The following is a 72,089-nucleotide window of genomic DNA, read 5'->3' as shown; positions in this document are numbered from 1 at the left end:
GCTGATTTATTTTAAATGTTCTTTTTATGTTATGTGGACTGCTTCACGAGAGCCTGAAGAGGACGAAGATGTCTCTAAATGAACGAGGAGTCTTGTCCTTGTGACTCAAGGACTGGTAAATGCTGTAAGTTGCTTCCGAACCAGTCTTCTTTCAAAGAGATCAATTTGGTATCATTTATTTATTTTATACTCCACTTTTCAGCACTTCAAAGCAGATTACATTCCAGTACTGTAGTTATTTCTTTGTCCCCAGAGGGCTCACAATCTAAGTTTGTACCTAAGACACCAGAGGGTAAAGTAACTTCCCCAAGGTCACAAGGAGCAGCGGTGGGATTTGAACCCTGGTCCCACTGGTTCAAAACCTGCCACTAGGGTACTCCTCCACTTGAATGAATAAATAAGTTAACCTTTGTGTGGGCTTTAACTTGCATTTTAGCATGCATTTTTCATTGAAAACTTAAACCAAGTATTTAATAGTTTTTAGTGCTGAAAAGATTCTGCACCAAGATTAGCACAGATACATGCAAATCCCGTGTTAATGAAGGTACCAGCTATTAGCAATGCAGGGAGGTGCTTTAATGGTCAGACCACTTAGTGCACATTTCCTTAATGCTGGAAATTTAACTGCTGGATCTGAGGTGGAGTAAAAGTTTACTTACATTTTTGATGGCCATGTTATTCTATTGCCTTTCCCAGAGTGGTAGTGTCTAGATGCCTTCTATGTGGGCCAGCATGATTTATGTGCATCTTTTCAAGTTGCTTGCAGATAATCACAAGAAATAGAGCAGCAGAAGCCAAAAAAAACAAAGAAGATGGATGAGGGAGAAAGAGATATGTTATTGAAGAAGGTGACAGCAGAAGAAAGAAGATGGTGAGAGGATCGGGTTGCTTTGGCTAAAGCCATTCATAGAAATGCACGCAGAATGCATATTTTTCACCTGAGAATAATACTGCTGGCGTTACCAGAGATAGATGTGGACCAAAAGAAAGTACAGACTGAGCTCTAGGGCAATTTGATCTCTCTATGAAGCAAACAGAAAATATATTGATCCTCTAGCTGAGCGTAGACATGGAATCCCACACTTGGTCAAGCTACTCTGTACATTGCATTTCTTGCCACTAGCTTATTCTAAAAAACACTGGCTGTAGTAGATGGAATGAACCAGTCAATCGTTTCAAGGCATTTCTGTTAGTACTGTAGGCCCTGATGAAATGAGTCTGAGAAGTATCCCCACCAGTGATAATCCAATGCATCCATCCTGCTCTTCCACCCACCTCTCAGGTATATCATAGCAGGAAACATTTAAGTTAAATCAAAGTGTAAGCTCTCTGGGGGAAGAACCTACTGTCAGAGGTGTTCATTCTTTTCCTGAAACCCAGAACTATCAAGAAGACAAGCTTTGAGACCAGAACTGTGGCTAGTATTTGTTCACTATGGGCCGGATTTTAATATATACACGTGGGCGTCGATTTGTGCTCACGACTCGGCGCGCACAAATCTACGCTCAATTTTATAACAACCGTGCACAGCCGCGCGCATGTTATAAAACCTGGGGTCAGCGCGCACAAGGGGATGCACACTTGTGTACCTTGCGCGCACCGAGCCCTAGGGGAGCCCCGATGGCTTTCCCTGTTCCCTCCGAGGCCGCTCTGAAATCGGAGCGGCCTCGGAGGGAACTTTCCTTCAACCCCCCCCCCCCACCTTCCCCTCCCTTCCCCTACCTAACCTGCCCCCCAGCCCTACCTAAACCCCCCCAACCTTTATTTAGCAAGTTGTGCCTGCCTCTGGGCAGGCATAGGTTGCGCATGCCGGCTGAGTGCCAGCGCATGATCCTTCGGCCTAGTGGCCCTAGCGAAGCCTCTGGCCATGCCCCCTCCCCGGACTGCCCACATCCCGCCCCTTTTTTCAAGCCCCGGAGCTTGCGCGCATCGCCAGGCCTATGCAAAATAAGCTCAGCATGCGTAACCCCCCTGGGCGCATAAATCCAGCTGGATTTACACGCGTAGAGCTTTTAAAATGTTCACCTATGGCTTCAGCCATAGGCACTCTCCATTAAGGGGCACCACCACTCCCTTCCTCCCAATGTTACTGCAAAACGGCTGCCTCTTTATCATCCTGCCTTCAGAGCTGGAGTGTTGTAACCAACAAGAGTCCAGATAGTTGGGTAAAGGGACTAAACCAATGATGGGAGGTGGAGGAGAGGGGCCTAAGATGATCAGTAGGAGTTAGGTTGATGTAGGGATGGAATAAGAAGAACATGAAGAGGAGAAGTAGGGATAACATCTAGCTATGAGTACATAGTGGACAAAAAAAATAAGATGACAGGGAAAGAGCAATATCAGAGATGTAAGGGAGGAGAGAGGTGGGTGACTGAAGAATCCAGCAGGAGGGAAAACAAACAGAAAATGGACAGGAGACACTGGAAATGATGAGGACTAAAGTGATTAGAAAAATTAGGGATGAGCAGACACAAAATTTTTGGTACAGTTCTTTGCTTTCTTTCCTCAATTTTTTTTTCATTTGTATGTGGTTTGTTCAATGTTTTTTTTTTGCGGGGGCTCTGGTTTGTTTGCCAAATGGAAAAAATATTCAAAAACTCCCATCCCCCCAAAAATAAAAAAAAACTGAACTGCTAGAATAAAAAAGCACCTCCAGTGGCCCTGGCTTGCCTTCCCAAGCAAAAATCTTCTCCTAGGCCTTCGTCTGGAGCTAGGCCCAGCAACATGGGCTAGCCCACACACTGAGGCATAACCTTGGGTAGGACCTGGTAACAAGTCTGTATATTAAAATGGTGAGCAACACACTGGTGGAGATGCTGAAGTGACATCACTTTGGTACTATCCCCAGGTTGATAATGCAATTTTTAAAGTGCCAGGACCTAGACAGTAGCTACTGGGCACCAACCCTTCCCCATTTTAATCCTGGATTTATGAAGTGGGTAAAAGGATATTGGGATGGGAGATCCTTGGCCCCAGCAATTGTGAAGGATTCGGCCTTGGCTCACTCTGGATAGACCTATGGAGCTAGGCCAGGGTGCCAGGCCCAGTCCAGGACTCAGCCTCGATGATGAGATGGGCCCGAGTTGGACCATAGAACCAGGCCCAGCCTAGGGCTGAGCCATCCTGCCAGGCCTGGCCCGGGGATGGACTTTGGCACCAGGCTACTGAAGGCCTGTTTTTTAAATGTAATGAATACAGAAATACTCAGATTTTTTGGGTATTTTTGTGGGAGTCTATTTTCAGTAAGTTCTGTTTGGAGCAAACTGAAAATGGCCTCGTTTATTGCATTTTTTGCATTTGTTTAAAACAAATACACGTCCCTATGAAAAATCTCCATATAATTCCAAACTACAAATGTTGAAAAAAACCATTTTATTTTCAGTTTAGGGAACAGAATCTTTGAACTTTGGAAATGAGTGTCTCATGATTTTTATTTTTATTTTTATTTTTTTTTTGCATATTGCATTTCTGTTTCTATTTCTCTGGCATTGCACTGCATGCACAGGTTGGCTTCTTCGGGTTTTCATTAAAGTTTTGTGTCTATGGTTGTATTTCTAAATTGTGGTCCCTTCTTCTTTATGTATTAAGGGTCTGTCTGTGGCTAGCATCATCTTGGTTTAAAGGCACACACTCCTTTTTAAAACCCAAGGTAGAGATGACAAATCAATTGGGTGAGACTAAAGATCACACTTTTGGGACCAAGGTCACATTTGTGTTTTCTTATGTATTATAAATAATAATGGCGCTATGTTTTACATTTAAAACATTTAACAGTTTCCCAGTGTTTGGTGTCATATATTGTTTACAGGGTAAAGGAAAACTTTTTCCCCTGGTCATGTATGCCAAGTTTCCTGGCCATGGCTTTGTGTGAGACAGCAGTAAAAACTCTTGACTACACCAGCCTGCCTACTAAAATCTGTTGCTGTGTGGGCACTTTAAACAATGAGATATATTTCTTATGTTAAATGCTTAATCCTGTTACGAGAAGCATGATGCTGCTAGAGGTACCATCAGATGTTGGGCCCTGGGTATGAATGAAAGCGTAAGTTCTCTGAGGTGTGCACCTATAGCTGAACAGTATGGGGTAGATTTTAAGACCTGCGTGTGGGCGTACATGTGCGCGCACTACTCGGCGCACATACATGTACACCTGATTTTATAACTTTGCTGTGCAGGCGCACGCAAGTCATAAAATAGGGGGTCGGCGTGCGCAAGGCGGTGTACACTAGGGCACCTTGAATGCATGGACGCCCGCAGGCTTCCCTCGTTCCCTCCCCTTAACCTAACCTTCCCACCCCTTCCCCTAACCTTTCCCTCCCCAGTCCTACACTACCCCCCCCCCCAAATTTTTATGAAACCTTTTGCGCCTGCCTGGAGGCAGGCGTAGGTTGCGCACGCCTGCAGCCTGCCAGCACGCGATCCTGCAACACAGCGGCAAATGGCCGCTGTGTCGGAGGCCTCTGGCCCCACCCCCACTCCACCCCCGGACCACCCCACCTCGCCCCCACCCGCGGACCTCCCCTTTTTGCATGGGTTTTAAGCGCGTCGCTGGGCCTTTATAAAATAGTTCCGGTGCGTGTAAGGCACTCCATACGTGTATATCCTCTGGATTTACGTGCGTAGAACTTTTAAAATCCAGCCCTGTGTGTACCGTACATTCTGACTTGGGCTCAGTCTCCCTGCAAAGCCATTTTGGCAGGCATGCGGATTTTCACAAATACTCATATTATTAGTGCACTTTCTCAGTTTAGCGCGCTTTCTTTTACGTATATTCCATGCCATTCGCTTACTGCAACCCCGTTAAGGTGCATTTTTCAGCACATGAGTAAAAGAAAATCTGCACTAAAAATTAGCACAGGTTTTAACTCTGTTTTTTATGTTTAAACAATTTTTATTGAGTTTCCAATACAAAGTACAACACTGAGGAGAGTGAAATCTGATCTCTCCTCAGACCAAAAATACAATACTTCACAACTGTACAGAACAACCCCCCCCCCCCCCACCTCCTATCCACACAGAGTGACATATACCACCATCCCATTATTCAATTTCCTACCTACAAAGTTAATCATTCACTACAAGGCTTCGTGCTCTATGGGAGATTGATTGCAGATAGGCCTGCCACACTGACAGAAAGCGACGTCTGCCTCGTGCCGATGCATGAGAAGCCAAAGATTCCATAGTCATTAGGGATGTGCATCCGTTTTCCACGGATTTGTAATCCGCAACTTATTTTTTGCTATCTGTTAAATATGTGGGGAGGCGAAACGCATCGCGACTCCCCACGTATTAAACAGATTTATGTTTTATTCGGCCTCCTAAATAAAAATTTAAACCCCCCCACCCTTCTGACCCCCCCCAAGACTTACCAAAACTCCCTGGTGGTCCAGCGAGGAGTCCGGGAGCCATTCCTTGCACTCTCACACCCTCGGTGCTGGTTTCATCACGACGCCGATAGCCTGTGTCACAGGGGCTACCGGTGCCATTGGTCAGTCCCTGTCACATGGTTACCGGCGCCATCTTGTGCTCCTACCATGTGACAGGGGCTGACCAATGGCACCGGTAGCCCCTGTGACATAGTATGGGCAAAGGCTATCGGCGCCATTTTGAGTCCTGGCATCGGACACACATAGTGAGGGCAAAGGCGATCGGTGCCATTTTGAGACTCAAAATCGCCGTCCGATGCCAATACTCAAAATGGCGCCGATCACCGTCATAGTGAGGGCAAAGGCGATCGGCGCCATTTTGAGTATTGGCATCGGACGGCGATTTTGAGTCTCAAAATGGCACCGATCGCCTTTGCCCTCACTATGTGTGTCATAGTGAGGGCAAAGGCGATCGGCGCCATCTTGAGTATTGGCATCGGATGGCCGGCGTGCAAGGAGGTCGCTCCCGGACCCCCGCTGGACTTTTGGCAAGTCTTGTGGGGGTCAGGAGGCCTCCCCAAGCTGGCCAAAAGTCCCTGTGGGTCCAACGGGGGTCCCGGAGCAACCTGCCATCCGACGCCAGGACTCAAAATGGCGCTGATAGCCTTTGCCCCTTCTATATCACAGGGGCTACCAGTGCCATTGGTCAGCCCCTGTCACATGGTAGGAACACAAGATGGCGCTGGTGACCATGTGATAGGGACTGACCAATGGCACCGGTAGCCCCTGTGACACAGGCTATCGGCGCCGTGATAAAACCGGCAAACGAGTGCAGCGATGGCTTCCTGACTCCCTGCTGGACCACCAGGGAGTTTTGGTAAGTCTTGGGGGGGTCAGGAGGATGGGGGGTTGTAGTTAATTTTAATTTTAGCTGGGACAATAATTTAACTCGCCGTAGTAACGTATTTATAGATCGACAACTTATGGAATTCTCCATACTTCCACATGAAACGGAATTGACCCCCCCACGAATACGTATCACGTACGCAACAAAAGCTTTTTCCCTGCACATCCCTAATACTCATCATTGCATGGAATAAATTCCTCCAGGTCCAATATGACGGAGGTTCTGTCGACCGCCAGACTGAGAGTATCACCCTTTTCCCCACTAAGCAGGCTTTTTGTAATAGAAGGCGTGACCCCGGGTCCCGTATCCTAATGGGCGATATGCAACCAAATAACATCCAGTAAGGGGTAACTGGGAATGCTACATCTAATATCGTCGCCAGATAATCTGCCACTTTGCGCCAAAAGCGTTGTACCCCTGGGCAAGTCCAAAAAGCATGGGACAATGTCTCCAGCTTGTCATGGCATCTGGAGCAGTTCGCTGACGATGTTATAGTTAATTGGGAGGCCACTTGAGGGGAAATATATGCCCTACTTAGAAATTTAAATTGCAGCTCCCTGTAATACATTTTAGAGGAGATCTTGGAGATTCGCCCAAATCCCACGCTCAAAATATCCTGGGTGATAGTGAAGTCGCCATCCCTCGCCCAACGGGTGACCAATTTGGGGTATATATCCACATCCAGCCCTTTTTTCAGGCGTTGGTAATACTGAGATAAGGAAGGTGTCTTATTTTCCGCAAACCGGAAAAGCTCATCCAGCCTCCGATACACCAAGGGATCGCTATAAGAAGCTGGTAGCGCACGTAAATAGTGGACAATTTGCATATATGGGAAGGCTTGGTGATCCCGAACCCATAAAGGGCCTGGAAATCCTTGAATGAAAGTGTTTCTCCCGTGGTTGTCCACATGCGTGATACCTCTCTCTGTCCAGACCCTAAAAGATGAGGATTGAGACCCCAGGATAAAATCAGGGTTTCCCACCACCGGGAAAAAATAGGCACAGGATGTTGGCAGCTTTAAAAGTCGCATCAGCCGCCTCCATGTTAGCCTAAGTGGGCACACCAACTTTGTTGTCTTTATAAACGAGGGGATTGCCGGCGACACAGATTGTACCGCATAAGCCGGCGCAATGGGGTTCATTAAAGCAGCATCCGACTCTGTTTTTATTTCATCAACTTCAGTCCTGGGTTTCCTATTTCTTGGCTAAGTGAGAAGGCTAACTCAGCTAGATGCATATACACGGGAAGGGTTTTATCAAAGGGATTTTTCTGAGTGAAGACTATCACTCAAAGTTGCTAATAGTGAGTGTGGGCTTTCATAAAGTGCACTCGGATAGAAAAGAGATGCCTCGGGATGTGTGTATGTGTTTTGTGTTTAGGACAAAGCGAATAACAACTTGCGTACATTTGGATTTTGAAATGTACATGTGGTGTTTTGCCTGCTTCCATCATCCATGGCTAAAGCAGGTGCAAAGCAAGTTGCAATTGGTATCCACATTCCTTGCAGACTTGTTTCCTTTTGAAACTTTCAGAATACCACAGTAGCTGCACAATTTGTAACCAACTGGACTACTGGAAAAAAAATACCTGACACAGGACTTGATTTGCAACAACTTGGCGATTTGCAACAATTTCCAGCAGAAAGGGATTTGCTGCATTTGGAGACTATACAGTAAATACCTGCACGCTATGTTAAAAACAAGTCAATATAAATTATAGATATCACTTTTTTAAAATTGATATTTTGTTGACAAATTCAAATAAAAAAAATGCAAATAAAAACGTGTACATTTATGTTTTTATCATTGAAGTTTTCTTTTCATTAAAACCTAATCTATATTTCTAGAGGATTACTGTGACTGATTTCTCCATGGTAATATTTAAATCATGGGTTGGTATTCACTGGGGTCTCAGCCCATTTCATTAATCTAGATTATTAAGCATTTTAACAATTCCTGGAGCTTTATCTTATTCACACATTTTTATTTTATTTGTTTGGTGTTCTATTTAGCAGTGGGATCTCATAATTTCTAAAACAAGTCCTAGATAGGTCATATGTGCTGAAATAGCAACATCCTAAAGCTTACTGATAAATCTAATGCAGATGTGAAATGTCTTGCACACACCTTTTTATAACATAAGTAGGATTAATACATTTTATCCTGTGCTGTACCATGTCCAGGGCACTTGAGTCTCAGTAGGGCTGGACATTAGATCTTTGTCATATTTATAATTCTAAGGCATGCCACTATTGTGCTTGTATGGCATTCACAATAAAAAAAATATTGAAATTTGTAGCATGACTTTATTTAAGAGGACAGTTTGTAAACCCATCTACTAGGGTAGATAAGAATTGCTCAGCCTGGCTAAACAGCGCCCTCCTCAAAGGCAGATAAAGGTCCACCCAGGTTCCATAGCACCGATGCTGTCAGCCCTGGGATAAAGTATTCCTGATGGCATGTTTTGGTTGGGGAGAGGACAACAGCAGCGCTATTTTGCTTTCCGTCTGCCACCTGCACAGGTAACAGGTAGACGGGGCCTTTGCACTTCCACATTTTGAAAGAGTTTCTCTTTGAAAATGTGCATAGTGTGCACGCACCAAAATCACTTCCATGGCGTATTACTGGTGGTTTGAAAATAAAATTAGGTAGAGTGTGCTTGATCCCTTTTAGAAGGCCGACATGTTTAGAGATGGAAGTGGTCTGGAAAAGTTAGTTCAGGGCTTCCAAAGCCTGTCCTGGTGATTCCACAGCCAGTCGGATTTTACAAATATCTCTAACAACCATGCATGAGGTAAATATGCATATTTTTGGAGACCCAGTATATAAACATTTATCTCAAGCATAATCATAGGGAATATTCTGACAACTTGATTGGCTGTGGAATCGCCAGGGCAAAGTTGAGGAAGCCTTGAATGAGGTCCTTGCCTCAAGCAGGAAGGCATAACTAATCTTCATCGTCATAAAATAAGTTAATACGTTCATACTAAATTATTTTTTTAACATGCATGCACTTTGTCCCCCTAACACTCTCTCTTCCCCCAGCACTCTCTCCCTGTCTTTCTCTCCAACAATACATCCTTTTACTGCCCCAGCAGCTCTCCCTAATACGCTCGCCCACCTTTACCTCTAACACGTTACCTCTTTTCCCCCTCATTCCCCAGCTCACCGCCCCCACACATTCTCTCCCCTTTCTTCCCCAGCATGTCCCCTCCCTGCGCTTTCTCCCCTCTTCTACCATCCCCCCACTGTCTCTCCCCCACCATCATCCCTCTTCCAGCTGTCAGTCAGGCTCCTATAACTGCTGCCTTCTTCCTGCCACGCTGCTATCGGTTTCAGCTGCCTGGTGCCTTAACTCCCTTGCTGTTCTAGAACAAGAATACGGGCACAGTGAGATCCCTGTGGAGCACTGGCTCTTTCTCCTTCTGTGGGTGACCACGCCTTGTGCAGACACAGGTGCACTGGCTCTTCCTCCTCTCGCCAGCTCCTGGAACCACTCTTCACACTGCCGTGTGAGCCAGCTTTTGCTGAATTCTGCAGGGAAAACAGCAAATTCTGGATCATAGAGGAATTCTACACACATTCTGCATTACGCAATTATGCAGAATTCCCCCAGGATTATCGATTGCATAAGAGAATGATGCTCATGTTATGCTCCCCTATACATTCTTTACCTTGTTGCTTTTACTGTTATCTTTTGTAACATTTGGAGCCTATGTAACATTTGGGTGTAACATTTGGAGCCTATGTTTTGAAAACTCCCCTTTGCTTAACATCCATTGTATAAAATGGGTTTGGATGTTAAGCAAAGGGACCTGCGGCAGGCCAGGCCATTATACTGCACGCTCCATGCCACCTCCACCCTTACGGCTTTCCCTCCACCTCTACCCCATGATGGTCTGAGAGTTAGAGGTGCAGCCAGGATTAATATTCATGAGGGAGATGGGTATTAAGTGGTAGCAGATTTTCCTGGGTCAGAAAAATCCAGTGACTCAGCCACCGTGTTGTTTTCCCTTGCTGTTTCTCCCTCTTCCACTCTTCTCTCTCTTTCTTTCCCTTCCTGTTCCTCATCTCCTCCCCTTTTTCTCCTTCTCTGTCCTCTTCTGTTTTGCTTCTTTTTCCATGCTCACTGCAATAATTTTAAATAAAAGTTCAAATGTATTAAGAGCAGGAATGGTAGAATTCAATGTTTAATTTAATGAACATTTACCACCACAAGTAATCTGAGGAATGGAAATGAAAAATACTGTTACATCTAGCATTTTACAATCTTTGCATTGGCTACTATTCAGTAAATACCTAAAGGGCTAAATAATAGAGATGTGCATTCGTTTTTACCGAATTGGAAAATTGCAACAAAATTGTCCAATTCGGCATGTTTCAGGGAGCCTGAAAAAAATCAGGATTTTCCTGTTTTTTTGCAAAAATTAGTTTTTCCGATTAGTGCGCACTAACGGGAGTCAGTGCGCGCTAACTCCCCGTTAGTGCGCGCTAACTCCCCATTAGCGCGCACTAACAAAAACTAACAAAAAGTAACAAAAAATAACAAAATCTAACGGTTTTTGTTAGTGCGCGCTAACGGGGAGTTAGCGCGCGCTAACGGGGAGTTAGCGCACACTAACTAAAAATCGATTTTTCGCGAAAAAAAAGACCCGAACCGAAAAAAAACGACAATTTCCATGGCGGCCGAAAAACAAAGAATGACACGAACACAAAAAACGATGCACATCTCTACTAAATAATAACAGAGTTAAACTTAACACCCGCATTCATTGTGTTTTAATTGCATTTGAATTGTCATTGCTGAATAACATTATATATAGTACATTCAAATTAGTAGATTGCTAATTCTCTCATTACCGGCCTGATTTATTATGGCCTTTTTCCCTATTTGGTGCTACCCCCAGATGTGAACCCTCCAAATAATGATTGCACATTTGAGATACTACCACCACAATATCCCCCTGCTCAGGAAGACTCAGCCCAGTCAGAGGATCCCACTCCAGCTTTTGACCCCCTCCCCTGAAAGTTGTAGGCAGACAAGTAGAAGTGCTCCAAACTCTTGATGAGGATTGGATAAGTTCTTGGAGGAGAAGTCCATTACTTGCTCTCAATTAAGTTGACTTAGAAAATAGCCACTGCTATTACTAGCAACACTAGCATGGAATAGACTTAGTTTTTGGGTACTTGCCAGGTTCTTATGGCCTGGATTGGCCACTGTCGGAAACAGGATGCTGGGCTTGATGGACCCTTGGTCTGACCCAGCATGGCATATTCTTATCTTCTTATGTACTTATGACTGAACCTTTGTGGATCTCCTCTCTCACCCTGATGACATTCCAACATTTCAGACTAGTCGCAGCTCCCCTCCCATCATCCTATGACCCATCCTTCAAAAGTCATGATCAGCCCCCCAAACCCCACACACATACTCCAGAACGTCACAGCTTAATTGCAGCCCTCACCCTTTTCAATCCACCCCAAATCTGATTGCTGCATCCCCGCTTTTCCTACCGATGGCAACAGCAGCTAAATCAAATTGTACCGCCTAACCTGGGAACATATAAGAGAAGTGTGGGCTGTTGGAAGGGGTGGGTAGGACCAGGAAGCCCCTCCTATCTTTCTGTGGGTTAGGAGTCACAACTTTTGGAATGTAAAGAGGGCATTAAAAATGATGGGCAATTTGTGCTATCATGCCAGTTTTAACATGGTTAAAACAGAAATGCATGATAAGAGAGTCCGTTTGTCCAAAGCTGATGCACTATTTAGCCATTTGTTATCGTCAGTGTTCTGTTACTTATAAAATATTCCTCTTCTGGACCCTTTTGTAATCTTCCAGTAAAAAAGACTTGACTTATGAGCATGCATTATGAGATTAATGCATAATTTATCTGCAATATGAATTTTTCTTAATTGAATAAGTAATAAATAAAGCACATTGAATATGAATATTTAATATAAATGGTGTGGGCTTCCAATGATATGCTTCTGCTAGTAATAACATTTGTTTTCATAGCTGTACCAACATTTTCTCCATCATTAACTAATACAGAATGAAAGATTTAGGGAGCTATCTACTAAGCAACCACAGTAATGTGATATACCTGTTGTTTTCAATGTTAGGATTGAATCAAGCAGAAATGCCTCATATACAGTATATAACTATTGATGTACAGGACATGGGATATTGAAATGGCCATATCAAATTGCATTTTAATGCCACTGTGTTCTAGAGATGTGAATCGTGTCCTCGATCGTCTTAACGATCGATTTCGGCTGGGAGGGGGAGGGAATCGTATTGTTGCCGTTTGGGTGTGTAAACTATCGTGAAAATCGTTAAAATCGTGAGCCGACACACTAAAACCCCCTAAAACCCACCCCCGACCCTTTAAATTAAATCCCCCACCCTCCCGAACCCCCCCCCCCCCAAATGCTTTAAATAACCTGGGGATCCAGCAGTGGTCCAGAATGGCGGCAGTCCGGAACGGCCCCCTCAATTGAATCCTGTTGTCTTCAGCTGGCACCATTTTGCAAAATGGCCGCCGCAAAATGGCGGCGGCCATAGACAAAAACAATTCAACGCAGGAGGTCGTTCCGGACCCCCGCTGGACTTTTGGCAAGTCTTGTGGGGGTCAGGAGGCCCCCCCAAGCTGGCCAAAAGTTCCTGGGAGTCCAGCGGGGTTCAGGAAGCGATTTCTTGCCGCGAATCGTTTTCCGTACGGAAAATGGCGCCGGTAGGAGATCGACTGCAGGAGGTCGTTCAGCGGGGGTCCGGAACCCCCGCTGAACGACCTGAAGTTAGCATGGGGCACATTTAAAACTAATCGTAGAAAGTTCTTTTTTACTCAACGCATAATTAAACTCTGGAATTTGTTGCCAGAGGATGTGGTTAGTGCAGTTAGTATAGTGGTGTTTAAAAAAGGATTGGATAAGTTCTTGGAGGAGAAGTCCATTACCTGCTATTAATTTCACTTAGGGGCGGATTTTAAGAGCCCTGCTCGCGTAAATCCGCCCGGATTTACGCGAGCAGGGCCTTGCGCGCCGGCGCGCCTATTTTCCATAGGCCTGCCGGCGCGCGCAGAGCCCCAGGACTCGCGTAAGTCCCGGGGTTTTTCGAGGGGGGCGTGTTGGGGGCGTGTCGGGGCGGGGCCGATCAGCGCGGTGTTTTGGGGGCGGGACGCGGCATTTCGGGGGCGGGCCCGGGGGCTTGGTTTCGGCCCGGGGCGGTCCGTGGGCGTGGCTGCGCCCTCCAGAACTGCCCCCAGGTCGCATCTCAGCGCGCTAGCGGCCCACTGGTGAGCGGGGATTTACTTCTCCCTCTGGGAGGCGTAAATCCCCCGACAAAGGTGGGGGGGGGTTTAGATAGGGTCGGGGGGTGGGTTAGATAGAGGAAGGGAGGGGAAGGTGAGGGGAGGGCGAAAGCGAGTTCCCTCCGAGGCCGCTCCGATTTCGGAGCGGCCTCGGAGGGAACGGAGGCAGGCTGCGCGGCTCGTCGCGCACCGGCTGCACAAAATCGGCAGCCTTGCGCGTGCCGATCCTGGATTTTAGCAGATACGCGCGGCTACGTGCGTATCTACTAAAATCCAGCGTACTTTTGTTTGCGCCTGGTGCGCCAACAAAAGTACGCGAAGGCGCACTTTTTTAAAATCTACCCCTTAGAGAATAGCCACTGCCATCAGCAATGGTAACATGGAATAGACTTAGTTTTTGGGTACTTGCCAGGTTCTTATGGCTTGGATTGGCCACCGTTGGAAACAGGATGCTGGGCTTGATGGACCCTTGGTCTGACCCAGTATGGCATTTTCTTATGTTCTTATGTTCTTATAGTATGTGATGATCACTAAAGTTTAGATGACCATCTACCTGGACTTTACAAACACTTTTGCTATTCGTCTGAATCAGGTCCAGTATCATCTATCTTTTCAAGGGAATCCAGGATTTCTCTTTTCTAGTTGATTCTTAGAAGTGGGGGCAGAGAGAAGAGGAAGGCACTTGTTTATGGGAGGATGAAGTGGCTAAAGAAACAAGTTATATAATCTTAGGGACAGGGACATATAATATATAGGAGTGTTTTCCAACCAATGTACAATGGCATGCTGGTGTGTCCTCAGAACTGATCAAGTGTGCCACAAACAAGTCACCACTGACTAATGCTTAGATACAGAGAGATCAGCACCTGGGCTCTGCTTCACTACCTCACAGCACCAAGAGGCACCAGTAGACATGTAAGTGCTCCTTTCTGAGAACACGTTTCTTCATGCATGCCACATCTTCTTAGCTACAATATTGGCATTGGAGTGGGGTAAATTAATCAATGGACAGCATAAGTCCTGCTTTGTTCAGCACACACAGAGTATACAGCACCTCCCTGACTGCCCCCTCCTGAGCTTTTTCCTTTGAGTCCTTGCAGCTTCAGTCTTATCCCCAGCCTGTATAAGATAGAGGGAGTAAGCACTGAGCACTGGACATAACTCATTTTGTGTTCAGACAAACAGCATTAGAGTGCTGGTACCTCTGGTACCCACATATAGCAGAAAGGTAACTATCAAAGCAGGCTGCCCCACATCACACCATCTCCCTTCATCGGTACATCATCTCTTTTATGCATTGAGCTATGCCTGCCTCTGGGGTCCTGCACATGGAATGGGGAGCACTTCTGCTACTCTGGAGGTTCTGGATTTCAACTTTCTATCTAAAATCCTAATTTGGCTTCCAGAACTTCCCTCCTGACTTTTGTATGTCATTGGTACCCACATGTACCAAGAAAGCTGTAGTTAAGGCCATCATGGAAAGATTAAATGATTTCTTTGCTTTGGTGTTTACTCAAGAGGATGTTGGGGAGATACCCGTTCCAGAGAAGGTTTTCATGGGTAATGATTCCGATGAGATGAACCAAATCACAGTGAACCTTGAAGATGTGGTAGGCCTGATCAATAAACTGAAGAGTAGTAAATCACCTGGATCAGATGAAAAATGGCATTTAAGACCTATTTCAATTAATTTGTAACCCGACATTAAACTCATCAGTTGTCATTGAAGTTTGGAAGATGGCCATGAAAGCCTGATATTTAAAAAGGGATCCAGGGGTGATCCGGGAAACTATAGACTGGTGAGCCTTACTTCAGTGCTGGGAATAATCGTGGAAACTGTAATAAATTATAAAATCACAAGACATTTAGATAGACATGGTTTGATGCAACACAGCCAGCATGGATTTACTCAAGGGAAGTTTTGCTTCACAAATCTCCTACATGTTTTTGAAGGGGTGAGTAAACATGTGGCAAAGGTGAACCGGTAGATGTGGTGTATTTGGATTTTCAGAAGGCGTTCAACAAAACCCTGCATGAGAGGCTTCTAAGAAAACTAAAAGTCGTGGGATAGGAGGCGATGTCCTTTTGTGGATTGCAAGTTGGTTAAAAGACAGGAAACAGAGAGTAGGATTAAATGGTCAGTTTTCATAGTGGACAAAGATAAACAGTGGAATGCTTCAGGCATCTGTACTTGGACTGGTGCTTTTTAATATATTTATAAATGATCTGGAAAGGGGTATGAAGAGTGAGGTGATCAAATTTGTGGATGACACAAAAGTATGGACAATAGTTAAATGTCAAGCAGATTGTGATGAATTACAAGAGGTCCTTGCAAGACTGGGCTTCGAAATGGCACATGAAATTTAACGTGGACAAGTGCAAAGTGATGCGTATAGGGAAAAATAATCCTCGTTTTAGTTACACAATGTTAGGTTCTATCTTAGGAGTTACCACCCAAGAAAGAGATCTAGGCATTATAGTGGTTAATACATTGAAATTGTTGGCTCAGTGTGCTGTGACGATCAAAAAAGCAAGCAGAATGTTGGGAATTAATAGGAATGGAATGGCAAATAAAATGATGGATGTCATAATGTCTCTGTATCGCTTCATGGTCAAACAGCATCTTGTAGGGGTGTGCATCCGTTTTCCACGTATTTGTGATCCGCAACGTATTTTGTCCTATCTGTTAAATACGTGGGGAGGCGAAACTCATCGCGACTCCCCACGTATTTAATGGATTTCTGTTTTATTCGGCCACCTAAATAAAAATTTAAACAAACCCTCCTGAACCCCCCCCCAAGACTTACCAAACTCCCTGGTGGTCCAGCGGGGGGTCCGGGAACTATCCCCTGCACTCACACCCTCGGTGCTGGTTTCATCATGGTGCCGATAGCCTTTGTCACAGGGGCTACCGGTGCCATTGGTCAGCCCCTGTCACATGGCCATTGGCGCCATCTTGTGCTCCTTCCATGTGACAGGGGCTGACAAATGGCACCGGTAGCCCCTGTGACATAGTATGGGCAAAGGCTATTGGCGCCATTTTGAGTCCTGGCATCAGACGGCCGGCGTGCAGGAGGTCACTCCGGGACCCCCTTTGGACCCACAGGGACTTTTGGCCACCTTGGGGGGGGGGGCTTCCTGACCCCCACAAGACTTGCCAAAAGTCCAGCGGGGGTCCGGGAGTGACCGTTGGCCGACAGTTGGCCCCTGTGACATAGTGAGGGCAAAGGTAGCGCCGGCACCATTTTTTTTTTTTTTAATTTGAAATTTTTATTGCCGTTTCACACAGAATAAACACGTACAACCTTTGGTACATCAAAACAGTCATGAAGAACTATAAGCAACAGCTTATGAAAACAGCATAACATAGTAACCACAGCAGTTTTTATATAGAAGTGTCCCCCTCCCCCCACCCCCCATCATGCCATATAAAGTTTGAATAGTCGTGGATAGTCGGGTAATGGGATCCATCACTCCATTCAACAGCAGCACTTAAGCAGTGCACTAGGTAGGGAAAGTAATATATAATGGATAGACAAAAAATTTACAGTATGACTCATTAGACCACCGTGAAAGTTAAGGATCTCCATGTGATATAGGGGCCCCAGATTAGGTTGAATTTGGCAAGGCGGTGATGTTTCAGTGCCGTGAGACGATAGAGAAGGCATACATTATCCAGTCTCCGGAGCAGCTCATCAGACGTGGGCGGCTGAGGTCTCTTCCAGCGATAAGCAATCTCCATTTTAGTCGCTGTACAAATCTGTTGCACAAGAATTTGAGCATGCAGAGGCAAAGAGTCACACGGGACAAAGAGCAGTGCCTGTTCCATTGTGAGTGGGCAGGAGAGCTGGAGTAAGTCGGAGAGGAGCCGGGAGACATAGGACCAAAGAGAACTAATAAAAACACAGTCCCACCACATGTGTAGGAATGTCCCATCTTGGTGGCAGCTCCGCCAGCAATGTCGGTCCACCTGTGGGTAGCAATGATGCAGCCGGAGCGGCGTTAAATACCAGCGGTACAGAATCTTGTAGTTGGCTTCTACTATGCGGGTAGATACGTTTCCGCGTGACACCTTAGTGAAGATGGACGTCCATTCCTCCTCCGAGAGAGACCGTCGTAGATCAGCTTCCCAAGCCAGCATATGAGTAGTCCTGTTAAACGGGCGCGTCAATAGTTGTTGATAAATTTTTGAAATAAGACCTCCAATGGCTTTAGGCGAGATACAATAGCCCTCAAAGAGAGAGCGGGAAGGAGCCAGCAGCCCCTTGGATTGAACATAGAGCACAAAATGGCGAAGCTGCATATAAGGAAGAAATTCCTTGGCGGGAAGTTGGAACTGCTCCTGAAGACTAGCAAACGACATCAGACGGCCCTGCTGAAGGACATGATACAGGCAGCGTAGACCTCCATCTCTCCACAATGTGTAGGCTTTAGTAGGCAGTCCAGCCGGGAAGTGAGTATTGTGAAATAAGTAAGTAAGGGAGAAATAATCATAGCGGCCCACCAGCCGGAATCTCCAACGCTTCCACACGTTGTACGTGTGTCTTGTGCAGGGTGAGAGCTGAATAGAAGGCCGCCACGTAGAGATAGGCTGCCAAAGGAGCGAAGCCAGAGGTACTGGCGCAATCCAGGCCTGTTCCAGAGCAACCCACGGCTTAACTGTATAAGTACAATGCCAGTCAATGATAGGTCGGAGCTGAGCAGCTGCATAATACCATGTCAGATTTGGAAGGCCCAAGCCACCCGCCAGTTTAGGTAAATACAGGATAGACTGAGCCACCCTGGGAGGACGATGGTGCCACAGGAAACGCAACAGCTTCCGTTGCCATTGAAGGAGCGTGGCGCGGGTGAGAGAGATTGGTAGTGTCTGAAAAAGATATAAGAACCGCGGCAGCAGGTTCATCTTGATGGTAGCAAGTCGACCAAGCCATGTAAGCGGTAGTGTGCTCCATTTTTCCATGTCAGCCTCCATGTTCGTAAGAAGAGGAACATAGTTAAGCTGGTACAAATCACACAGGTTATTACTCAGATACACCCCAAGATATTTAAGTTTGGTGGGCGCCCACCGGAATGCATGAGCAACTTGCAGTTGGCTAACCATATCAGAAGGGCAGGTGATATTCAAAATCTCGGACTTTTCCCAATTAATCTTAAATCCCGAAAGGGCACTAAAACGGGCAAGCTCCATCTCAAGCTCGGGGAGGGAGTCCACAGGGTTGCTAACCGTAAAAATAATGTCGTCAGCAAAAAGTGACAACTTGGGCTCACAGACATGTAAGGGGAATCCCCGCACTTTTGCATTGCGGCGGATAGAGATGGCTAATGGTTCAAGGAATATGGCAAAAAGCAAGGGTGACAAGGGGCATCCCTGCCTAGTCCCCCGTTGTACCGGGAAAGAAGTGGTGTACCTACCATTGATTTTTATACACGCAAGGGGATTGTGGTATAGGGCTTGGATCCAATTATGAAAAAAGGAACCAAACCCCATCTCCTGTAAAGTTTGGAATAGGAAAGGCCAATGCACCATGTCAAAGGCCTTCTCCGCGTCTATGGACAGGAGAAGGTGATGTATATCCCGTCTCTGCTTGGCCCCCCATATAACGTTGATAAGTTTGCGAACATTGTCACTAGCCATACGGCCTGGGATAAAGCCAGCCTGATCTGGGTGGATAATGTGAGCAATAAATGTATTAATTCTATCGGCCAGAATCTTCGCTAAGATTTTTAGATCCAAATTAATCAACGAGATCGGGCGGTAGGAGGCGCACAGAGAGGGGTCCCTTCCTGGCTTAGCGATGACAGTGATACCCGCAGTGTTGGAGGCTGAGTGCAGCCTCCCCCCACTGCGAAGATAGTTAAAATGACCTTGTAAGTGAGGGGCCAGAACCTGCCTAAAGGATTTATAAAAGGAAGCAGTAAGTCCATCGGGCCCCGGGGCCTTGCCCACCTTTAGAGTTTTAATGACCTCGAGTATCTCAGGAGTAGTAATCTCCGCATTTAGTTTATCATGCATGTCCTGATGTAATCTAGGAAGGGAGAGGTCTCGTAGATACCGACCAATAGCTGTAGGCTGGATATGGGGTTCTGCAGAGTACAACTTCTGGTAAAAGTGTAAGAATTGTTGTGTAATGGCCGAGGCAGACGTATCAATCTGCCCCGAATCGTTCTTTATTTTAAGGATATGGTTCTGAAATGATTGTTTTTTCAGCTGATGTGCCAGAATCCTACCCGCCTTGTTGCCTCCCTCGAAATGGAGTTGTCTAGTGAGATTAAGTGCATGTGTGATATGATTTAGCTCGAGTCTGTGTAATTCCTCTCTAGTTTGGTTAAGCTGGGACCGCAAACGTTGAGAACCGGATTTGCTATGCTGGGCAGTCAAATCCGCGATTTTGGCCCTTAAGTGGGTGCATACCTCCTCCCTCTTCTTTTTCACATATGAGGAGCGGGAAATAAAGTGCCCCCTAATATAGGATTTAAAGGAGTCCCACACAACAACCGGAGATGGGACAGACCCTGCATTGATGAGAAAGAAGTCCCGTATCACCTGTGTAGTGGTCTGCGTGAACTGAGACTCTTGGAGTAAAGAGTCATTCAGTCGCCAGAACTTAACTCCAGAATCCCCTGCAGGCAATCTAAATTGGAGAGAGACTGGAGCGTGATCTGACCATGTCACTACCCCCCACTTCTGGGTTCCGAATCTGATGGAACAGGGATTTATCCACCATCAAGTAATCAATACGGGTGTAAGAGTCGTGGGGTTTAGAATAGAAAGAATAGGAGCGGGAGTGTGGGTATGTAGCCCTCCAGGAGTCCACCAGATTATGTTCTAATAAGAAATCCTTGAGGGCCTTGGAGTGAACTCCGGCAGTGTGAGTAGCCCCCCTGGAGGTATCCAGGGCCGGGGATAAAGGTACATTAAAATCACCTCCCACTATAAGTGAACCCTGCGCATGCTGAGTGAGGAGATGGTGAAGGTGCTTAAAGAACACGGCCTGCTCCCTGTTCGGGGCATACACAGAAAGAAGCGTAAACTCCCGATTAGACATCTTAATTCTCAACAGCAAATACCTCCCCTGAGGGTCTGCCACAGTCTGCACACATTCAAACACCACATGTGATGCGATAAAGATGCCCACTCCTGCATACCTAGCATTTTTGTTAGCCGCCGAAAAAAACTGAGCTGGAAATTTGGGAGATTTCATAAGAGCCTCATATCTACGTGTCAGGTGCGTCTCTTGCACAAAAATGATATCAGGACTGACGGTGGCCGCCTCTCTGTAAAAAAGGGCTCTCTTCTGTGGTGAATTCAGTCCCTTGACATTAAGGGATAAAATTGTAAGCCAGGACATGATAAAAATCTTAAGGCATACAAGCAGCAGGCCACAAAAAACCCGTGGCCCCCACGTCACCAATAATACCAGCTAAGGTAAAACGAAGTCTCGCATTGCGGATGAGAGGTGGCCCACCCATCTGGGATGAAAATGCCAAAAAACCATAGGCGATCCATGAGAAAGGAGACCCTACCACTAGCAAAAAATATGCAGCATGGAGGAGTAACGCATGAATGTCCACAATTACAACAACATGAATAGGCATGATCCCCATGTGATCCCCAATCAGACAGGGGTCCTCTAGTAGAACGCCTGCCATAACCTCCTAGCAGGCTGACACCCGTCCCAAGTTGGGGAAGTAAGCAATATCACAGAGACATGAAATGGCGCCCTCTCCCCTCCCCCCCCCCCTCCCCATCAGACTTATCACTTAACAAAGATCAACCATACATCCGTAGAACATACAGTACAGAAACTTAAGAACACTCTGTCCCGGTGCAAGTTAGCTTGCTGAAGCTGAGCAGGATAATGAACCCCTCAGGCTGGAGGAAAAAAGAAAAAAAGAGTCAGGTCGGGCCCTGATCTGTAATGGGGCCTCCCGGTTGTCTCCGAAGGCGGCTACTCCTCTTCCCCACTCGCTGCCATGTTGGGAGGGTCGCTCGAGTCGCCAGAGGGCCATCCTTTCTCTGAGGGGTCTGCAGTCCTACAAAACCCAGGGCAGTGAACCGCGGTAAGGCCTCCTCCGGGGTCACGAAATTCTGAGCAACACCCTCGTGGGAGAAGGAAAGGCCAAAGGGATGGAGCCACCTATATCGAATCGCCTTAGCACGGAGAAACGCTGTCATTTCTTTAAAGGCGTACCTGCTTTGTAGCGTGGCTTGTGCTAAGTCAGGGAAAATCGCAATGGATTGATCCCTCCATCCCCATACGTTTTTCTCCCGAGCCGCCGTCGCGACTCTCTCCTTGATTTGGAAGGAAGTAAAGCATGCAATTATATCGCGGGGACGATTGGGCTGAGGGGCACGTAGAGCCCTGTGTGCCCGTTCAAATTGTATGTCGGGAGGTACGAACTCTCCTTCAGGATTCGCCTCCCGGAGTAGAAAGATGCAAAAGTCTCTGACCAGTGCGTGACAGTCCTCAGGCCCCGATGCCTCGTGGAATCCGCGAAAGCGGAGATTGCTCCGACGCGTTCTATTCTCAAGGTCAGCGAGTTTCGCGGCAAGCTGGGCATTCTCAGCCCGCAGGGAGTCGCAGGTATTCTTGGTAGCAATAATTTGGACATCATGCCCTTCCACTCGCACATCTATATCTCCTACACGATGTCCCAGGGCGGTTAAGTCCTCCTTCACCTCCTCCACGCGGTGTAAAAGTTCTTGACGGTACGCTTTGATATCGGCTCGTATCCCGGCAAACCACTCCCGAAACTCAGCCCGGGACGGATGGTCAGATATAGAGTCCTCCGAGCCGGACGATTGAATGTTGGCGAGCTCAGGAAGTTCAACATTCTGAACGTCGCCATCTTGGATGCCTCCGTCGTCCATCGGGGGAGCCCTCGCCTCTTTGGTCCCCTCTTTTTGGTAAGAAAAACGTTGTAAATCTGCAGTTTTTTTTTTACTGGTCATTGCTTCCGTAAGTAGAGCCCGTTCAAGGTGAAAATGGGACAGAGTGGACAAATGGAACTCGGATGCAGGCCGATTTAGTAGGGAGGCAGCGGGAGCTAAGGATTCAGGCGACCATCTCGTAGCGTGACGTCACGCTCCCCCGCCGGCACCATTTTGAATACTGGCAATACGGCCCGAGTGCAGGAGCTCGCTCCTGGACCCCCGCTGGACTTTTGGCAAGTCTTGAGGGGGTCAGGAGGCCCCCCAAGCTGGCCAAAGTCCCTGGGGATCCAGCGGGGGTCTGGGAGCGATCTCCTGCACTCAGGCCGTATTTATAATATATTCAAAATGGCGCCGGCGCTACCTTTGCCCTGTCACATGGTAAGGGCAAAGGGCCATCAGCGCCAATTTTTTTTAGCGCAGCTGATGGCCTGGGAACGGGAGATCGCTCCCGTGGCCCTCCTGGACCACCAGGTATGTGTAAAAAGATTTGGGGGGGGGGGTCGGGGGAGTGGGGGAGGCTAAGGGGGTAATTTTAAAGGGTCGCGTGGGTTTTTTTTTATCGGGCCATCAACACCATTTATATTATTGGCAGCCAAAATGGTGCCGATGGCCCGAGAGCGGGAGATCGCGCCGGGACCCCCCCACTGGACCACCAGGTAATTTAAAACATTTGTGGGGGGGTTCGGGAGGGTGGGGGATTTGTTTTAAAGTGTCGGGGTGGGTTTAGGGGTTGTTTTGGTGTGCCGGTTTCCCCCCTCCCCCGATTTACGATTTTTCACGATAAATCGGGGGAATTTCTATTGTATCGTGACTCTAACGATTTTTGACGATTTAAAAAAATATCTGACGATTTTTTTAAATCGTCAAAAAACGATTCACATCCCTACTCTCAGTTGCTTCAGGTATGGAATTAAATTCCCTATTCCTCTGGGGACAGGGAAATACCTTCAGTACCTGAATGTAATCTGCTTTCAGGTGCCAAAAACAAGAATATAAAAATCTAAAGAAAAATTGCCACTTTCTGATTCCTGTGGTAGTTTTCCCATTAACAGCAAACACCACAGCTTAGTATCAAGGCAATGGTGGGTGACTTTACTGACCCAAAGTCACAAGGAGTAGCAGGATTTGAATGCTGGTTTTCCTAATTCATTTGCTGCTGCTCTAACCATTAGACTACTCCTCCAATGACCCACTTAGATTATAAGCTCTTTTTAGCAGTGATTTATTGGCATGAATACTTATCAGAATTGTATAGTGCTATGCATATCTAGTAGTGCTAAATAATGCGATTATTATTAGAAGAAGGTGCGCAAACTTGAAATAGAAGATTTCGTTCTCAACTGTTAGACTAAAGCATAGTTTAGGTTATCAAAATAATTATTACTACAGCCTCTTATTTACCACTGACGAATGGCTATATTGACTTGTCCTAAAAATGTAATCCAGGCGATGCAGCACAATAACCGACCTATGCAAAAGAATGTCCAGAATTTTATAACAAGAAAAACAAAGAAGCAACAAATCTGAACAGAAAAATTATCCGTCAACAGGAAAGGAGATGAAAACTAGACGTGAGATATTTTAAGATATGAATCGAAGGTGTATTTCTGCTATCTGAAGGAAATCAATAACAGATGTGCTAAAGCTTTTTTTCTCCTTACAGATTACACATGGGAAAAACCTTTTAGTACACCAAGTCCTAAGGCTATAAATAGTGATGAGTGGATGAGGAAAGGTGTAAGAGACTGAACGCAGAGCAGCTCTGTTTTGTCAAAGTTCACAGATGAAATACTGACTGACACATCCAGGGTGATATAACGGATAGATAAAGACAAATGTTATCCAAGGAATTCTGAGTGAGTCAGGGGAAAGAACCATGCATTTTAGCATAGCAGATATTTTGCAGGTTACCACGGCAACCGCTCAGCATATACAGGGCACTGCCACAGACTGCTGCTGGCGGCTTTAAACTACTGGCATTATATTATCTACAAACAGAATAGTCAAAGCCAATAAACAAAGTGAGTGCTCCTAGGGGAAGAGTGCATAGATGGAAGACAAGAGGATGTAAGACAGAGCCCCAGGGTATATCAAATTAAAGTGACTGTGAACAAACAGAAAATGTTTTTTTCCGGGAAAGGTAGAATGACCAGTTGCAAAGATAAAAGTGAATTCACATTAGAATTATAGCAGATTTATCAACACTTGAAAGTGACCAGGGCAGAGTATTGGGCACTTACTATGTTAAATGTTTCTTACAAGTTAGGAAGCAGTAGGAGATAAGAGAGATCTATGTGTTTAATTCAATTAAGAGGATTAGACAATGTCAAAATTGCTGATTTTGTAGAGTAGCCCATTCCCAAACCAGATTGAAATGAATCCAGATGATGATCATTAGGATGATAGTCAATGGATTTCTCATAGCAAATCAGCTCAGGAGCTTGAATAAGAAAAAAATAGAAAGTAATTAGATGATATTGCTTTTTGTTTTAGGAATCCTTAGTATAGCTGTGTTTAAAAAAGGATTGGATAAGTTCTCGGAGGAGAAGTCCATTACCTGCTATTAAGTTCACTTAGAGAATAGCCACTGCCATTAGCAATGGTAACATGGAATAGACTTAGTTTTTGGGTACTTGCCAGGTTCTTATAGCTTGGATTGGCCACTGTTGGAAACAGGATGCTGGGCTTGATGGACCCTTGGTCTGACCCAGTATGGCATTTTCTTATGTTCTTACCTTGGTAAATGGAGTATATATGGTTTCCAGATCTATAGAATGTTTCTACGTACATGTGACAATGCAGCTGGAGCCATCAAGCATTCTGATTTCCTATGTAATTTGTTGCATCTGCACATGTGACAGCATTGCTGCTGTACTTATGATTCATGCATGGGTCTGATTGAGTAGTGCACAGTCACACAACACGTTCATTGATTTGATGTATATGATGAATGACTGTTGTGCTAAGTTGTGGAAGTTTGCTATTTGAATGTAAGTGTTGGGGGGAAGGAGGGAGCTGGTTCTTTGAGCCAGTCAATGCTATATACACATGCATGTTCACTTATTTTCTTTTCCCTTATTGCTAGATTGATTGGATGTGATCCGTATCGGTCTAAATATCTCTTTGGATATCTGAACTGCCTTGTGTTTTTCTGTTTTTTGCTATCTTTTCTGTTTTATGCCCACCATTTCTCTGCGTTTCCTTTTGTACGGGGGTGGGCAACTCCAGTCCTCGAAAGCCACAGGTTTTCAGGAAACCCACAATGAATATGGAAGAGATAGATTTGCATACAATGGAGGCAGTGCATGCAAATCTATCTCATGCATATTCAATGTGGATAACCTGAAAACCTGACCTGTTTGTGGCTCTCAAGGATCGGAGTTGGTAGTGCAGTAATACAGGGAGATTTCAAGTACCACAGTTTTACTATTGACTGGGTAAATGTAACATCAGGAAATGCTAGAGATAACGTTCCTGGATGGAATAAATAAGTTTTATGGAGCAATTGGTTCAGGAACTGATAAGAGAGGGAACAATTTTAGATCTAATTCTCAGTGGAGCACAGGATTTGGTGAGAGAGGTAACAGTGGTGGGTCCACGTGGCATAATGATCATAATTTGATCAGATTTGAATTAATGACTGGCAGGGGGACAGTAAGTGAATCCATGGCTCTAGCAATAAACTTTCAAAAGGGAAACTTTGATAAAATGAGAAAAGTAGTTAAAAAAAAAAAGGTGCAGGTAAAAAGGTTGAGTGTGCAACAAGCATGGATATTGTAAAAAAAAAAAAAATCTTAGAAATGCAGTCCAGATGTATCCAATGCATTAAGAAAGGTGGAAGGAAGGCCAAACAATTGCCAGCATGGTTAAAACGTGAGATGAAAGAGCCTATTTTAGCCCAAAGATCTTCATTCAAAAATTGGAAGAAGAATCCATTGATATGGTTAAGTGGTGTTTGGGTGGATTCTCGGGAACTGTGGCAGATGACCACACCCAAGGGGAGGAGCCCTGTGGGGAGCCACAGTACTGGGCTAGACTCAGGACGCACAAACACAGAATTAGATCTTTTATTGTACAGCTTGATATATACCACTAGAGATGGCAGTAGTGAGGTAGTCTGGATGTAGCAGGACCCTCGGCAGAGGGGACCCTTCTCACCCCATTGGTATAGGGGAATTCCGGTGTAGGTTTCCCAGCAAGGCAAAGCTGTAGATGAGACAGACTGACAGTTAGATTACTCACTAGATGGTAGCTGTAGGTATGCGATTCCACCAGGTTGAAGTAGATGGTACTGGCACTGAGGCAGGGAGAGCAGGGAGAGCAGGCCCTCAAGGAGGGAGTACCTGATCCCTGTAAGGCACCTGAAATAAAGCAGAGGGCCCCTGAGGAGCGGGAACCCAGGTTAGTCAATACCCCAAAGGGCAAAGAAAGAGCTTCCAGCAGCAGCACGGAAGTGGCAGAGTAGCTTAGACTGGCCGAGATCAATCCTTGCTAATTCGATTAGCTAGCACATAAGGGCAGGCTAAATACCCAGATGGCGTGACGTCACATGAGGGGGATACCCCCGAGGTTTGTGCCATAGCTGGAATAAAGATGAGGGTCACGTGCGCGCACCCTAGTAGGCCCTTGGGAGGAGCATGGTGGGAGGCAGCACCATAGCCATTCCGGGGATGCTGGAGAGCGCGGCTTATAGATGCGGTGGTAGCCATTTTCCCAAGGTAAGCGGGAGGAGCCGTGAACAAGGTGAGGCAAACGGGGCAAAGCCATCTAGAACCGATGGACGCAACATCCATCAGAAGAAAAGAAGATAAATCATGAGCATTGGCAAGTTAAATATAACACATTGATAAGATAAACTAAGAGAGAATTTGAAAAGAATGTGGCCATAGAGGCAAAAATTCATAATAAAAACTTAAAAAAATATATCCAAAGCAGAAAGCTGTTGCTGCTTGTGACCTTGGGCAAGTCACTTTACCCTCCATTGCCTCAGGTAGAAACTTAGATGGTAAGCCCTCTGGGGATGGGGAAATACCTATAGTACCTGAATGTAATCCATTTTGAAGTGCTGAAAAAAGTGTGAAAAATGGAATATAAATCTTAAAAAAAAAAAAAAAAAGCCTGCATTGGAGTTGATTGGACCATTAGATGATGGAGGGGCTAAAGGGGAACTTAAGGAAGATAAAGCTATTGCGGAAAGAGTAAACAAAGTTTTTGCCTCTGTGTTTACTGAAGAGGATGCAGGGTAGATACCTGTACCAGAGACTTTCAAGGGTGACAATTCAGATGAACTGAACGAAATCACAGTGAGCCTGAAAGATGTAATAGGCCAGATTGACAAACTGAACAGTAGTAAATCACCTGGACCAGATGGTATCAACTCCAGGGATCAGAAAGAACTAAAAAATGAAATTTCAGACCAATTTCATTTAATTTGTAACCTGTCATTAAAAGCATTCATTGTACCTTAAGGCTGTAAGGTGGCCAATGTAACCCCGATATTTAAAAAAGGTTCCAGGGGCGATCCGTGAAACTATAGACCGCTGAGCCTGACTTCAGTGCTGGGAAAAATCGTGGAAACTGTTAAAAAGAGTAAAATCACAGAACATTTAGATAGATATGGTTTAATGGGACATAATCAGCATGGATTTCTCCAAGGGAACTCTTGCTTTACAAATCTCCTACATTTATTTGAAGGAGTAAATAAATGTGGACAAAGTGAACCGATAGATGAGGTGTATTTGGATTTTCAGAAAGCATTCAACAAAGTCCCTCATGAGATGCTTCTAAGAAAACTAAAAAGCCATGGGATAGGTGGCGATGTCCTTTTGTGGATTACAAACTGGTTAAAAGACAGGAAACAGAGAGTAGAATTAAATGGTCTGTTTTCACAGTGGATAAATGCAAACAGTAGAGTGCCTCAGGGATCTGTACTTGGATTGGTGCTTTTTAAAATATATTTATAAATTGTTGCATTGGGAGTGGACCCTTGGCCTGGTGCAGGATTGGTACGGCCCTCCGGTCGGACCCGGAGAGCACCTGCCACCAGGAGGTGGAGCACAGGAGGAGACAGAGGCTATCTGGAGCATCACCAATAGCAACCCGGGGATCCCTCAGGTTAAGCCCTTGGTTACCTGGGCCGCCTGGTCTTAGGTGGGCCTCACAGGGTCTCCTAGAGAGAAAGTTCAAGGGAATGCCCACCACAAACAAGGGTGCGTGGTTGGTGTTCAGATAAGGAAGTCCAGAGGTCGCAGGAGGCCAGAATAGAGTGTCCAATTGTATGGCGAGAATCAAGGTCAGAGTGTTCATGCAGAATGGTCAGCCAGGCAGGGTCGGTAGCAGAGATCAGTCCGGGCGTAGTCAGGTCAAGCAGGAGGTCTAGTTGCAGGTGACAGATGAGAGTAGTCGGTGTTCCAGGCAGAGGTCAGGGCAGGCAGCAATCAAGGAGTAGACAAGAACAGTCAAAGGTCAGTAACGTGAGTTAAGTCCGAAAGTTAGGGATGTGCAGACCAAAAGTTTATGTTCATAAGTCCATAAGTCGAAAGGGGGGGTCAATTTAGGTCAATATGGACATATGTTGAGTCTATGTCCATATGTGCAAATAAAAATTTAAACCCCTCACCCTCCTTAATCCCCCCCCCAAGACTTACCAAAACTCCCTGGTGGTCCAGCGGGGAGTCAGGACGCCATTTCTGAACTCCTTTGCGAGGAGCACGTGACGTCGGCGTCACGTCGGAGTGACACGGCATCACGTGATTCCCCGCGCGTTCGCTCCGGGACCCTCGTTGCACCCAAAAGGAACTTTTGGCCAGCTTGGGGGGGTCCCCTCCAAGCGTCCTGACTCCCTGCTGGACCACCAGGGAGTTTTGGTAAGTCTTGGGGGTGGGGATTAAGGAGGGTGAGGGGTTTAAATTTTTATTTAGGATCAACAATCGCGATTTCCAACGTATTCAACATAGCTATGTTGAATAAGTTAGAAATCCTATTGTTTTCGCCTCATCACTTTTTTAAGTTAAAAAAAAAAAAAGTTGTGTTTTACATTTAAGTTCAAAACGAATGCACACCCCTACCGAAAGGTACTACCAGGGATGGAGAGACAAAGGAGCAGGAGACGCTGGAACTGGAGACACAGGAGAAGCTGGAATGGGAGACACAGGAGACGCTGGAACTGGGGACTCAGGAGACACTGGAACAGAGAGATTGGAACAGGAGACACAGGAGCATGACACAGGAACAAAGGAAGTCAAACTTGCTATCACTAGGTGATGAACCCGATTGCCACCAAGGAAGTGATGTGAGGCGCTTCCTTTTGTACAGGGATCAATCTGGGTATGCCGCAGAGCTGGGACCCACCCTTGGCCCTTTAAGAGGGTGGTCGGTCCGCGCGCACGTGCCTAGGGGCAGGGACGACGCCTCAGACAACGCCGAGCCCCGCCGTGAGGCCTGGCTGGAGCAGAGAGGTAAAGAATCAGGGAATGCCGCCGTGGAATTCCGTGGCTGAGTGGAGCTGGCAGCAGACATGAGGGAGGCCGACCCGGGACTGGCTGGCGTGAAGGAAGGGTAAGAGGGCCCGGGAGTGGGTTGGGCGTGAGCAGGACACACAACAGTACTCCCCTCCTAGACCTCCCCCTTACTGGCTTTGGTCTATCAGGGTGGTCTCGATGGAAGTCCTGGAGGAGTTGCTTGTCATAGATGTGGTGGAAGGACTCCCAGGAGTTCTCCTCCAGCCCGAAGCCCTTCCATGATAGGAGATACTCCCAATGGACGTGTCTTCTCTGGACGTCAAGAACCTCTCTTACTTGTAGGGTCTCTTCAGTTTCTACGGAGACTTGAGGAGGAGGAGCCCTATGAGATGACCAGGATAGTACGAGTGGCTTCAGCAAGGATACATTTTATTTATTTATTTATTTAATAGCTTTTCTATACCGGTATTAGTGTGAACATCATATCGGTTTACATCAAAACTGAAGATGGAAATTACATAGAACAAGGGTAGGATAACTGGGGCTGGGAGATAAAAAGCTAAATGTCTAGTTATGAAAAGGCAGAAGGAGGAACATGAAAGGTATTGTGGATTGTACATGAAAGGTATTGTGGATACCCATCAACCTCGGTAACTGGAGATACATTTCCGCTCCGACACGGTGGAGGACTGGGAATGGCCCGATAAACTTTGGCGCTAGTTGTTGAGAGGGCAGACTCAACCTAATGTGTCTTGTGATTAACCAGACCTTTTGGCCTGGTCAGAATAAGGGTGCTGAGCAACAATGAGCTTCGCTAGAGTCCTTAGCTCGCTCAGCAGCCTGGCCCAGCCTCTCCTTGACTTGGTTCCATAACTGATTGTCTGAGCTGTCGACTGTGCCACAGGTGAAGGTACTGAGAGTGGGACTGGTAGAGGCAGATGTGGTTGGCGGCCAAATACCACAGAGAAGGGTGATACATCAGTAGTGGAGGTGACATGAGTATTGTGGGATAACTTAGCCCAGGGTAACAGATCAGCCCAGTCGTCCTGAGGGTCATTAACGTAAGAACATTTGAAGGTTTTTAGGGACCTGTTTGTCCTTTCTGCTTGGCTGTTCACCTGGGGATGATAAGCGCAAGTCAGACACAGAGCAATCTTGAATTTCTTGCACAAGGATTTCCAATATTTGGCAACAAACTGCGGACCTCTGTCCGAGACGATCTCTTTAGGTAGCCTGTGTAGGCGGAAGATGTGGTTGATGAAGAGCTTAGCCAGTTCAACAGATGAGGGAAGCTTCTGGAGTGGGATGAAGTGACCCATTTTCGAGAATTGATCAATAATGACCCAGATGACTGTGTGGCCTTTGGATAGAGGTAGGTCTGTGATGAATTCGGTGGAGATGCTCGACCAGGGTTCTGTTGGTGCCGGGAGAGGTTGGAGGAGTCCCCAAGGATGGCCAGTCGGAGGCTTCTGTTGCACACATATGGGACAGGAGTCCACATAGTTGCAGGAGTCCTTGACCATGTTAGGCCACCAATAGTACCTCCTTAGCATTTCAAGGGTCTGAGCCCGACAGGGATGGCCGGCCAAATTCGAGTCATGGGCCCATCGAAGGATGCGGTCGCATAGGCAGCATGGAATCACTGTCTTCCCCGCTGGCACATTATTGGTAACTGCCAGGGTTATGCAAGCTGGGTCGATGATATGCCTGGGGGTGTCAGGCATATCCTCTGGTTCCAGAGTGGGAGACGGCATCCGCTTGCGTGTTCTTAGCTGCAGGATGGTAACGGTTTGAAATGAAAATGTTCGAAGAACAACACCCAGCGGGCTTGTCTGGGGTTTAATTGGGCTTCCTTCAGGTGCTCAAGATTTTTATGATCTGTAAAGATTGTAAATTTGTGCTGTGCTCCTTCTAATGTAGGACATCATTCTTGGAGTGCTAACTTTACAGGTAGGAGCTCACGATCCCCGATCGTATAATTTTGCTCTGCAGGAGAAAACTTGTGCGACTAGAAGGAGCAGGGTACTAGGACTCCTTTGGAAGAATACTGGCTAAGAATTGCCCCTGCCCCAATGGAGGAGGCAATTCTTGGTTAGGATCCAGGTGACGTAGACAAGGTCAAGTGCAGAAGGCCTCTTTCAAGGCATGGAAGGCGGATTGAGCCTTGAGACTCCATTCCTTGTGGTTACTGCCTTTCCTAGTCATGGCAGTAAGTGGAGCAGCCAATGTTGAGTAATTGGCGATGAAGTTCCTGTAATAGTTTGTGAATCCAAGGAACCTTTGTAGGGCTTGGAGACCTACAGGTTGAGGCCAATCTCAGATTCCTTAGAGCTTTTCAGGGACTATGGTAAAACCATGACTGGAAATAATATATCCCAGAAATGGAAGGCTAATCTGTTTAAAGATATACTTCTCTAGTTTTACATAGAGATGGTTGTCCCGGAGACGTTGAAGGACTGTCTGAACATGAGAATGATGGGATTTTAGATCCTTGGAAAAGATCAGTATATCATCGAGATATACAACGACAAACGAGTATAGTAGGTTCTGGAAGATCTCATTCATCAAATGTTGAAAGACCGTAGGGGCATTACAAAGTCCAAAAGGACATCGCTACGTACTCGTAGTGGCCATCCCTGGTATTGAAAGCGGTCTTCCAAATATTCTCTGGTTGGATCCTGACTAGATTGTATGCCCTCAGAGATCTAAATTTGTAAAGATCTGGGCTCCTTGGAGGCAATCAAAAAGTTCGCTGATTAGTATTAGAGGATAACGATCCTTGTGGGTTACAGCGTTTAGCCCACGGTAGTCGATGCAAGGGTGGAGACTGCCATCTTTCTTCTTCAAGAAGAAGAAACCGGCTCCTGCCGGAGAGTCGAAGGGTCTTATGAATCCCTTGTCTAGATTCTCTTTAATGTACTCAGACATTGCCTTAGTCTCGGGTAATGAGAGAGGGTAGGTCCTGCCTTTGGGAGGTGTTGTACCTGGTAGTGGTGGTAGGATGTCAGCATTCTGTTTAGAGAATACATCTTGGAAGTCTGTATACGGAGCAGGCAACCCAGTTAGGGTTGTAGAGTTCAACATGGTGACTACAGGAGATACTTGACAGAGGCAGCAGTGTTGGTACTGGGGTCCCCACTGGATTAGCTGTAGGGATTGCCAGTCAAATTGTGGACCATGCACCTGGAGCCATGGAAGTCCAAGGATTACTGGGTGCATGGAATGCTTCAGGATGTATAGTGAAATCTCTTCCTCATGGAGGGTTCCCATGGAGAGACAGAATGCTACGGTGCAATGAGTGATGCATCCAGGAAGGTGCTTTCCATGGATGGACACAGTCCTGAGGGGAATGTCCAAAGGCTGGAGCGGAATTTGGAGGCGTGTGACAATTTCGTCCAAGATGAAATTGTCACTTGCCCCGGTGTCCACAAGGGCAGTGGTGGCAAAGCTCATGACTCTCAGAGAGAGACACAGGTAGTAGTAATTGGGGGCCAGCAACAGTAGCGCCCAAGCTCAAGACCCCTGCCGGGCTCAGGCTCTGCAGTTTCCCGGATGAACTGGACAGGCTTGTAAGAGATGTCTGGGGCCACCGCAGTACAGGCAAAGGCCTTCCCTCTTTTGTCGAAGGCACTCTTCATGGGACAAGCCCCGGCGGTTGATCTGCATCAGCTCCTCTGTCAATGGAGGAGGCACTGGTAAAGCCTTCAGCTGAGGACTGGTAGCATGAACTGGGCATACGGCAGAAGGTCGAGAGGCTTTTACCTCCTGATGTCGCTGACATAGTGGTGATCGACCTTGCCTACTAAGGAGATGATATCATCTAGAGATGTGGGAATCTCGCAAGCAGCCAGCTCATCCTTGAGGGCAGAAGATAAGCCATCCAGATAGATTGCCCGTAGGCAATCCTCTTGCCATCCCAGTTCTGTGGCTAATGTTCTGAATTCTATCGTGAACTCAGTAAGCGAATGTGAGCCTTGACGAAGATGAAGGAGCCTATCGGCCGGAGTCCTTAAAGGTTCGCTTGAACACAGAGATGAAGTGGGAGAGGTGATGGAGGATGTCATCCGAATGTTCCCAGAGTGGGGAAGCCCATTCCAGGGCCTTCCCTTCAAGGTGTGAGAGGATGAAAGTGATCTTGGTATTTTCACTTGGAAACAGTTCAGACTGTAACATGAATTGCATAAAACACTGGTTGAGGAAACCTCGACAGAGGTACGGATCTCCATTGAAGCAGGGTGGAGCAGGAAGGGCCAGAGATACCCGTGAGGGCGCTGGTTGGACCCAGCCCTTCGAGTTGGCCTTAAGATTGTAACTTTGATTTATTATTTTGATTGTAACTTTGACTTATTCCTACTTATTGTTATCTTTCGTTTACGTGAATCTGTTACTCTAGTTTTTCCCTTGTTAAATTGTAAACCGATCTGATATGGTAAATTTACTATGAAGGTCGGTATAAAAAACTGTTAAATAAATAAATTAATTAATTAAGAGACTCCTCAAGTTGAGGTTAATGCCTCAATGGTTCGCTGTTGTTCTCGGACATGAGATGGTAGGCCAGGGATGGGCTGCAAGGCGGGAGACTCCGCCTTGCAGGCCAATACCAACCTATTGCCTTGGCAACCTATTGCACTGGCAGTGGACCCTTGGCCTGGTGCAGGTTGGTATTGCCCTCCAGTCGGACCCAGAAAGCGCCTGCCACCAGGATGTGAAGCACAGGAGGAGACAGAGTTTAGCTGGAGCTTCAAAAATAGCAACCTGGGATCCCTCAGGTTGAGCCCTTGGTTATCCGGGTCACCTGTTCTTAGGTGGGCCTCGAAGGGTCTGCTAGAGAGAAAGTTCAAGGGAGTGCCCACCACGAACAAGGGTGCATGGTTGGTATTCAGATAAGGAAGTCCAGAGGTCGCAGGAGGCCAGAATAGAGTGTCCGAGTGTAGGGCGAGAATCAAGGACAGAGTCTTGATGCAAAATGGTCAACCAGGCAGGGTCGGTAGCAGTGGTCAGACTGGGCATAGTCAGGTCAATCAGGAGGTCAAGTTCCAAGTGGCAGACGAGAGTAGTCAGTGTTCCAGCAGAGGTCAGGGCAGGCAGCAATCAGAGAGTAGTCGGTGTTCCAGGCAGAGGTCAGGGAGGCAGCAATCAAGGAGTAGTCAAGAACAGGCAAAGGTCAGTACTGTGAGATCAGTCCAAAGGGCACTACTAGGGATGGAGAGATGAAGGAGCATGAGACGCTAGAACTGGAGACACAGGAGAAGCTGGAATGGGAGACACAGGAGACACTGGAACTGGAGACACAGGAGACACTGGAACTGGAGACACAGGATATGCTAGAACAGAGAGACTGGAACCGTAGACACAGGAATACGACACAGGAACGCAGGAAGGCAAACTTGCTATCATTAGGTGATCGACCCGATTGCCAAGGCAAGGAAGTGATGTGAGGCACTTCCTTTTGTACAGGAATCAATCTGGGTGCACTGCAGAGCTGGGACCTACACTTTGCCCTTTAAGAGGGCGGTTAGTCCACGCGCGCGTGCGCCTAGGGGTGGGGCTGATGCCACGGAGGACTCTGAGCCCCACCGTGAGGCCTGGCTGGAGCCGGGAGGTAAAGCATCGGGGAATGCCGCCGCGGAACGTCATAGCCGAGTGGAGCTGGCGGCAGACGCAAGGGAGTCCGACCTGGGACTACCTGGCGTGGAGGAAGGGTGAGCGGGCCTGGGAGCGGGTTGGTCGCGAGCGGGACGCGCAACAATCAATACTTGCTGATCATTTATAATGTGTGAATTTCATCTGTGAAACCAGAGATTTTTGGATCTGTTCCTGAACAGAGAATTGTGCTATCAGTTTGCATGCATCTGATAACAATAAATTAGAGGAAGTCTTTGACTGCTTTTGTTGAGAACCGTTACTACAAATATTTCTTTTAAATGGAGCTTGACAGAAATATACAAAGCCATTTAAAGGGGCCTCCAGGAACTCCTAGGAGGTTTGTTTTTTTTTTAGGGAGTTTCCACAAAACAAGCTGCGCTTTGTTAAATGGCAGGAATGCCATGAAAAATGTAACAGTTGGATAAAGAGACAGAGATTCAAGTCATTTGAAAAAGGCCTTGTATCATCAAAATAAAAATAAAAGAACGAAGGTGGATTTTATGTACTAGTGCCTCTGCAAGGATCTTTTCACATAATACCAGTTCCAATGTCACAAAAACAAAAAATAACTGTACTGCTGGCTGTACAGAGATGGTGGGAAGCAGGGCTGGTGGAGTTACAGTACCTGGCTGCTCACATGAGATAATAGTGAAAAAGATCAGAAGTACATTATCACCTTGGGAAGAGGAAAACTGGTGCATCACTTTGTGGTACAAAGAGGGCATTATGCAACCGTTCAAAATGTATTGGAACCATAAACCCATACTGCCACAAAGCATTTGCGACCCAATACCCAAAGAGTCAAATTAAAATCAGAGGACAAATCGGTGATTTACACAGAGGGTGATTTAATGATCATTTGGGGGCTAGATGCTAAAATGAATATGCACTCGCAGCGTTTGCTTTTTCCAACAGATATTATGGGCGGGTTTAACACCCTGTATCTGAACACCGATATTATGGAACGCCAGCTGGTGGGAGACCATTTTGTGACACTACAATGCTGTTTTCCTTTTAAAGGGGTTAAGGACGACAAACTGCATTTTCTCCCTGTGAATAAGCAGCACATCAACATCATCATGTTTGAACTAAAGACAGATCAGACCCAACTCATCTTGTTTTATCATGGGAAGGTGGTCCTTAAGCTTCACCTGTGGCCCAGGAAGGCTGATTTTTAAATTGGTGGTGGTTAAAGGACTATGGTGACCCCCATCACATACAGAAATTATTATGCCACACAGACCAGGCAGGGGCTTTTGGGCTATTACGGGGCTCCAGTCGTGTATTGTACGGGGATAGATGGTGTGGTTCATAGTCTCTTTAGAAAAGCAATACAACTTTTGAGAAGAGATTTTGAGATTGTTAATCTGCAGGCGAAAAGTGCAGCAAAAAAACATCGCCAAAGATGTTAGGGGCAGTGTCGCAACGGCCGTTCTGAATAACAGCACAGAGCAGAGCAAGTCAGTGCTTAAAAGAGCTGTTAAAAGAAAGAGAACCAATCAGCAGGGGCCTCCTGAACCTTTTAAAAGGAAGAAGCCCAGATGCGTAAATCTCAGAAGCCTAACTCCGTCTTAAGAAGAGAAACCTCTCCAGCAGGAAGCAAGGCACAGTCGTGCTCCTAGGTTTACATACCCCTGGCAGAATTTGTAAGATGTGAAGCATTTTAGAATCAAAATCAAACAACAAGCCCAAAAATACCTCGGGAATTCTGAGGACAAATAAATGCTATATAAATCACACCAACGCCCTCAGTAGTAACTTTCTAAGTTTTTTTGACAGGCGATTTGTAGGACCTTTATGACCGCAACTTGTCAGTCCTAACAAGCTGCATAGACCTTGTGGTCCAACTTTATTTTAATTTAAATGTAGTGCTCACTCGGAGTCAAAATTTTTTTTTTCTTTTTTTCTAACATTTCCTTTAAGAAGTCATATTAAGTCCTGGAGAACAAATTGGTTGTGTGCATCCTCTTACCCAGTTGGATCCCGTTGGACTTAATATGACTTTTTAAAGGAAATGTTAGAAAAAAAGAAAAAAAAAATTTTGACTCCGAGTGAGCACTACATTTAAATTAAAATAAAGTTGGACCACAAGGTCTATGCAGCTTGTTAGGACTGACAAGTTGCAGTCATAAAGGTCCTACAAATCGCCTGTCAAAAAAACTTAGAAAGTTACTACTGAGGGCGTTGGTGTGATTTATATGGCATTTTTAGAAACCATGCGTGATAAGACAAAACGCGTCTGTTATTTTTAATGTTTCAAATTAAACTATTATGCATCACAGAATAGCACAATCAGTAAAGAAACATAGCAATAAGGGAAATAATAAAATGGTCCCTGTTCAAAAGTGATAGTGTTGAATGAGGCCCTTTATTTTCTCACGGGGTAAAGCTGCCTCATCTGAGGATCCTCCCCGGACCAGGTAAATGGGGGCCAGGAAGGAATCTGGCTCTGACATTTTTCCAGGTGGGCAGAATGAGTGGTGGTCTCAGGTAGCCTTGGGGGGGAGGGGGGAGACCATTTCTTTTTTTTTTTTTCCATTTATGGCTTTTCTTAAATTTCATTTTTTAAAACTAAATAAGCAAAATAAACAGAAACAAAATTCGTGGAGAACAATGAACCCAAAAATGAAACAACATTTTACTCCTGCATACCCCTAGTGCACAGGACCTGGATGTGGTGGAACATCATCATGGCTGCCGGATGGCCCTGCAAGTGGTGATGCTGCAGGTTGCCTGGGTGGCGGCGCGGGTGGCAGCATCAATGGAGGTGGTAGCATGATGGGCGGGTGGTGGAGCCATAGATTGTGTGATCAATGCTGCAGGTAGACCTTCAGCTTGTGGAGGTACCATCCAGGCACCTGGTGCAGGCAAGGGTGATGGGGGCTCTATTCATGGCCCCATGAAATAGCATCATTGTGCAGGTGGCTGAGGCCGACAGGAAGGCATCCTCAGCAGCATCTCCCTGCATACTGCAGTCTGGGCATCAAAGGAATAAGGAAGGCCACGTAGTTCATGCTGCACACCCTGCATTTCCTCCATCATAGCCTCATAGAGGCCCTGCACTTCCTCTCTCACCACATCCTGGAGGCAATGTATCTCCATTTGGTAAAAACCTGTTTCCTCCAAGACACTGGCATTGATATGAATTATTAGCCTCTCTGCTCCTCTTTAGGATGGAGCAGCTTCTCCTCTGACAGGCTGCTCTTCTGCGGCCCAGCAGCAATCTCCCGGTGCCACTGACGGAGAACATAAGAACATGCCATGCTGGGTCAGACCAAGGGTCCATCAAGCCCAGCATCCTGTTTCCAACAGAGGCCAAACCAGGCCACAAGAACCTGGCAGTTACCCAAACACTAAGAAGATCCCAAGGATCAGCCAGCTTCTCTTTGCTCTCCTCCTCTTCCTCTTTATGATGTCCTGTCCCTGCGGGTCCCATTGACTCTGAGCTATCCCGCAGCAGCTGGATGTGCTTTTGTGCTTTTCATTGGCCACTTGATACAGACGGATCTGTGGCTTCACTCTGCTTTCCCCTGCATACACTACAAAATGTCTGCACAGCATTCCCTTGCTTCTGATATATTTCCTGGAATAACATGTTAAGCTCCAGCAAGCTACGCTACACTGAGGAGATATTAAATTATGTGACTCTTGAAAAGGGTTGGTTACAAGTTCTAGGTGTGGAGAACAGGAAGATGCAATTCTGGATTTTAAACATAGGGTTGAGGTACTACCTGTCCCAAAGACCTGACAATTGTGATGGGTCAAGAGGTGACAGGAAAATGGGCTTTAACATGTACTATGTGCATACAGATATTGATACACAGGCTACAAGATTACAGAAAATGTGCCTGACTAGATATTCATTTGAAATTCAGCTATCTATAAAGCGTCATCTATATCACAGGTGTGCAGATAGATTCCTGTGAAATGTAACTTACAGTGGACCCTTGACTTATGAACTCAATTCGTTCCAGAGGGCAGGTTGTAACTTAAGTTGGTTGTAAGTCAAGACTATTTTTTCCATAAGAAATGATGGAAATACCCATAGGGCCAGGTTTTAATACCTACATGCAGGCGTACATTTGTGCGCACAAACCTGCATGCACAAATGTCCACTTGATTTTATAGCATGCGCATGCAGCCGCGCGCATGCTATAAAATATGGGGTCGGCACACGCAAGGGGGTGCACAATAGTGCACCTACTGCGCGCTGAGCTCTTGGGGAGCCCTGCTGGCTTTCCCCATTCCCTCTGCCCCCCCACCTTCCCCTCCCTTCCCCTACCTAACCCGCCCCCCAGCCCTATCTAAAACCCCCCATACCTTTATTTTATAAGTTGCGCCTGCCTCTGCTCAGTCGTAGGTTGCGCGCGCCGGCCTATGGCCGGCCCGCAATCCCGAGCACAGCAGCAAATGGCCGCTGTGCCTAGAGGCTCTGGCCTGCCCCACCCTCGGCGTGCCCCGCCCACACCCCGCCCCTGCATCCCGGGGCTTTACATGCGCCACCGGGCCTTTTAAAAATAGGCCCGGCACACGTAACCCCTCCTACGCGTGTAAATCCACCTGGATTTACGCGCATAGGCTTTTAAAATCTCCCCCATAATGCATTCCGAACCTCCCAAAGCACCCCTTACCTATCATTTTCATATTAAAAGAAGGGTTGCATAATGTGCGTAATTACCAGAAACTCCTATAATTTTCCTAGTGTACTCACCAAAAAGTAATAAAATGCGCCTAGCCTACCAGAAACAACAATTTCATACTGTACTCACCATTCAAGTTGACATCTTTGGCTTGCAGAAAGTGAGGAGGGGGAGAATTCCCCCCTCCCCACCCCCTCAGAGCACATCTCTGGCCCCCAAACACTCATTTCCCCATCTCAGCATACTCATTCCTCCCCTCCTGATACCTTGCTGTAGCCAGCTGAGTGCTACATTCCCTGTCTGCTGCTGCACAGAAGCTTCCTTGGTCACCAGTGATGCTGTTGCTTGCTGCAATGCCGTACTGGGTCTGCCTATGTGCTCCTGTGAACATTTGCAGCTCTGGGTGCGCCTGAGATGGACAGGCCTCATCGGTGGCAGCAGCAGCCAATCACTGCAACAGCAGAGCAGAAATCCCACCCACCAAGCCCAAAAATACGTGATTGACAGGAAAAAACGCCCAATTAGAAGCAGCCTCAAGCACGAGTGGATACACATGGCCTTGGCCGGCATTCAGGTTTTAACTCAAGACTTTGGTTGTAACACAAAACTAAAATTCTGGTTGTAACCCAAGTTGTTTGTAAGTCAAGCCGGTTGTAACTCGAGGGTCCACTGTATAAGCAGAAAAAGTATCCAGGCTTATAAGTACATAATGGTTAATAAATATTCTACTCTTCCATTCACGTCTAGTGAGCCTAGGGTGCTCACTAGGCTTCCTTGTGTGCTAAATTGCACACAGTCTTCACTTAACAATGACACTACATATTAGAAATTATTCCATACACACACACTTTGTCACTTTTTCCTATATTAAATGCTCACCTTCCGGGTGTTCAGGTTGGGAGGTGTCCAATCAGCCAACTCCTTCCACTGCAGCTTCTGAAATGGTGCTGGGCACCAACTTCTCTGCAGTGAGGAAGGTGACCTAAATGTCAGGTTCCTCAGCTAGCATCCTGGCCTGCTTCCTCTTTACTAGCCATTACAGGTCCCGCCACTTGTGGCTCAGCTCATTCACACTGCAGTTGTTGTGGTATACAGCATTCACCATGCTTCCTCTTTACCAGCCATTACAGATCCCGCCACTTATTTATTTATTTAGAACTTTTTTATACCGACATTCATGTGGCAAGATACATATCACATCGGTTTACAGTGGAACACAATTTTGCAGCAAGCATTACATAGAACCAGGGTTACAAGGAACTGGGAAGACAAGGATAAAAACAGGGGGAAGTGTTAGCAGCAGTTAACAATAGAGACATTTAGCAAACGAAGGGACGATTAAGCAAAAAACTGTAAATCAACACTAGAGAATTCTAAAATAAATATAAATAAATATATGTGCAATAATAGGCCTGTGAAATATGGTCATGGAAATGTTCGAAGTGGTATGTTATTGGTATGTGACTCAGCTCATTCACACTGCAGTTGTTGTGGTAAACAGCATTCACCACCATGCAGCGGATCTTCTCCCAGATCTGCTCCTTCCTGTAGGACCCCACTCTTCTGGACTGGGGGCCATAAAGGACCCTCGTCACCAGTTGGACCAGAAGGTCTGCCTCCCTGGGTAGGAAGTTGGATTTGTACATGAGTGTTCCTCTCTTCTGGCACATGGTGCTAATCCCGCCTTTACATGCCCTTAACACACCCCTTTATTGCTCAAATGTGTGCATATCTGGCTCCTTTTCGAAAAGGCATTATACGTGATCGGGCACCTCTCATGTATTTGGCCTTTTCCATGTGAGTAAGAGTATGAAAATGCACCTTTACTTTTAAAATAGCAACTTTATGCACGTAAATGTTTGTCCTGCCCAATATTGCCCCCTATAGCCATATATGTGCTCTGAAAGCAAAAGATATATGTTTCAGGTTATAAAATAGCCCATAAATCAAATAAATGTTATTTACATGCATATATGTTAATTTTTACCCATGTAAATCTTTGAATATTCATCTGCTATTGGGTAAATGCATCCAAAACTAAAAATCCAACTGTGTATTCACACTAGGGAATACAATGAAGTAGGAAGGGTTGGTTAGTTATCCAATTAGTTATATCTTACTACACCTGACTAATTAAGTAAAATCAATTAGTCAAGAGGAAAACCAAATCAATGGTTTCTATTATAAAAAAAGAAGCTTGGGAGTATAAAAGCATTCTGTCTGAATTAATTACTATAGCACTTTGTATGCTACAAGAAAAAAACTCTAGCATTTTAGGAGTCAAGTGCAATTACACATAAATATAGAGCAGCATATAAACATTTTCAGCTATTACAACACTGTAAAGTGTATTTGAAGAGGAAAAAGAGGGAGCAAACAATAAATGCATATCTCTAATCAGGTGAGTAATGGCATTTGACATCAATGTAATTAGCCAAGTCATTGAATTTGGAATATTATTAGAAGATAATAAGCTGACTTTATGTAAAACAGTTTCTATAAAACAAATTGGAAGGTCATGGGTGTGGAGGCAGTGTCCTAATGTTGACTGATAGCTGGATAAAAGACAGGAAACAGAGAGTAGGACTACATGATCAATTTTCAAAATGGGGAGAGATTGTTGGTTGAGAACTTCAGGGGTGTAATGTGTCTCCAACCCCAGTGGCTTACACTGTGTCCAGCTCTTGGTACCACTCTGTTCTGGCTCCGGTGTGGTGTCTTGCACTCCCCTGTGGCCTTTCAGCATGGCTCCCAGCATCCTGGCTCTGCCCTGCATCCTGAAGCTGACTAGGGTCACGCCCAGGAATTATTGAGCTTTATAGGGCCTGAAGACAGGAAATCCTGTGGCACACCTTGATGACATAAGCACTGTTTGAAGGATTTAAGGAAGCCCAGTTCACTTCAACAATTGCTTGAGCAGTGCATCCTGTTATTCCTGTATTGGATTACTTGCTTCTTCACGTTCCTGCTTTGCTTTGATCTGGACTGTTCTGATTTTGCTCTGCTTGTCACCTTCCCTGATGGTGGCCTGGTATTTCTTCTCTATGAATGGAGTCCGCTTCCCTCTATCCTTGTCTGACTATTACTATACCTCCCTTGCTTCTGTACACCACCTTCTGGCATCAGCTACCACCTGTTGAAGCCAGATCTGCTCACAATTTGATGGTGATCCAGAGGATCAAATGACAGGCCAGAAAGGACTGGAGGAGTGGCAGAGGACTACTCCCTTACAAGGGGGTCTGTAGGGCTTTTGAATGTTGACCTCTCAAAGTTTATGGTGCACTGTAACTGCTCTATGACCTTCCTACTGTACATATCTATGTTTTCTACTGACGTTCTGGACTGAATTTCATGGCTTTTTGCACTCCCTTAATGCATCTTCTAATGTGCTGGCACCAGGCTCAAAAGTATTGCAGAACAGGGGCACTGATGGATGTGCATTAGCATCTACATAATTCTTTCCCTTCACCTCTGAATCCCTCAATCACAATTTTTCACTTCCTCCTTTCAATTGTCTGGTCCCTGTTTTATTGTATTTGCTATTAGCAAATAGCACATTTTACTTTTGGGTAGGGTGTGCTATTTCCTGAAACAAATAACCCAGCATTTGTTTTGTTTTTTTCATTTTTCAGAGACACCTTGCATTCGTTTTGGGTAAAATAAACCAAAACAGAAAGAGGTTTTGGTCAGATTACCCATTGTACAAATGCATATTCCTACTACTTATAGCCCCATGCTAAAGACAAACTCCACTACCCAATATGGACATGTTCAAGCTTTCCTAGAAGCCTATTCAAGTGTATTACAATATTCTTATGATACATTCTCAGACAAATACAGAGGTACATTTTAAGACCAATGCGTGGGCATACATGTGCGCGTGTTTTCCGGCTCGCGCATATGGACGCAGCGATTTTATAGCAATCGCGGATACATCTGCTTATACGTGCTTATGGTATAAAATCGGCTAAACAGGTATAAATGTGCACATGACTTTATATTGACATACGCATGTACACACAAATGCTGATTCGCGTGCATAAGTGGGGGGATTTTAGGAGATACGTGCGCTGATGCAATTACCTGTTTCCCCAGTTTGTTCCCAGTTCACCCCAGTAAAGGAGAAGATTCTCTAAACCCCCCAGCTAATTTGCCTCTCTTTTATCATATTAGCCCCGAGCCTTAAAACCCTGCTGACTAGCCTAGCTTTTCTTATTTTAGAAGAAATAAAGTAACGTGGTAGGGGACCCCAGCACCTGTTTGTGCACGTAAATTCTTACGCGCAGACTTCATGGTACAAACTCGGCCCACCCATGCCCTGTACAAGCCACACCCAGACCCCACCCATGCCCCGCCCCTTTTCGACGCTTTTATTTTGTGCGTGTACCAGGAGATACGTGCTTACTCGTGCGGTTTTTAAAATGCACACGGTGTGCGCTGGGCTGAGTTATGCGTGTATCACCCGGCTTTGGCACAAGTAACACTTTTATAATCTGCCAGACAATGAATAGTAACAACATTTCCTAGAATGATTTGGAACTCCCACAATGCAAGTAGGTTTTCTAAAAAGGATAATGATTTTACTTTCTTGCTGGAAAGGGAAGCCAAGTCTACCAGCAATACACGCTAGAAGATGTTCCACTTTATCCATTGTATCTAAGAGCGAGTCAAAGTTTTATTGCCTTTTCAAGATATTTAAGTTAGCCAGTTAATTTATCCAGCTAACTTTGGTCATGTTGCTGATCTGTCCTAAAGTTAGCCGGATAAACATATCCAGATAGCTTTAAGATAGCTGGGTAAATTCAGCAGAGCAACTGCACCACCGAATATACCTGCTAATTAGCCAGATAAGTTTATCCAGCTAACTTGCTGAGCTGCTCTGTTTCTGAATATTACCTCCTGTATCCCTATTTTTCTATGTAGATTGAGGTCCTGAAGAAGAAGGCCAGGGAGCTGCACCAAAAACAACGGAGGTACCAAGACCTGCTGTGTGCCAAATGGGATGGTGCCAGAGGTATGTTTTTGATAGGGCCATCATGAACATTTTCACAAGGTTTGTCTATGTTCTGTTTTCATCAACAGCAACACTACTGGCCTACCACTCGGCCACATCCTATCTCTCCCTTGAGCTTAAATAAATCCTTGTGCTGACATACTTTGATCTTGGAAATTCTTGGAATCATGGACAGCACTGTCATGAAGCATTACTTGGAAGATATCCTCAGGCCTAGCTGGAATCCTTTCAGGGTGGTGGAATCCACTCCTAAACTTATGACAACCGAAAGTATATGCCCCCTATAATACAAAAACGTCGCTGCCCGACGTCTCCACTCCGCCCACCTTACCTCTTTTGCGACTCCCTCTTCAGTTGATGGAAGTTTGGCTGCCGCGGCGTCATCTTGCCGACCTCCTCCGGCGTCCCCAGATCGGCTAGACGCTGCCTTCTGCCATGTTCTCCCGAAGCCTAAGGGCACACGCGTGGCTTGGCCCCGACTCAAGTACCAGCTGTGGCACGAACCTCAGGGGAGTCCCCCTGAGATGATGTCATCCTCAACGGATATTTAAGGTCTTTGTTTTTGCTTCCTATTCGAATAAGCAACGGTTTACCTAGCTTCCTCCATTAGGTATCACTGCAGATGGGATTCACTCTCTGCATACCTTGCTACCTGCCTCCTCAGACTTTACCAGGGGTACCCGTTCCTCGGGGGCCGCACTCTCTCTCTTGCTTTTCAGGTCATAGTCTGGAACCGGTACTCGCTCCTCAAGGGGCCACATTCCCGGACCCGCTACCGAATACTACTTCTGCCAGGAAGTCACCACTGCCTTCAACACCAGTGAGTTACCATCTCTCTCAGAGCTTTCCCTGGAACCAGGTACTCGCTCCTTGAGGGCCTACTCCATTCCAGCCTCTGGGCTGCTTCAAGAGACTATTGTGTGAGTATTACCATCAAGGTACCGTTGAAGACTATGAAACGGTACCTATGTACCGTTTCATAGTCTTATTTTTTCACTTGCTATTCTAATGTATCAATAGGCTGAAATGTAAATATTGTGCTGTTCAATTTCTCCCCTTCCATCCCAAGTTTATTTTCCTTGTTTTTTGTAACTTTCCCTCTCCCTTTTTCTGATTCACTGTATTTAAAGTTCAAGGTTCTTATTGAAAATATTGTTTTTTACGTTATGTTATGCTTTACACTCCTTGTTATTTGTAAACTGGGTTGATGTGATGCCTATCATGAAACTCGGTATAACAAAAACAATAAATAAATAAATAAATAAATAAATAAATAAATAAATAAATAAATAAGGTTCTGTTCCTGAACTCTGCATACTCTGCTCACGCAATATATTCAGTTTCTCTACAGCTCAGCCATCCTGGGATCGCTGTTCCAGTGCCTGAGGGACTACAGCCCAGCTGGGCTCTTCCAGCTCACTACTGCCACCTCTAGTGGTTCACTATACAGTTTAATAAAAGATCTAGTGTGTGTCTGTCTCCCAACTCTGAGCCTGACCGGTGGCCCCTCTCGGGATCTTCCCCTGGGGGCGTGGTCATCTGCCACCGGCCTAAGGATCCACCCCCAATTATCACAAATAATAACAAAAAACACATCAACTAGGTGCTGCATCACAGCTCTTGACAACTTGCTATGTAGACCACAACCCAGCGTTAACTCCCCTGACCCAGAATCTACCTCTGAGCCCATATCACAAGTGAGGCATCATCTAGTAATATACAGCTGAACTGAAATTTCTGTACCTCAGCCTACCTATAAGGCATGGATGTCCTGCAGCTAAAAGCATTTCCCTTGTCCTATGCCTGACCCAAAAAAGAATCATCCTCTAAATGCCTGAATGATCATGCAAATCATACCCTGGAGTATATGAGCACACAAAATGACACACATTTTCTGTTCTCTTCAAAGACAACACCTCCTTCCTCCTTTCCATCTCAGCAGAGGAAGTGAAGAATAAATGCTGATGAGGGCTTGGCCCCTCCTGATGCTCTGTCAGAAGATGCCACAAATGAGCTGCAACAACAAGACACACTAGCATCCCCTCCACCACCACTTGGAGAAGACCCTATGCTAACAGTCCAGGCCCCGCCCCCCAACAGAAGGCCCTGGGCTCAAGGCACAAGCCATACCTCTCCCCTTTTCAGTAGGTCTACCTCCCACTTCAGCCCCGAGATTTAGGGATATCAGGACTCAGACTGTCAGTACTTCTTGCTTGTCAATGGAGGTCCATATCCCCCTCGACCCCTCCCCAGTCTTCTGATGACCTATCCATAGATCCTCAGCCTAGCTCAGTGACTGGAGCACCAGCTCCAGGCCATCAGCCATTGCCTGAGGAAGCATTAGGACATGGAATGCATATGATGTGGTTGGTGCAGTTGGTATAGCTGGGTTCAAAAAAGGTTTGGATAAGTTCTTGGAGGAGAAGTCCATTAACTGCTATTAATCAAGTTTACTTAGGGAATAGCTACAGCTATTAATTGTAATCAGTAGCATGGGATCTTCTTAGTGTTTGGGTAATTGCCAAGTTCTTGTGGCCTGGTTTGGCCTCTGTTGGAAACAGGATGCTGGGCTTGATGGACCCTTGGTCTGACCCAGCATGGCAATGTCTTATGTTCTTATGTTCATATGTAATGGATTCCTTAGGCGACTCACACCCAGTTCAAGGAATGTTCATTCAAGTTCTTACTTCCATGAACCTTGTTTCTGAATAATAATCTTTTCCATGTATGAACAATTGTAGCGTTCTTTGCTATCATGTTTTGCAAGTAAATTAGAAAAATGGCACTCATTCTGGATGGTCATCGCTGTCCCAGGGGTTCTCCTTGATGACATCATCCATGGCGAAACAAGGGCCTTACTGGGGACTTTATATCAGACTCAAGAAACTCCATATCAGTTAAGGGAACTCTTACCAGACTCGGAAACCTCCATGCTTACTTTTTATCTTTTATATTTCAATGTTGTATTTGTGAGATATATGAGTGAAAAGAATGAATGGAAGCAAGTGTGGATACTTACATGTGTAGATTATTCTATTTATTATATCTATATAGAGGTAGATTGGCAGTAGATGTTGCACTTCAGTTTCACTTAGTATTTCAGCCATTTGTTTGTTACCAACTGACTCTATTGAGCAGAGATACATTTCTTGCCTGGCAATATGTTTAGTTGTTGCACTGAACAATGTCGCCGAAACAACCAAAGGTATCGCTTGAACAAATCCAAAAATGCTCTTCACCAACCAAAAATTATTGTATGAGCCGGAACCGCATCAGCAAGCCTTAGACGATGTGCTTAATAGTGAGCTAAGCCGTCCGGTCTTCTCTATCATTTGCAGTCCGACAAAACTTACAGTTGGCACCATCCGGTGATCACACTCAAGTCCTTTATCTATGCCCATTTGACACATATTTAATATTAGATATTTATAAATTTCCAGAAATGTGTTTGAGAATTGACCCGACAGCGGCCGTGTTTCGCAACTTTTAGATTGCTTCATCAGGAGCCAATGTAACATGAAGTCTATAGTGAAAGAGAAAAGACATATCGTTTCACTTTAAACAAAAAATAAAGTCTTAGCTTTTTGGTTGGTGTCGCAACCGTTTTTCAAAAAGGACACTGAGTCTCCATCATTTTCTGACAGTGTCGGGCTAGAGACCGCATCGAACTGGTAAAGGCAATTAAATAGCCCACTCTTTTGGGGCGTAATGATGTCACTAGATGTCGTGACTCCTTGGTAACTAAATGCCACTCACCGCGGAAAAACTCCTCAATAGAAGACTTATCAGAAACCAGACGGGGCTTCATAAAAAGACATTCAATTCGAGCATATTGTTCGAACCGGCTGGGTGGATGGTATCTAAGGAATGTATCCATCGCTGTTCAGCTTGTAACAGCAATCGGTTGAAATCACCACCTCGCCACGAAGGAAACAGCTGTTGCAAGACACAAGCCTTTAAATCATCAAAGGAATGGGCGTGCTGTAAGCAATGGGTCACCAGAGGTGCTGTAATCTGTCCTTTATTAATACAGGACCGGTGTTCAATTAAACATGATTTCAATGATCTTTTTGTCTTACCCATATACCATAAATTGTACAGACATTGAATGATATAGATGACTCCAGTAGAAAAACAGTTTGTTTTGATCTTTAATGTGACATTCTGTTTTAACCGTGAAAACTGCAACACGGAAGTGGAAATCATAACGTGACAAACAGTACATGAGCCACATTTGGTGTGAAAACCAATATTCTGAATTTGTGGAACAACAGACGAATCAGAGTGAACCAATTGGTCTTTGAGATTGGCTCCACGGGTATAAGTAAACCTTGGAGTCTTCTGTAATTCGTCATGTAATTGTACAATATGCCAGTTGTCTGCAATAATTTTCTTCATTTTTTGTGCCATAGAGGAGAATGGTAAAACATAAGGGGCGGATTTTAAGAGCCCTGCTCGCCTAAATCCGCCCAAAACCGGGCGGATTTAGGCGAGCAGGGCCCTGCGCGCCGGGAAGCCTATTTTACATAGGCCTACCAGCACGCGCAGAGCCCCGGGACTCGCGTAAGTCGCGGGGTTCTCCGAGGGGGGCGTGTCGGGGGCGGTCCCGGTCGTCGCGGCGTTTTCGGGGCGTGTCGGCAGCGTTTTGGGGCGGGTACGGGGGGCGTGGCTATGGCCCGGGGCGGTCCGGGGGCGTGGCCGCGCCCTCCGTACCCGCCCCCAGGTCGCGGCCCGGCGCGAAGGAGGCCCGCTGGCGCGCGGGGATTTACGCCTCCCTCCGGGAGGCGTAAATCCCCCAACAAAGGTAAGGGGGGGGTGTAGACAGGGCCGGGTGGGTTAGGTAGAGGAAGGGAGGGGAAGGTGAGGGGAGGGCGTTAGACGATTCCCTCCAAGGCTGCTCCGATTTCGGAGCAGCCTTGGAGGGAACGGGGGTAGGCTGCGCGGCTCGGCGCGCACCGGCTATACAAAATCCATAGCCTTGCGCGCGCCGATCCAGGTTTTTAGCAGATACGCGCGGCTCCGCGCGTATCTACTAAAATCCAGCGTACTTTTGTTTGCGCCTGGAGCGCAAACAAAAGTAGGCTATTCGCGCTCCTTTTAAAATCCGCCCCTAAGTGAGTACCTCTTCATTGTCCTCTGACCGTGGTAAAACAGCCAATCACGATGTGTATATTTGGCTCTGGTATATGCTTGTTTTATGCACCTTGGGGGGTACCCTCTCATCTGAAAACTTTCACTCAACTGCTTAGCTTGATGTTGGAATTCAGGTAGGGTAGTGCATAGCCGTCAAATCTGGAAGAATTGACTGGTAGGTAAATTTTCTTTCAATAAGCGAGGGTGAGCACTAGTAAAGTGAAGCAAAGTGTTGCTAGCTACTGCTTTGCGATATAGTGTGGTGACGAAACCATCATTGGTTTTGGTGATGCTAATGTCCAGAAATGCAATCTGTGTCTCCTGAATGTTGGCCGTAAATTTCAAATGAGTGTTGCAATTATTTAACTTTTGAAGAGTTTCATCAATTTGTCAGTTGGTTAAATAATTGCAACATATGCAGAGAAGGACCAAATGATCTAAACATCAGGATCAAGAAATGCTCCCTATAAAACATCAGGCCAATATCTATGGAATTTCATGCTGTGCTGTGAACATAAAGCAAGCTGATCTTCAAGAAAGTAATCAGTTTGGACATTGCTTTATTAATTTACAGCAGCCTCAGAACCCATTATGTGAGCCCCCTTCTTCCCCCGAGGAATGTTTGTCACTGAAAGAGTGATGAAATGTCTGCCGTGAGCAAAGGCGGGATACAAATGGTAGTGACCCTAGAATATTGTGCCCAGTTCCAGAGTTTTTTCTTTCAAATACATATGGATTGGGTGAAAAGGGTTCAAACAAAATCTACCAAAATGATGCAGGGCCTCCCAAAATCCAGTAAAATAAGACTTAAGGACCTACATATGTCTACCCTAGGGAACATAACAGATAGTTGGAGTATGATAAAGATACTAAAAATGCATGAGATATAAGCCATTGTGAGAGGAAAGAATGTTCTAGAACAAGTGGTCATAGTGCGAGGGTCTAAGGGGATAGAATCAGGATAAATATTTGGAAATATTTCTTAAAAAAAATATTTGCAGGGCTCTTCTTGCTACCATATTTCTTTGGATTTAGGGTGTCTATTATTACTGCCCATGATTCTGCTGTGATTTTTATTTCTGTTTCTACACCTCCTAAAGCAAATCCTTAATATAATGGTTCTCATTAAAAGGCAAAGCAAGCAGTATTTTGTGATCTGGGTCATAAGGACACTTGGACACGCATTTTTTACAGTGCAATTAAACAATATTCTTTTGATGCTATTTCTGTTTCTGCCACGGTTGATGACTGCTTGAAAGAGGAAAATCAATATTCCAGACAGCAATTTTGTAACCTATGGGAAAAGAATTCACCATCTGGCCAATTTTTTTAAGCTAACTATGTGCTTCTTAAGTTACCCATCAACCATTATCTACTCTGAGAGGATAGCTAGCACTGCTGGGAATATTTTAAGTGTTTGGCACAGGCATCTGCTACCCAAAAATTATGAAAAGTCTACAGTCATCAAAATCATCTATGCACCACCTACCCTGGATACTTCAATGTAGTTCTAAAAGATTATGAAAAATTCCAATGTGGACATCATCAACAGTGATGATAAAATACCAGAGTTATTAGCATTATTTATGGCACTTTTGCTGATCAGGAAATAGCATCTTCACTATTCTTAGTCTTTGCATCCTATGCCTTGACTAAATGTTCAAGCTGCCTGGAACCTGCTTATTTGATTTTACAGCCTGGTGTATCAAAACGGTTTTCTTTTAACAATGGATGCACAACAGAAAAAGCAATCCTTGATGAGGCATCAACTCCTGGAGCTGGGGATCATATATTCAAGCCCCACATGGGTTGAATGGCATTTGGAGCAAACTATTTCGGAATGATACACTCACCAAAGTTTATGTTTCTATCTGAGATCATAGGATAATGTTCAACGGGGATAGACAGTTATAATGTAGAGAAATCTTTCTTCACAGAAAGTGTGGATGATGCCTGGAACAGCTTTCCAGTGGAATTGGTGACATCAAAAACACCAATTAGCTGTCTAACACTGAAAATATTTGCTCAGTGCCTAAGTTTAAAAAATATTTTTCTAAGCCTGTAGTTTTTCTTTTCATTAGTTAGAGTAGGAGTAGGCAACTCCAGCCCTGGAGGGCCACAATTACATCTGGAGGCCAATATTCAGTTGTCTGTTTAGTGGACAAGTTATCTGGCTCAAGTTAGCTGGATAACTTGTCCTGTATATTCGGTGGGATGAATGTCCCACTGAGCATCCCTAATTAAAGTTATCTGACTAACCGTAGCCAGATAACTTTAAACATAACTGGATATTCTTTTGAATACTGCCAGTTATGTACAAAGTTATTTGGCTATTATGAAACAGATAACTTTGCACTTAGCAGACTATATTCAAAGGAGCATAGCCAGTTAAACTAGGTTCCTTTAAAAATAAATAAATAAACACATCGTGGATCTACAGGCCCAAACCTGAGCCCTCCCTCCTACACAAGTTCCAAAGGCCCTATGGGACCGAACTTCCCCCACTCACCAAAATGGTCCCTTTCACTGTTAAAAACACATTCTTTGGGCCAGGAGCTCCCCTTCCTCACCCCCTGCTTCTGCTTCTCCTTTTATTATAAGTGCATAAATTGCTATATCCAGGCCCCCCTAGCACCCACCCTATCCCTTTCCCTTCTATGCCCCCCTCCCCACCCACCCGCAAACCTTTATTTGTAGTAGCTGTCTCCCGGATTGCGATAGCCTGCCTCCTACTGTGATCCGGGACCAGAGCTTCCATCATAGTAGTAGTACGCTTTTGCCATTGCTAGACTACTATGATGGAAGTGTACTATGGTAACCTAGCAATAGCAGATGTGTACTACTAATATGATGGATGTGCTGGGGCTGGATCACAGTAGGATGCTACCGTAATCCAGAGACAGCTACTACAAATAAAGGTATTGGGGCAAGTGGGGAGGGGGACATAGAAGGGAAAGGATTGGAGTGAGCAGTGGAGACAGTAAAACATGCAAGGAAGCAGGAGCAAGGCGGGGGCTCCTGGCCAAAATAATTTTTTGGAGAGGAGAGGGTGGCTAGTTCAGCATAGTAGGGCCTTCTTTTTTACTCGACGCACAATTAAACTCTGGAATTTGTGGCCAGAGGATGTGATTAGTGCAGTTAGTATAGCTGTGTTTAAAAAAGGATTGGATAAGTTCTTGGAGGAGAAGTCCATTACCTGCTATTAATTAAGTTGACATAGAAAATTGCCACTGGTATTACTAGCATCAGTAGCATGGAAAAGACTTAGTTTTTGGGTACTTGCCAGATTCTTATGGCCTGGATTGGCCACTGTTGGAAACAGGATGCTGGGCTTGATGGACCCTTGGTCTGACCCAGTATGGCATGTTCTTATGTTCTTATGTTCTTATGTTCTTCAGAACTCATGGAAGAGAGGCAGATTTGGCCCTGTAAGTCCATGATGTGTGTGGTTTTTTTTTTTTTAATGGAACCTAATTCAACTGGCTATGTTCCTTTACAGGAAGGTTGGTATATAAAAAAACAAAATAAATAAATATAGCCGGGTAAGCATAAAGTTATCCAGCCACTTAAGGCTGTTCAATTTTAGACCTGCTCTGCAGTAGATCTAAAATTATCTGGCTAACTTAGCCAGATATATGCAATACCTCAGACAGATAACTATTGGGTTCTCAGCCCAGGGTCAGGCCTAAGCCCCAAGGCCAGAGCACTGGCTGTTAGGTCCTATTCTTGTCTTCTTTCTTCGCAAATGACGGTGTCCATGGAGGGAGCCATTTTGCTGTAAAGCAATGCCGTATAGTTCCATACAGCAAAAACTGCTCCCTGCCTCCACTGAGGAAGATGCACCAGGTGGAGCCATAATTAACACCACAATGGTTAATAAAAAGGGCACTTCTCCTTTCAACAGGGGACTCTGGTAACAACCTTGAAAACTTCTGACCAATATTTTGGCTACTTAAAATCTTCAAGCTGTTTACTGCAATTAATGTACATAAAATATATGATTATGTAGACTTTAATAATATCATGGCAATAAAACTGATTAAAAATAAGAGGGAAGCATAAGGAAGTAAATACTAATGCTGAATAAAGCCATTACAGTAGATGTAATAAAAAAAAACAAAACACCTCAGTATAGAAATATATGAAAGCATTAGAGATGTGAATCGGAACCGGAATCGGTTCGGTTCCGGTTCCGATTCAAATCGTGCATTTTTTTTTCGTCTGGCCCGATCGTTTTTTTTTTATTGGCTGCACCCGATCCGATAAACAAAAAACCCACCCGACCCTTTAAAACCGCTCCCTTAGCCTCCACCACCCTCCCGACCCCCCCAAAAAACATTTTAAAATTACCTGGTGGTCCAGTGGGCCCCAGGAGCGATCTCCCGCTCTCAGGCAGTCGGCTGCCACTAATAAAAATGGTGCCTATGGCCCTTTGCCCTTACCATGTGACATGGTAACCATGCCATTGGCCGGCCCCTGTCATATGGTAGGAGCACTGGACGGCCGGCGCCATCTTTAAAACTAGCGCGGGCCATCCAGTGGACGGCCGGTGCCATCTTTAAAAATGGTGCCGGCCGTCCAGTGCTCCTACCATGTGACAGGGGCCGGCCAATGGCACGGTTACCCTGTCACATGGTAAGGGCAAAGGGCCATTGGCGCCATTTTTATTAGTGGCAGCCGACGGCCTGAGAGCGGGAGATCGCTCCTGGGGCCCACTGGACCACCAGGTAATTTTAAAATGTTTTTTTTTTGGGGGGCGGGTTGGGAGGGTGATGCAGGCTAAGGGAACGGTTTTAAAGGGTCAGGGTGGGTTTTTTGTTTATCAACTGACAGCCCGAGCGCGAGAGAACGCTCCCGGGACCCCCGCTGGACCACTAGGTAATTTTAAAACATTTTTGGGGGGGTCAGGAGGGTGGTGGAGGACAAGGGAGTGGTTTTAAAGGGTCAGGGTGGGTTTTTAGGTTGTGTCCTAACTCCCGTTAGTGTGCACTAACCCGATTAATGATTTTTTTCAAGATAAATCAGTGGAATTTCTATTGTATCGCACTCTTTAACGATTAATGACGATTTAAAAAATATCGGACAATATTTTAAATCGTCAAAAAATGATTCACATCCCTAGAAAGCATCCCATACTCTTGGATAATAGGGATGTGAATCGTGTCCTCGATCGTCTTAACGATCGATTTCGGCTGGGAGGGGGAGGGAATCGTATTGTTGCCGTTTGGGGGGGTAAAATATCGTGAAAAATCGTGAAAAATCGTGAAAAATCTAAAAATCTAAAAATCGCAAAACCGGCACATTAAAACCCCCTAAAACCCACCCCCGACCCTTTAAATTAAATCCCCCACCCTCCCGAACCCCCCCCAAATGAGTTAAATAACCTGCGGGTCCAGCGGCGGTCCGGAACGGCAGCGGTCCGGAACGGGCTCCTGCTCCTGAATCTTGTTGTCTTCAGCCGGCGCCATTTTCCAAAATGGCGCCGAAAAATGGCGGCGGCCATAGACGAACACGATTGGACGGCAGGAGGTCCTTCCGGACCCCCGCTGGACTTTTGGCAAGTCTCGTGGGGGTCAGGAGGCCCCCCACAAGCTGGCCAAAAGTTCCTGGAGGTCCAGCGGGGGTCAGGGAGCGATTTCCCGCCGCGAATCGTTTTCGTACGGAAAATGGCGCCGGCAGGAGATCGACTGCAGGAGGTCGTTCAGCGAGGGTTCCGGCGCCTCGCTGAACGACCTCCTGCAGTCGATCTCCTGCCGGCGCCATTTTCCGTACGAAAATGATTCGCGGGGGGAAATCGCTCCCTGACCCCCGCTGGACCTCCAGGAACTTTTGGCCAGCTTGTGGGGGGCCTCCTGACCCCCACGAGACTTGCCAAAAGTCCAGCGGGGGTCCGGAAGGACCTCCTGCCGTCCAATCGTGTTCGTCTATGGCCGCCGCCATTTTTCGGCGCCATTTTGGAAAATGGCGCCGGCTGAAGACAACAAGATTCAGGAGCAGGAGCCCGTTCCGGACCGCTGCCGTTCTGGACCGCCGCTGGACCCGCAGGTTATTTAACTCATTTGGGGGGGGTTCGGGAGGGTGGGGGATTTAATTTAAAGGGTCGGGGGTGGGTTTTAGGGGGTTTTAGTGTGCCGGCTCACGATTCTAACGATTTATAACGATAAATCGTTAGAATCTCTATTGTATTGTGTTCCATAACGGTTTAAGACGATATTAAAATTATCAGACGATAATTTTAATCGTCCTAAAACGATTCACATCCCTATTGGATAATACATTGCCTTGAAAAGTAGAAAATGAATCCTTGATTGATTGAATACACCAACCTCACCATGAAAATGTGGCAAACTACAGTCCATCTGAATTATGAGAATGGACATAAGAACATAAGAACATGCCATACTTGGTCAGACCAAGGGTCCATCAAGCCCAGCATCCTGTTTCCAACAGTGGCCAATGACAATTTGGCCTTCCTAATATCAAGATCCAGTGAAAAATATTTCAGGAAGATTTCCTGTCACCACTTTTGTTTTCATTAATATTGAATCCACTGAATATTCTTAACTCTTTGGGCTGTGGATAGCCTTGATCCTAGAGACACTGATGATCATTAAATAATAACTCACCTATTATTTGTAGATGATTTAAAACTTTACAGTTCCTGGGATCATCCTTTCCTGAACGTGATCTATTTTGAAATGGCTGAAAGGTAGAATATCAATACAAATAAATAAATAAGTAAATAAATAAATGGATTTCATGAAACAACTTTGACTAATGAAGAGCTTCTCAGAAGACATCAGGATGACAATTGAACTGGATAAATGTGTTAACACAGCCTTCCTTTAGAGGAAAACTAAGCATAATGGAAAACATCTATCTTACTGAAGACTGAAATATAAAGGAACATAGGCAAAAATGGTTTATTTAAATGTCTCAGAGCAGATAAAGGTGCAACAATCCCGCACAAATCCCTGAGAGAAAAGATCAGCAAAGAGCACTACAGCAGACTGAAACTGATATTGAAAAGTGATTCAATAGCATGAAATAAGATACAAGCCATCAAAACATTTGCAAGCTCTGTATGTTCATAGGGATTTGGAATCATAGGCGGGACCCAGAAAGATGTCAACCTATAAGAACAAGAAAACACCTCCAAGTCTACTAGCTAATCTATTAGAACCTGGGTAGACCAAAACTGTACATCCTGGGGTAGATTTTCAAAGGGGTACGTGGGTACGATACGTGCGTACCCCCCGAAAACCTACCCCAACCCCCCCCCCCCTGCGCGCGCCGAGCCTATTTTGCATAGGCTCGGCGGCGCACGCAAGCCCCGGGACGCATGTAAGTCCTGGGGCTTGCATGGAGGGGCGTGTCGGGGGCGTGTCGGGGGGCGTGCCGCGAGTGATGCGGCGTTTCGGGGGCGGGCCCGGGGGCATGGTGCCAGCCCGGGGCATGGTCGAGGCCTCCGGACCAGCCCCCGGGTTGGGTGATGGTGCGCCAGCAGCCCACTGGCGCTCACAGATTTACACCTGCTTTCCACAGGTGTAAATCTGCCAACAAAGGTAGAGGGGGTTTAGATAGGGCTGGGGGGTGGGTTAGGTAGGGAAAGGTGAGGGGAGACGGAGGGAACAGGCAGCACGCGCTGGGCTCAGCGCGCGCAGGTTGCACAAATGTGCACCCCCTTGCACGCGCCGACCCCGGATTTTATAAGATACGCGCGGCTACGAGCGTATCTTATAAAATCTAGCGTAATTTTGTTCACGCCTGGTGCACGAACAAAAGTACGCCCGCGCGTACATTTATAAAATCTACCCCCCTATGAACTGAGGGCGTTATGGGTCCTCTAGAAATATATTATACATACAGAGCTACTGTGATATGTCTCTGGATATCCTTAAAGGTAGTAACAGAACCAAATAATCAAAAAGTGCTGAAGTACGAAAGTAATTGGCCACATGCAGTCCCTATCCTAAAACCTGGACAAATGTTCCAACAAACAGAATGGAATGCATGAGAATTCACAGAGTTTACAAAGCAAGAGAAAAATCTTGAAAGAACTGGCCTAGCGAACAAGGAAAGCATGTGGCAAACGCACAAATATAGCGGGAAATATGAGGAATTACTTCTGCAACCACAAATGGATCAAACCCTGTCACAGAAACAGCTGAGAGAGAAGAACTTAAACCTATAGATGAAAATTGCAGCACAGGAAACTGGACTTCAGCAAGATGATTCACAGCATAAAGAAAAAAAGAATAAAGCAGACATGTACGGATTCTGGGTCACAAGACTGGAAAGGGTTATGTGTCTCTTAGGTCCGAATGCAGTAAGGAACAAAGAAAGAAGTGGCATGGCTCATCCACTGGAAACTCTATAAACATGACAACATTGCTGTACCAGCAAAACACTGGGACAAACCTCACTGACAGATGTGTAGAGAATGAAGAAATTGTGATCGCCTGGGTCATTTCCATTTCAACTGCTAGAAAACTTAATGCTGGAAAACCAGACAGGGTGCTGAAGGAGAAGAAAGCATGAACGACACTGCTAATAGAAGTGTCAATACCTAGCAATTATTCTGTGTGATGTATGGAGGGACAAAAGATCAAGTGCCAGGAGATATAAACAGAAAACGTAACAGAAAGATGCAGAAATAGTTCCAGTTTCACTAGACACTGATTTCTCATACTGATTAAAAAGAATTTGCAAGTTCGCTTTGAAATGTTACCTGCATCTATTATACCATACGAACTCCAAAAGGAGACTCTCTTTGGCAAAATGTAAGTTTAAGATGAACTCTAGTAGTACATTTGAAAACCTTATTGTATCCAACAATCATTCATTCATTTATTTAAAAAATCCTTGCATTCCGCATCCTCTAAAATGCAATGTTCGGAGTGCATTCCAAAAGCACGTTGATAATAAAACATATAGGGGTGAATTTTCAAAACAATTACACATGCAAAAAAAGGCCTACATACACGCTTTCAACGCATTGCAGGTATTCACACATAACCAAACATGGCGCATGTATGTTGAGGGATAGCTATAAGCGTATTTTATAATCTGCATGTAGCTGACATGTGCAGGTTATAAAATACTAAAGTAGATAACCAAACAGCCATATATGCACTTATATGGGACCATGTACCTTGGATTCACCATTCTATCGCAGAATGGTGAATCCAGTGAAAATGGGCAGTGGGGGAGGAGGGGGGGGGGGTGAAGGAGGGGGCAGGCCTGCGAAAGCCAGCAGCCATCGCACCACTGTGGTGTTATCGCTACCGGCTTTCACACCCAATAGTGCCACCGTGAAAGGTGGTGCTATTGGGTGCGCTACTGGCGACGACAACGTGGCTTACCTTATCGCTGCCAGCGAAGACATTGCATAGTCCACCCCGACTCCTCCTCGACTCCGCCCCTAGCAAGCTATCGCACGCGAAAGGGGACTTTTCGCGTGTTATAGCGGCTTATCGCACGTGATAAGCTTTACAAAATGACCCCCTTAGGTGCCTACATTTAGGAGTTCAGGTTTTTTTTAATATCAGCCCCTTAGTAAATGATGACAGATATAGCTAATTGGCCTATCCAAGAAATCCCCTGCTTTTAAAATGTTCCTTGCTTTTTTTGCTTTTTTTTCCTTTACAGTTTAAGCCTGAGCATTGCACATTAGAGCTAAGAGAAATTCTTGATTGCATTCAGATCTCTCTGCTGAAGTGAACTCTGCCCCATCCTTCTGTAGACTTTTCAGCATAAAATACAGCCCCCCAAAAAACAATAAAATCTGAGACCAGGAAGGCTGCGTGCTGGAGAAATCTCAGAGGGAACTCTGACAACAGTAACTCATGGACAAATCTTTCAGACACTGCCTTCAGTGATGTTTCACAGCTATCAGTTGTCACAGTAGAAAGCTTTCTAATGGATCAAACAATGCAACCCGCAGAAGACCCATTACACTATTGATGTGAAAAGAAGCAAACATGTGCTCTGCTGTCCTGTACTTGTTCTATGTGCACCTGATTGCATTTATTCTGGAACAGTTCAGTGACACTGCCTGTATTACCATTGAACTATGAACAGGTTTGACACCTGAGGGTGTTGAGATTCTGACATTTGTAGAAGACAAAAAGAGTAATGGAATTCAAGAAGGCATTGGATGGATAAAAACACAGTTGTGAAGGAGTGAGCTGAAAGCTAATAATCAATGCTGATGATCTGTTGGACCTGGAATGAAGCTGGGGCAAAGTAAATGATTCCATCAAGCCCTGTAAGGTTGGCACTGCTCTGGGCTGCCATATTGTAATGTGCAACCGGAGAAAGAGGGAGGCGACTCTGGTGTTAGCTGCAGCAACCTCACAGAGGATGGAGATAACACAGCTTTGATTTTTTTCAGATCTTGCAGAAGTTATCACAGTTTCCCCTTAGAAAACTCTGGTTGTATTATTATTTAGGGAACTAATTTGATTTTCACATTTATCTCCCTTATCATAGTGCTTGAATTAGCTTTACTACATATGCAGATTATGTATGACACTTTCTGCACTATGAGCTGCTTGAAATTCTTTTCTTTTTAATAAAATCTGTGTTTATATTGTATTGCCAATTGATATATGTGGCATTTGCCAAAAAAAAAACAAAAAACCAAGAACAGTGAGACGTCTCCTTTTCACTGAATTCTATTGATTATATCAAGTTTCTGAATGTTTTTGTCCTTTTGTCTGCTGGTACTTATGTCTTTTCAAAGTTTTACAAGTTCACATTTCTGGGATTGTTTGCATTCTCCTGTGGATCTTTGACTTTCATTTATTGCATAAAACATATTGAGAAAGGCAATGCTACTCAACTTTTCTATGAGCTGATCAAGTTCATCATAAAATAACACATCAGTGCAGAACATACCCAAATTTTACCACAAAGAAACAGAAATCCATATTTATTTTTAATATATATTTTATTTACATAACTAATAATATTATATAAAAAAAAATCTGTATTAGAAAATAAAGCATAATGAGAAGCATTCAATAACTAAAAAAATATAGAAGGAAAAAAAATATGAGGCTATTTTCAGATCTAATAAACAGATGGCTTTTCACCCATGAGTACCCTGCATGGACCACAATTATCAAGGAAAGCTCTCAGTTGTTTTTGGTCACCAATAACATATCTTTTGTTACTACATCTAAGCACAATAATAAAAAATGTATTCCTTACAAGACATTTGTTTTAGAAATGTTTTTGAAAATGATGGCCTTCTTAATAAATATGGACCGTCATATATACGGAAGCACGGATATGTAAGCAATCCACCTGAACACAAAGGGGCCGATTTTAATTCCTACGCACGCGGGGTACATTTGTGTGTGCTACCCGGAGCGCACAAATGTACACCCAATTTTATAACATGTGCATGCTGCCGCGCGCATGTTATAAAATCCGGGGTCGGCGCACACAAGGGGGTGCACACATGTGCACATTGTGCATGCCGAGCCCAAGGGGAGTCCCGATGGCTTTCCCCGTTCCCTCCGAGGCCGCTCCAAAATTGGAGCGGCCTCGGAGGGAACTTTTTTTTGGATCCCCCCACCTTTCCCTCCCTTCCCCTATCTAACCCCCCCCCCCCCCCCCGGCCCTACCTAAATCCCCCCTAACTTGTTCGATGGAGTTACGCCTGCCTCTCACAGGCTTAACTTGCGCACGCCGACTGGCCAGGTCCCGACACAGGCCGGTGGCGGGGCACTCGGCCATTTCCCTGGACTGCCCCAGAACACAGACACGCCTCTGGACACGCCCCCGGGCCACCCATTTTAGCAAGCCCCGGGACATACGCGTTTCCCGGGACTTGCGTACGCCACTGAGCCTATTTTACATAAATAGGCTCAGCGTGCGCAGGGGCAGATTTCCTCAGGTTACGTGCATATGTTACACATGTAGCCTTTGAAAATCTGCACCAAAATGTTTAATCATTGGTCCTATTAGCTCAGTGGTTGAAAAAAATAACAATTTTTGGATATTTATTCAATTGTTTTTCAAAATTAATGTGAAAGTTCAATAAGACCAACAAAAGACTGTCCCTTCTCCCCCCCCCCCCCCAAAAAAAAAAAAGTGCAAATCCACTAGAAATCCAAATTCAGTGCTTAGCTAAAACAAGAGCAATTTAATGTCCAATCTGCCCAGAGCCATGTTTTGCTGAGAGCTACATCAAGGAATCTTTCAATTAAGTGGCTAATAGGGCATATCACTTACCCCTTCTTACATGGGTGTTTCTAAAAAAAGCCAAACACAATGTATATTTAAATGCACTGGCAGCCAGTATGTGAACTGGTCACAATCACATGACCTAAATGTAAGCATTACACACATCGTATTGTAAGGAGCGGCAGCTGCTATCCCTAACAGAAGGCACGGGGATTACTATCCTTAACCAATTAGCTTACATGATTTTGATGCAACGGCAACATTGCTCTCCATTGTGATGGTGGGAGGGAGAGGAATTAGATTCACTCGACAGCCAATTCTGGGCCCTGACTTTTCGGTCCAGGGTACTGAATCACATACATTAGGGGAAAAGTGCAGCACTGCTTCTGCGGCCAAGCCGAAAGCAAAGCATGTTCAAACAGTAGTATCCGAATTATCAAGAAAGCTGCTCACTTTGTAAAAATGTTGCTAGCAGTAATTTTATTATGGGTTTGACAGTTGCTTAGTTGCTTAACATAAGACTAGAGGGTAACCTACCCAGGCTTGGGGGTAACGTACACAGAAACATGGGGGAAACTTGCATGGAGTGGCAGTTACTACCCTTACCATAAGGCTCGGAGGTAACCTCCACAGTTACTCTCCTTATCAGAAACATGGAGGTAACCTCCACGAAACAGTAACTACCACCATAAGAAAGAAACTTGCTGGGCAGCCTGGATGGACCAGTTGGTCTTTTTCTGTCTTCATTACTATGTTATTATGTACTTAAAAAATGCATGTCACTAAAGATATTAAAGATATTAAAAATGTTACAAATAATACAGCAGAGAATACAATTCTAATTCATCATTCAGACCTGCATTTTGTACTACTCCAAGTTGAAAGATCCAGATTTGCTCACGAAAATTTAAATGAGCTAAAAGGTCCCCACCTCTAGATGCTGGAAGTACTTGTTCTAATAGATGGTAACTTTAAAAGCGATTGGCATGTGTGCATCATCACTCGCCCAGGGACGTATCCCTTTTATAACTTGCTCTCATATATGAGTAAAATGTTATCAAATAGCCTGTCTGTGCGCACATGTGTGCCAAAGTTTAAGTGGACATATGCATAGGCACACAAATCCCACTTCTATGGGGGATTTGTGTGCCTATGCACACCCATGCCATTGCCAGTTTCACCAGTTCTTCCACCAGTTCACCCACTTAAGAGCTAGGTCCTCCAATGCCTCCTGGTTTGATGGCTTACATGCCCCTCCCCCTCTCCTCCCCCACCCCAATTACCCCAGACCCTTTAAGCTCCTCAGAAATGGCTTGATAGTTTTATTTTATTTCTTACACATCCTCCATAACAAAAGTAAATGTATACATCAGGGGACTTCAGCCAAGTGCTGAAGTGCCCATGCTCCACCCAGATCATGCCCACACCCACGCCCCTTTTTGGAAACTTTCCAGATGTGCATACAGCTGGTTTTTCACACATATAGGGTTGGTGCACATAAGCATGACTCATTCACACCCCACCCCTATTGATGTGCATGCTGGACTTTTAAAATTCACTTCATATTGTCTACTTCATCTCCTTGAACATGTGTTGGCATGCCATACAATGAGACACCATAGGATCCTGTTCTTTGTGGGTAGTCAAACAACTACGGTGCTCAGTCAACCTAACATTCACTGGGTGTTTGGTCCATCTGACATAAAGCTTATCAGAAGGGCAAATAATCAAATATATCATGTTGGCTGACAAAAAAAACATTGCATGACTTCACTGTCAATACTGCTGGAAAGTTGTAGCATGAGTCCGTATTGGCCCTGTGAAAGTTTGATGACAAACCATACAGGAGCCATAGAGTTGATGACCAACACCAGACCCAAGTCCTACTGCCTCTGAAGCAAAACTGGATTTTACCACCATAACTCTAAGATTGTGACCATGTGTGTATGCTATCCGTGGAGGTGACTGAACACTGAAATGCCAAAACATGCTAGTGGTTTTTGTTTGGTTTTTTTTTTTTGTTTATCATTTTAAATTCTATTAAAAAGTTAATACAACTTGACAAGAAATGGTACATAAGAGATCCAATAAAATAAAGTAGGAAACTAACATAATAAGAAATATAAGATCCTTGTAGAACACTGTCAGACCACAAATAGGGGGAATTCCAATAGTAAATAAGAGAAAAAATAAAATTTCATGAAAAAGAAAGAAACGGCCAAGCTGCGCTTAGGGCAAGAATCTAAAAATATAAGAATGCCGACACAAAAGATTATGGGCTGGATGTAGAGGCTGCAGTATCTTGTTTAACTTTATCTTTAAGAAAAACATTTAGCTGGGAATGGTAAAAAAAACCAACATATTTAACTCCCTGGTATTTAACTACACATTTACAAGGAAAATAAAGCCAAAAAAAAAAAGGCTCCCAAACTCACAATAGCAGGGCGCATGAGCAAAAAATTGCTTCCTTTTAGGCTGAGTTGCTTTAGATACATCTGGGAACATACGAATCTTTAACCCTAGAAAGGAAATGTCTCTCTTACGAAAAACCATTTTCAAAATAAAGTCCTGATCAGAATCCAGGGCAAAAGTAACAAGTAAAGTAGAAGGCACAGGAGCTTCTTCTGTTGAATTTTCAAGAAAGGAGGAAAGATGAGAAGAATCAACGGGGCCAACATCTGCAGAAGTATCATTCGGATGAGAAACTTTCAAGATTGGGAGATAATAGCCTTTAGAAATAGGTGGAAGCAGATTTTATTTAATGGATAAAATTGACATAAAATATCTGCGTAGCATCTCAACTGGAGTAATAAGCCTTTTTTTTTTTTTTGGAAAGTTTATAATCCTAAAACTACGACATACAATGTTTTCCAAATTTTCTAGTTCTGCAAAAACAGATATACAGCCAAAAGAGTGTCAACAGAATTTTGCAAAACAACCCCCTTGGTCTCCAAAGTGTCCACTTGAGATTGGGACTGGGAAGTATAAAATGAATTAGAAAGTTCACGCTGATGTGAAACAAACTGATACCTGGTTAGATAAATTAGCAATGGCTTCCCAGATTATATCCAAAATGATGTTAGGGGGTTTAACCAAGAGAGCAATAATTACCTCAGTAGAAACAGTTCCACAAGTCTCAGCCATCATGTAGGCAGAAGAGGAAATAGCAGGTAAGGATTCAACTCCCCTGACAAACCGGTGACCAGCTCCATAACTTGTCTCCTCCATAGAGGCTCCTCCCGGCTGTGTGTAGTCATCGGGGTGATCACATCAGCACCAGCCATGGAGGTGCCTGGCTGAGGAGGAGCACGACGCTGCTACAGAGTTAGAGATGACTTGAGGTCCGGGATTCCCGGTGAAAGAACACATCTCGGTTGGCTGCCCAAGCCAGTGTTTAAAACTAGCTACTGCAATCTCGGACGAGAGAGATGTGGATCAGCAGTGGACCAATCTAAAAGGAGCAATCACCAAGGCAACTGCTCTATATGTTAGAAACATAAAGAAAAGCAAAAGAAAATTGAAACCTATCTGGTTCTCAAAGGAGGTGGCTGACAAAATTAAAGCTAAAAGAACAGCATTCAAGAAATATAAAGGATCCCAAAGGGAGGAGCACAAAGAAGAATATTTGTATCAACTGAGGGAGACGAAGAAAACAATCAAGTTGGCAAAAAATCAAGCAGAAGAGAGGATTGCCAAGGAGATAAAAAATGGTGACAAAACATTTTTCAGATACATCAGCGAAAAGAGAAAGGTCCAAAGTGGTAGAGTGAAATTGAAAGGTGGTAATGATCAATGTGTGGAGACAGACGAAGAAATGGCAGAAATATTAAACGAATACTTCAGCTCTGTGTTCACTAAAGAAGACCCTGGAGAAGGACCATCTCTACACAACAAGAAACTGGAGGGAAGTGGAATAGATGAAAATCCTTTTACAGTAGAAAATGTGTGGGAAGAGCTAAAGAACCTGAAAGTGGACAAAGCCATGGGGCCTGATGGGATTCATCCAAGGATATTGAGAGAGCTCAGAGATGTTCTGGCGGGTCCGCTGTGTGACCTGTTCAATAGATCCCTAGAAACGGGAGTGGTGCCGAGAGACTGGAGAAGAGCGGTGGTGGTCCCGCTTCACAAGAGTGGGAACAGGGAGGAGGCTGGTAACTACAGGCCGGTTAGCCTCACTTCGGTGGTGGGAAAAGTAATGGAGTCTCTGCTGAAAGAGAGAATAGTGAACTATCTACAGTCCGGAGAATTGATGGACCAGAGGCAACATGGATTCACCAGGGGAAGATCCTGTCAGACAAATCTGATTGACTTTTTTGACTGGGTAACCAAGGAATTGGACCAAGGAAGAGCGCTCGATGTCATATACTTGGATTTCAGCAAAGCTTTTGATACGGTTACGCACAGGAGACTGGTGAATAAAACGAGAAGCTTGGGAGTGAGTGACAAGGTGGTGACCTGGATTGCAAATTGGTTGACGGACAGAAGACAATGTGTGATGGTAAACGGAACCTTCTCTGAAGAGAGAGCGGTTTTAAGTGGTGTACCGCAAGGATCGGTGTTGGGACCGGTCCTGTTCAATATCTTTGTGAGCGACATTGCGGACGGGATAGAAGGTAAGGTTTGTCTTTTTGCGGATGACACTAAGATCTGCAACAGAGTGGACACGCCGGAAGGAGTGGAGAGAATGAGACGGGATCTAAGGAAACTGGAAGAGTGGTCGAAGATATGGCAGCTGAGATTCAATGCCAAGAAGTGCAAAGTCATGCATATGGGGAGCGGAAATCCGAATGAACTGTATTCGATGGGGGGGGAAAGGCTGACGTGTACGGAGCAGGAGAGGGACCTTGGGGTAATAGTGTCTAATGATATGAAGTCTGCGAAACAATGCGACAAGGCGTTAGCAAAAGCCAGAAGAATGCTGGGCTGCATAGAGAGAGGAATATCGAGTAAGAAAAGGGAAGTGATTATTCCCTTGTACAGGTCCTTGGTGAGGCCTCACCTGGAGTACTGTGTTCAGTTCTGGAGACCGTATCTACAAAAAGACAAAGACAAGATGGAAGCGGTACAGAGAAGGGCGACCAGGAAGGTGGAGGATCTTCATCGCATGACGTACGAGGAGAGATTGAAGAATCTAAATATGTACACCCTGGAGGAAAGGAGGAGCAGAGGTGATATGATACAGACTTTCAGATACTTGAAAGGTTTTAATGATCCAAAGGCAACAACAAACCTTTACCATAAGAAAAAAATCAGCAGAACCAGGGGTCACGATTTGAAGCTCCAGGGAGGAAGATTCAGAACCAATGTCAGGAAGTATTTCTTCACGGAGAGGGTGGTGGATGCCTGGAATGCCCTTCCGGAGGAAGTGGTGAAGACCAGAACTGTGAAGGACTTCAAAGGGGCGTGGGATAAACACTGTGGATCCATAAAATCAAGAGGCCGCCAATGAAGAGTGGGTGACTCGCCAGAATGATGGCTACTGCCTGGAGACAATAGACAATACCCTTATTCAATAAACATACACATGGTTACTGTGACTCCAACATCACTCTAAGCTTCAACAGCAAGAGGAAATGTGGAAAAAAGGATTTGCACTCACAAAGACGGGAGTAGCTGGCTTGTTACGGCGGTTACTACCCCAAACCAAATATCCAAATTACTACCTCCACCTTCCTCTATTCCTGATGCCTTTCAACTAGCTTGATCACTCCATTCTTATACTTCACTTCAATGCATATCCAGCATAGTTCTCTGCTTCAACAGCAGGGGAAAAGAAAAACTGTTACTTCACACATCCAGCAGAGCTCTCTGCTTAAACGGCAGGGGAGAAGAAAAAAGGGTTCGCACTCACAAAGCGGGGAGTAGCTGGCTTGTTACGGCGGTTACTACCCCAAACCAAATGTACCTGATACTTCACTCTCGACGCATATCCAGCATGGCTCTCTGCTTCAACGGCATGGGAGAAAGACTGATACATCACAAATTTCCAGCATAGCTCTCTGCTTCAACGGCAGGGGAAAAGAAAAACTGATACTTCACGCATATCCAGCATAACTTCAACGGCAGGGGAGAAGAAAAAAGGATTCACACTCACAAAGCGGGGAGTAGCTGGCTTGTTACGGCGGTTACTACCCCAAACCAAATGTGCCTGATACTTCACTTTCGATGCATATCCAGCATAGCTCTCTGCTTCAACGGCAGGGGAGAAGAAAAAAACTGATACCTCATGCATATCCAGCATAGCTCCCTGCTTCAACAGCAGGGGAGAAGATAAACAACCAATAAGGGCTGTATAACATAATCTGGGTAAAAACAAATAAGCATGGGTGTAGCTTGCTTATTGCGGCGGTTACTACCCCTACTACCTCTAACTAATCAAGCTAGATATTTCACTTGGATGCAGCTCCATCACCGCTCTCTACATTAATGGCGGGGGTGGAAGGGAATTAGAACCAAGAGCTAAGAGAAACAGATAAGTATGGGAGAAGAAATGAGGGAAGCTTGCTGGGCAGACTGGATGGGCCATTTGGTCTTCTTCTGCCGTCATTTCTATGTTTCTATGTTTCTATGTTCTATGATTTATTAGAATATTGCAACTCAGTAGTTAATAATGAATCTGAAGAAGCAGGCAGATGAGATAACAATAACTGATGATTTGAGCATAAGCCAATAAATAGGCTTTTAGTATTATCATGAAAGGGTAACCATGTGCCATATATCTGTGAACTATAACCTGTGCCTGATGTTTAAAATCTGAGGGGTAGATTTTATAACTCATGCGCGTGGCGTACATGTGCACGCGCTACCCGGCGCACGCACATGTTCACCCGATTTTATAACTTGCATGTTATAAAATACGTGGGCCGCGCGCACATACGCACCGGATTTTATAAACCATGCACGTATGTGCAGGCGGCGGGTGCAAGGGGGGGGGGGGGGGTAAATATATGCAAAGTTGCATAGCGACGAGATTGGGGCTCCCTCAGCTCCCTCCCAGTCCGCTCCAATTTAGGAGCGGACTGGGAGGGAACTTTCCTACTCCCTACTCAAACCTCCCTTCCCCTCTCCTCCCCACCCTCTAAATGGGTTTTTTTTTTTAGTTTTACCTTTTCTTCAACAAGTTACTTCAGGGCCCGACCTGAAGTAACTTGTACACACCGGCAGCTGGCTGGCGTTTGAGGCTCTGGGACAGTGATGAATGGCGCTGTCCTGGCTCAGCTCCTGGCCCGGCCTGCTGCATCTCCTGGACCGTCCCTCCCCACCCCCGGACTGCCCCTCCCCACCCCCGGGACCCCCCCCCCCCCCCTTCATAGAGGCCTGGATCTTGTGTACATTATTTATGTTTTAATTAAATTAATTAATTAATTGATTAATTTTATTTATTTAAATAGATTTGTTGACCACACCCTCCAAGGTTTACAAAAAAACGAGCATAATAAATTAGATTATAGTACAGTATTTACATATAAAATTGAATTAAAATAAATAAGATCAATAAATGAAAACATATACAGGGTAATAGGGAACTACAGACAACGTAAGGTAGAGGTCATTTCAGCGGATATAATCATAGAGACTAAAATCATAAAAAGTCTTTGAAAGCCTGTTTAAATTGGTGATACTTTAGGGCTTTCTTAAAATCTTGCTTATCATTTAAAATTCTGATGGAATTGGGTATGGAATTCCGTAAGATGGGGGCTGCCGAGATACGTGTGTATCTTCCGTAGAGCACACATCGCAAAGGTTTTCAAAACTGGGTGAGGCATGGGTGTTATCAGGGGCATGGTAAGGGCGTTTCAGAGCATGAACCTAAGATGTGCATGTAAATACCGCTGCCACCCAGAGCATGACAACATAAATTTAATTTATATTGTCATATAAATTAAAACCAGGCAGATCTGTGGGATGTCAAGGGTCATGCTAACTGGGAGAAGTGAAGGCAATCAAACCTGGGAGGGTTGGAGAACCTATCTCTTAACGGTGTGAACTGGGGGCCAAACTGGTATAACTTGGAATTGAGTTGGCGCGCGCCTCTTTTTAAATTCTCCGATTTACATAGTAGAAGTGGGATTTGTGCGCAAAAGCCATGTGCCCACTTAAAATTTGGTGCACATGTGCACTTGGCCAGGATATTTTATAACGCAGCTGCATATGTGCATGGATGTTGTAAAATGACACTTAGGCACAGGCTGATGTATGCATGCAAATTTGCACCCGCGTGCCGGTTTGAGAGTTACCATCCCTATGTGGGTAAATGGCTTTTGAAAATTGCTACAAAAGTTATTACATTTATATGCATAACTCCTTTGAAAATTACTTCCATAATTGTACATTTTCAAATGACTTATACATGTAAATGAAACTTGCTATCGCAGCAATTATTAAAAGCCATTTACTCACATTTTCTAAGATGGCGCCGGCCGTCCATTGCTCCTATCATGTGACAGGGGCTGACCAATAGCACCGGTAGCCCCTGTCACGTGGTAAGGGCAAAGGGCCACCGGTGCCATTTTGTTTACTGGCAGCCGACAGCCCGAGAGTGAGAGATCACTCCCGGGACCTCCGCTGGACCACCAGAGACTTTAGACAAGTTTTGGAGGGGTCAGGAGGGTGGGGGGTTGTAATTAACTACATTTTAAGGGTTGGGGTGGGTTTCTTTTTGTTTTTTTTTAAATAAAGGTGCCCCTCCCCCCCCACGCTAACCCGATCAACTAATTTTTCCTGAAGTTCGGGGAAAATCCGTCTCGGGATTCGGGTCCTCCAACCCATGCCGAATTGGACTATTTCTTTGAAATTTTACAATTTGGCTAAAACGATTGCACATTCCTAGCATTTACACATGAAAAATCCAGTTTCATGGGAATTGTTGCAAAAGGATTTAGCCTATTGGTGAGAGCAGCAGGCTTTAAATCAGGGAGAACAGGATTCAAATCCCACTGCTGCTCCTTGTGACCTTGGGCAAATCACTTTACCCCCTTTTGTCTCAGGTACAAACTTAGACCAAGATTCATTATTTTGCTATGAAAATAGTGCCCGTAATAAAAAGGGGGCATGTTTAGGATAATTAGCGGCCTGTCGCATCACATAGCTAAGTAACGCATGCGGTGTTGCGTCATCGCGTCTAGCGTAAATTAGTGTGTGCTGCATTCGTTTTTCTGTTTATCTATACCGGCTTCCTGCACCTGCCTCTTTGAGGGTGTGTCAGGCATTGGAGAGAGAGGAGAGGAGGTTTGTTGTGTAGCTGTAGAGGAGTTTTTACTGATTATCTGAGTGAGTTGTCTTGTTTGCTGTTGCCATCTGTTTCCCTTTCCCTAGGTCTTTTATCTTCTTTGTAGGAGTGAAAGGTTTTGTTAGTCCGGTTTGTCTTTTGCTGTGGAAGAGTGGAGGTGTGTGGAAGAGGAGTGGAGGAGGCGCGTGGAGCTGTGGGTGGAGGTGGTGAGTGGAGGAGTGGGTGTGGAGAGGATGGAACGTGAGAGGCATG

Source organism: Rhinatrema bivittatum, chromosome 2, assembly GCF_901001135.1.
Source record: "Rhinatrema bivittatum chromosome 2, aRhiBiv1.1, whole genome shotgun sequence".
NCBI classification, from domain to species: Eukaryota; Metazoa; Chordata; class Amphibia; order Gymnophiona; family Rhinatrematidae; genus Rhinatrema; species Rhinatrema bivittatum.
This window is presented reverse-complemented; position numbering follows the sequence as displayed.